At 53.2% G+C, this 61,301-nt stretch overlaps 2 protein-coding genes across 2 annotated transcripts; both read right to left on the bottom strand.

Annotated features, from left to right (window-relative positions):
- Positions 1-776: 776 nt before the first annotated feature.
- LOC127587170 (uncharacterized) lies at positions 777-10,369 on the bottom strand. The gene is made up of 14 exons (XM_052045363.1): positions 10,354-10,369; positions 10,096-10,197; positions 9,564-9,629; positions 9,134-9,157; positions 8,110-8,181; positions 7,925-7,984; positions 7,512-7,589; positions 5,370-5,447; positions 3,998-4,075; positions 3,555-3,656; positions 2,845-2,946; positions 2,122-2,223; positions 1,444-1,545; positions 777-895 (listed from the first exon to the last, which is right to left on the bottom strand). The coding sequence occupies exons 1-14, from the start codon at positions 10,367-10,369 to the stop codon at positions 777-779; spliced, it is 1,101 nt and encodes a 366-aa protein (XP_051901323.1).
- A 2,251-nt stretch (positions 10,370-12,620) lies between these two features.
- On the bottom strand, positions 12,621-29,123 carry LOC127587252 (scavenger receptor cysteine-rich type 1 protein M130-like). The gene is made up of 8 exons (XM_052045536.1): positions 28,899-29,123; positions 25,116-25,177; positions 20,131-20,208; positions 17,324-17,635; positions 16,743-16,826; positions 15,735-16,058; positions 14,129-14,146; positions 12,621-12,729 (listed from the first exon to the last, which is right to left on the bottom strand). Exons 2-8 carry the CDS (start codon positions 25,156-25,158, stop codon positions 12,650-12,652), a joined length of 939 nt encoding a protein of 312 aa, XP_051901496.1. The 5' UTR covers positions 25,159-25,177; positions 28,899-29,123; the 3' UTR covers positions 12,621-12,649.
- Between the last annotated feature and the right edge of the window lie 32,178 nt (positions 29,124-61,301).

The following is a 61,301-nucleotide window of genomic DNA, read 5'->3' as shown; positions in this document are numbered from 1 at the left end:
CGGCTCCCTTCCATGTCAACACATCCACAGACTCACACTCACTTGGACCAACTCTGGGTAACATTTCTCCCCTGTCTCTGTAGACTCCTACAGATCTGGCAATGCATGGAGACTGGAACTGTGCACGGTGCTCCCGGTGTGGTCTGACCCAGGGATACGGAGACTGGAACTGTGCACGGTGCTCCCGGTGTGGTCTGACCCAGGGATACGGAGACCGGAACTGTGCACGGTGCTCCCGGTGTGGTCTGACCCAGGGATACGGAGACTGGAACTGTGCACGGTGCTCCCGGTGTGGTCTGACCCAGGGATACGGAGACCGGAACTGTGCACGGTGCTCCCGGTGTGGTCTGACCCAGGGATACGGAGACCGGAACTGTGCACGGTGCTCCCGGTGTGGTCTGACCCAGGGATACGGAGACTGGAACTGTGCACGGTGCTCCCAGTGCGACCTATCACCAGGAACTGTATTCAACAGCAGGCAGGTTGAAGCTGCAGATCTAATGAGGTGCTGGGGATGTTTCATAGATATTGTGGGGATTGTGGTCTGTTCCAGAGACAAGGGGTGTAGGGGCTGGAGGGGGTCACAGAGACGGGGAGGGCAGTAGCGGCCGGAGGGAGTTACAGAGACAGGGTATGTAGGGGCTGGAGGGGGTCACGGAGACGGGGAGGGGCCGAGGAGCCAGACGGGCTCACAGATCGGGAGGGGTGTGGGAGCTGCAGGGGGTTACAGAGACGGGGAGGAATTCCCATGAGTTGCTCCCTATCTTGCATCACGTTCAATCTCGGTTCTCACCAGCGGGACGTCCTTTTCTCCCAGCCTGAGCTGAGGAAGATTCAGGAACGTTCTCGTAATCTCTGCCACTTGTCTCCTCCGGATCTGCAGTCTTGAGTAGCCCTTCAAACACATTCAGAATGTATCAACGGCTCCCTTCCAAGTCAACACATCCACAGACTCACACTCACTTGGACCAACTCTGGGAAACATTTCTCCCCTGTCTCTGTAGACTCCTACAGATCTGGCAATGCATGGAGACTGGAACTGTGCACGGTGCTCCCGGTGTGGCTTGACCCAGGGATAGGGAGACCGGAACTGTGCACGGTGCTTCCGGTGTGGTCTGACCCAGGGATACAGAGACCGGAACCGTGCACGGTGCTCCCGGTGTGGTCTGACCCAGGGATACAGACCCAGCGATCTAACACTGGGAATTGGATTCAAGAGCAGGTAGGTTGAAGCTGCAGATCTGGTGAGATGCTGGGGATGTTTCAAAGATTTTGAGAAGTGTGGGGATTCTGGTCTATTCTAGAGACGGGGAGGGGTGTGGGGGCCGGAATGGATCACAGAGTCGGGGATGGGTGTAGGGGCCGCAGGGGGTTACAGAGACGGGGAGGAATGTTTCCATGAGTTGCTCCCTATCTTGCATCACGTTCAATCTCGGTTCTCACCAGCGGGACGTCCTTTTCTCCCAGCCTGAGCTGAGGAAGATTCAGGAACGTTCTCGTAATCTTTGCCACTTGTCTCCTCCGGATCTGCAGTCTTGAGTAGCCCTTCAAACACATTCAGAATGTATCAACGGCTCCCTTCCAAGTCAACACATCCACAGACTCACACTCACTTGGACCAACTCTGGGTAACATTTCTCCCCTGTCTCTGTAGATTCCTAAAGATCCGGCAATGCATGGAGACTGGAACCGTGCACAGTGCTCCTGGTGTGGTCTGACCCAGGGATATGGAGACTGGAACTGTGCACGGTGCTCCCGGTGTGGGTCTGACCCAGGGATACGGAGACTGGAACTGTGCACGGTGCTCCCGGTGTGAATACAAGAGCAGGCAGGTTGAGGCTGCAGATCTAGTGAGTTACTAGGGATGTTTCAAAGGTCTTGAGCAGTGTGGGGATTGTGGTCTGTTCCAGAGACAGGGAGGGGTGTAGGGGCCGGAGTGGGTCACAGAGTCGGAGAGGGGTGTAGGGGCCGGTGGTTGTCACAGAGACAGGGAGGGGTGGAGTGGCCAGACGGGGTCACAGATGGGGAGGGGTGTGGGAGCTCCAGGGGGTTACAGAGACGGGGAGGAATGTTCCCATGAGTTGCTCCCTATCTTGCATCACGTTCAATCTCGGTTCTCACCAGCGGGACGTCCTTTTCTCCCAGCCTGAGCTGAGGAAGATTCAGGAACGTTCTCGTAATCTCTGCCACTTGTCTCCTCCGGATCTGCAGTCTTGAGTAGCCCTTCAAACACATTCAGAATGTATCAACGGCTCCCTTCCATGTCAACACATCCACAGACTCACACTCACTTGGACCAACTGTGGGAAACATTTCTCCCCTGTCTCTGTAGACTCCTACAGATCTGGCAATGCATGGAGACTGGAACTGTGCACGGTGCTCCCGGTGTGGTCTGACCCAAGGATACGAGGACTGGAACTGTGCACGGTGCTCCCGGTGTGGTCTGACCCAAGGATACGAGGACTGGAACTGTGCACGGTGCTCCCAGTGTGGTCTGACCCAGGGATACGGAGACTGGAACTGTGTACGGTGCTCTCGGTGTGGTCTGAAGCAGGGATACGGAGACCGAAACTGTGCACGGTGCTCCCAGTGCGATCTAACACTGGGAATGGGATTTAAGAGCAGGTGAGTTTAAGCTGCAGATCAGGTGAGGTGCTAGGGATGTTTCAAAGATTTTGAGGAGTGCAGGGATTCTGGTCTAATCCAGAGATGGGGAAGGGTGTAGGGGCTGGTGTGGGTCACAAAGTCAGGGATGGGTGTAGGGACCGCAGGGGGTTACAGAGACAGGGAGGAATTCCCATGAGTTGCTCCCTATCTTGCATCACGTTCAATCTCGGTTCTCACCAGCAGGACGTCCTTTTCCTACAGCCTGAGCTGAGGAAGATTCAGGAATGTTCACGTAATCTCTGCCACTTGTCTCCTCCGGATCTGCAGTCTTGAGTAGCCCTTCAAACACATTCAGAATGTATCAACGGCTCCCTTCCAAGTCAACACATCCACAGACTCACACTCACTTGGACCAACTCTGGGTAACATTTCTCCCCTGTCTCTGTAGGCTCCTATAGATCTGGCAATGCATGGAGACCGGAACTGTGCACGGTGCTCCCGGTGTGGTCTGACCCAGGGATACGGAGACCAGAACAGTGCACGGTGCTCCCAGTGTGGGTCTGACCCAGGGATACGGAGACCGGAACTGTGCACGGTGCTGCCGCTGTGGTCTGACCCAGGGATACAGAGACTGGAACTGTGCATGGTGCTCCCGGTTTGGTCTAACACTGGGAATTGGATTCAAGAACAGGTAGGTTGAAGCTGCAGATCTAGTGAGGTGCTGGGGATGTTTCAGAGATATTGAAGAGTGTGGGGATTCTGGTCAGTTCCAGAGACAGGCAGGGGTGTGGGGGCCGGAGGGGGTCACAAAGTCATGGAGGTGTGTGGGGGCTGGAGGGGGTCACAGATTTGGGGATGGGTGTAGGGGCCGCAGGGGGTTACAGAGACGGGGAGGAATTCCCATGAGTTGCTCCCTATCTTGCATCACGTTCAATCTCGGTTCTCACCAGCGGGACGTCCTTTTCTCCCAGCCTGAGCTGAGGAAGATTCAGGAACGTTCTCGTAATCTCTGCCACTTGTCTCCTCCGGATCTGCAGTCTTGAGTAGCCCTTCAAACACATTCAGAATGTATCAACGGCTCCCTTCCAAGTCAACACATCCACAGACTCACACTCACTTGGACCAACTGTGGGAAGCATTTCTCCCGTCTCTGTCACCCCCCCCCCCAGTTCTACTCCCCTCCCATCTCTGTGACCCCCTCTGGCCCCTGCATCCCTCTTTCTCTCAATATAGCCCCCCCCTCCAAAACCAACAATATTAAACATAGACTGGAACTGTGCACGGTGCTCCCGGTCTGACCCAGGGGTACGGAGTGGGGAAGTGTACAGGCTCCGTGTATAGTTGACCTGTGGTGCATTGACCCATGGAACGACAGGTCACCCTCACTAACCCTCCTTTGCCGAGTCAGGATCATCGATGTCATCGTAATATTCGTTCCCGGGCTTCCGAGCTGCCTTACAGGCGGTTCCTGGAATGATACATCACACGTCAGTGATGTGACATCCTTCACTTAACAGTACGTCTGTAACCAATGGTGATAATGTGACCTACATACTGGCTGTGTACACCACAGGACATCATCAATCTCCCTCTACACTGTCCCGTCACACACTCCCAGGGTCAGACACAGGGTGAAGCTCCCTCCGCACCATCCCATCACACACTCCCGGGGTCAGACACAGGGTGAAGCTCCCTCCACACCGTCCCATCACACACTCCCGGGGTCAGACACAGGGTGAAGCTTCCTCCGCACCGTCCCGTCACACATTCCCGGGGTCAGACACAGGGTGAAGCTCCCTCCGCACTGTCCCAACACACACTCCCGGGGTCAGTCACAGAGTGAAGCTCCTTATATTCTGTCCCATCAAATTCCTACAGTCAGGAAACACACAGGATCATTGCATGAAATTACGATGTTGTGGCCATTACATAGACTTGGCTGTGGCAAGGGCAGGTGTGGCTGTTTGAGGTTCCGTGGTTTAGATGATTCAAAAGAGAGAGGGAGGGATGTAGTGGGATGGGGTTTCATTGCTAATCAGGGATAGTATCACAGATGTAGGAAGGGAGGACGTCATGGAGAGATCGTCTGTTGAGTCAGTGTGGATGGAAGTCAGAAACAGGAAGGGAGCAATCACTCTATTGGGAGTATTCTACAGGCCCCCAAATAGCCACCGGGACACTGAGGAGCAGATCGGGAGGCAGATTTTGGAAAGGTGCAAAAATAACAGGGTTGTTGTCACGGGTGACTTCAACCTTCCAAATGCTGATTGGCACCTCCTTACTGCAAGAGGTTTAGATGGGGCAGAATTTGTTAGGTGTGTACAGGAAGGGTTCCTGACACAGTATGTGGACAGGCCGACAAGAGGAGAGGCCATGCTGGATCTGGTACTAGGCAATGAATCTCTCGGTGACAGACCTCTCGGTGGGCGAGCATTTCGGGGATAGTGACCACAACTCCCTGACCTTCAGCACAACCGTGGACAAGGGTGGGAGCAGACGTTATGGGGAAGTATTTAATTGGGGGATGGTAAATTACGATGGTATTAGGCACTCCCGGTGTGGTCCAACCCAGGGATATGGAGACTGGAACCGTGCACGGTGCTCCCGGTGTGGGCCTGACCCAGGGATACCGAGACCGGAACTGTGCACGGTGCTCCCAGTATGGTCTAACCCAGGGGTACGGAGTGGGGAAGTGTGCAGGCTCCGTGTATAGTTGACCTGTGGTGCATTGACCCACGGAATAACAGGTCACCCTCACTAACCTTCCTTCGCTGAGTCAGGATCATCGATGTCATCGTAATATTCATTCCCGGGCTTCCAAGCTGCCTTCCCGGTGATTCCTGGAACGATACATCACATGTCAGTGACGTGACCTCCTTCATTTCATCAGCAGTCCTCGGCCGAGGAGATAGCCACTTGGTCCCTCTGTCGTGTCCCGGCATGGCTGATCTTTCCGAGACCTTATCTCCTCCCGTGCCCCAGCTCCCCATCGCCCTCGATCCCCCACCCACATCTCCCTATGATCCATTCCCCACCTCCGTCCGGGGCAGAGAAATGATAGCCCCGCAGTGCCCCCCGCCTCCTGTGACTCTGTCCCCTCGATCGAGACTCTCGAGCTGGGGGAGACATCTCCACACCTCCCTGTCTTGCCCCTTCTGAGATGCCTCAGTAAGGTTACCCCTCGTCTTACTACACCCCACGGGATATCGACCCAAATTGTCCAACCTCTCTTGAACGGACAGCACAGGAGTTAGCCAGGTGACTTTGCATTTGACTGCCCCAGTGTTACTCTATCCTGGTTTAGGACGTAGCACAGTACAGAACAGGAACAGGCCCTTCGGCCCACAATGTTGAGCCCAACTAATTAAACTAATGATACCCAAAAAACTAATATTGCATCTCTATAGAACTCTGGTCAGACCACACTTGGAGTATCGTGTTCAGTTCTGGTCACCTCATTATGGGAAGGATGTGGAAGCTTTAGGGAGGGTGCAGAGGAGATTTACCAGGATGCTGCCTGGATTGGAGAGCATGTCTTATGAGGATAGGTTGAGCGAGCAAGGGCTTTTCTCCTTGGAGAGGAGGAGGATGAGAGGTGACTTGATTGAGGTGTACAAGATGATAAGAGGCATAGATTGAGTGGACAGTCAGAGACTTTTTCCCAGGGCGACAATGTATAACACGAGGGGACATAATTTTAAGGTGATTGGAGGAAGGTATAAGGGGGATGTCAGGGGTAAGTTTTTGACACAGAGAGTGGTGGGTGCGTGGAACGCACTGCCGGCAGAGGTTGTGGGTGCAGATACATTAGGGACATTTGAGACTCACTTAGATAGCCACATGAATGATAGAGAACTGGGAGGGTTAGGGTGAACATTTGGAAGGGAAGGGTTAGACAGATCTTAGAGCAGGATAAAATGTCGTCACAACACCTTGGGCTGAAGGGTCTGTACTGTGCTGTAGTGTTCTATGTTCTATGTTATAAACCAATCCCTTCTGCCTGCACACGGTTCATCTCCCTCCATTCTCTGCACATCCATGTGCCTGTCTACGAGCCTCTTAACCCCTCTATCGTATCTGCTCCACCCCCACCCTGGCAGCACATTCAGGCACCACCGCTCTCTGTGTAAAAAAACTTGCCCCGCACATCTCCTTTATACTTACCCCTCTCAAATTAAATGCACGCCCTCTGCTATTAGACATTTCGACCCTGGGGAAAAAAGATACTGGCTGTCTGCTCTATCTGTGCCTCTCATAATCTTGTAAACCTCTATCAGGTCTCCCCTCAGCCTCTGCCGCTCCAGAGAAAACAACCCAAGTTTGTCCAACCTCTCCTTATAGCTCCTGCTCTCTAATCCAGGCAGCATCCTAGTGAACCTCTCCTGTACTCTCTTCAAAGCCCCCACACCCTTCCTGTAACGGGGGCGACCAGAACTGAATGCAATACTCCGGGTGCGGCCTAACCAGAGGTTTATACAGCTGCAACGTAACTTCCTGACTCTTGAACTCAGTGCCTCGTACGCCTTCTTTACCGTACTGTCGACCTGTGCGGCCACTTTCAGGGAACTGTGGACTTGGACCCCAAGATCCCTCTGTACATCAACACTGTTAAGGGTCCTGCCATTAACAGAGGAGAACATTGATTGGCCTCCGCACCGTCCCATCACACACTCCCGGGGTCAGACACAGAGTGAAGCTCCCTCCACACCGTCCCATCACACACTCCTGGGGTCAGACAGAGGGTTAGGCACTGTCGACTAACACAGGGATACAGACACCGGAACTGTGCACGGTGCTCCCGGTGTGGTCTGACCCAGGGATACAGAGTGGGGAAGTGTGCAGGCTCCGTGTATAGTTGACCTGTGGTGCATTGACCCACGGAACAACAGGTCACCCTCACTAACCTTTCATCGCTGAGTCAGGATCATCGATGTCATCGTAATATTCGTTCCCGGGCTTCTGAGCTTCCTTCCCGGTGATTCCTGGAACGATACATCACACGTCAGTGACGTGACATCCTTCATTTCATCAACACTTCACAGTACATGTATATCCGATGGTGATGATGTGTCCGTCACACTGGTTCTGTACACCACAGGACATCATCAATCTCCCCCTGCACCGTCCCATCACATACTCCTGGGGTCAGACACAGGGTGAGGCTCCCTCCGCACCGTCCCGTCACACACTCCCGGGGTCAGACACAGGGTGAGACTCCCTCCGCACCGTCTCGTCACACACTCCCGGGGTCAGACACAGGGTGAGGCTCCCTCCGCACCGTCCCGTCACACACTCCCGGGGTTTGGTGCAAGCTCACCTGATTTCCATTTTGTGTCGGTAGGTGATCCAATATCATCGTAGCCCTCCTTACCGCGCTCTGTAGGTGGACAAGACACATCGCCTGTGTTAGTCTGGTCTCTGAGCCTGTCCATCCTCACTGCTATCCCAGAGACCCCCACCCACCGCCCACCTCCACAACACCCACGGATGCTCGGGACTCACCGTTCATCTCCTCCATTTCAATATCCTCGCCCTCCACGTCATCGTAGTACTCCTTTGCAAGATAGGGCGTTCCTGTCGGGAAAAGGCCATCACGGTGATAGATCGATGGAACAGTGCAACACGGCAGAGGCCATTCGGCCCACAAGGTTGTGCTGGTGTCCAGCCGGCTCTGTCATAGTTGGCGTTAGCCTCCATTTAACCTCCCCCTCCAGCCCATTGCCCTCCACGTAACTCCTTCCCCAACCTATTCCCCTCCATGTACCTCCCTCCCTATCCATTCCCTCCACATGCCTCCCCCCCAAACTATTCCCCTCCACGTAACTCCCTCCCTATCCATTCCCTCCACGTAACTCCCTCCCCAACCCATTCCCCTCCACGTAACTCCCTCCCCAACCCATTCCCCTCCACATACCTCCCTCCCCAACCTATTCCCCTCCATGTACCTCCCTCCCTATCCATTCCCTCCATATACCTCCCTCCGTGCCGTCTTCCCGCAGCTCCCGTCGGGCAGGAGGTACAGAAGCCTGAAGTCCCCACACCCCCAGGTTCAGGAACAGCGACTTCCCTTCAACCACTCGGTTCTCGAACCGACCGGCACAACCCTAATCACTGCCTCAGTACAGCAACACTGGGACCGCTTTGCACTGCAGTGGACTTTTTTGTTCTAATTGTGTTCTTTCTTGTAAAGATTCTGCATGATTTATATTTAATGTATTTTTCTTGTGAATGCTGCTTATCTGATGCTCTGCGCCTGTGATGCTGCTGCAAGTAAGTTTTTCACTGCACCCGTGCACACGGACTTGTGCGTCGCACAATAAACTTGGCTGTGACTAACTTTTGATGCTAGTCCCAGTATGCTTTTAACTCAAATCAACACAACTAGCCAGTAAGTTTTAAATTTGATTTCCCCACTAATTTAATGGCACTGCTTGCAATTTTACCCTGTCTGCCTCACGCAAGTTGGATGGAGAGAGATTGCCTGACCCTGTGTTTGCTTAAAACGAGTTTTAAACCTCACACTCACCACTTTCCACGTCGTTGTAACCATCTGCAAAATGAGAGACAGGCTGCTCAGTGACAAGCCCAACTTATTCACCAGGGGAACAGAGAGAGGGAAGGAGGCAGGGGCCGAGGGGGTCACAGAGGGAGGGGTGTAGGGGCCGGAGGGGGTCACAGAGACGGAGAGGGGTGTAGGGGCCGGAGGAGGTCACAGAGAAGAGGAGGGGTGTAGGGGCCGGAGGGGGTCACAGAGACGGGGAGGGGTGTAGGGAGGGGAGGAGTGGGGGTTCAGGAGGTGCTGTCGGAGTAGCCCGGGCGAGAGACCCCAGTGCATTCTGTAGACGGTGCACACTGCGGCCGCTGTGGGCCGGTGCTGTAGGGAGGGGGTGTTTTTGGGTGGGGTGGATTTGAACAGGATCCGAAATCCTTGCAAACCTCCCCAGGGAGACACTCACCTTCGATGCTACCTCGCTCCTGGTCTATGTCTGCATATTCTCCCTTTCCAATGGAGCTGTTGGCCTCTGCAGTGGACATTGGAAGAGGTGTGTTAGACACAGGGAGAGGGGATGGTGTGGGGTGGGGGTGGGGGTGGCAAAGAGGGGTCCGGAGGGGCGCGAGGTGGAGGGGAGAGGCTGTGCTGATGGGAGGGATCCCAGACAGAGGGTTAGACCTGTACCAGTCACAGGTCTCTCAGGGCGTCCCAGCTCCGGGCTGCCAAATCTGCACACAGCAAGATCCCACAGGCAGCAACTTGAGTTTGAGAGTCGATCCTCCGTTTGAGTGGCGTCGGGTGAGCGGGTGGTTCTTGACCCCGGAGGAGAACTACCCCCCACCCCCCACCGCTCCCCCACTCCCCCTCCTCACCGCCCCTCCCACAGCACGGCGCTCCCTCCTCACCGCCCCACCCACGGCGCGGCGCTCCCTCCTGACTGCCCTTCCCACGGCGCGGCGCTTCCCCCTCAGGAAGGTGGGGGAGAGACCCAGTACCTGACACGTGAGAAATCTGTGAGAGACGCTTCACGCCTCCGTAGTCGATGTCTTCGTAAATACCGTACTCTCCCGGGCCAAGCTTGCGTCTGCCGTACAGGTCTGCGGAGACAGGGAACTGTGTGTGTGGGATCTACCTCCATTCCTGGACCGTCCCCCTGACAGGAGCCGAGCCCCTCCCCTCCTCTCCCCTCCTCCCTCCCCTCTCCTTCCCCTTCACCCTCCCCTCCCCTCCCACACACAGCCAGATCTAGGGGCACTGCGGAGCTCCCATAGAGGGGTTGTGAGGGGGTGGTGCTGTGAGGGGGCGGGGCATGAGCTGGGGTGTGAGATGGGGATTTTGAGGGGTGTGAGGTGGGGTGTGTGTGAGAGGTGCTATGAGAATGGGGGTTGTGAGGGGGTGCGAGAGGGGGTGTGATGGGGAGGTTGTGGGGGTTATGAGATGGGGAGAGAGGGGTTGGAAGGTTTGTGAGAGTGGGGCTGTGTGTGAGGGGGTGTGGGGGTGTGAGGGAGGATGAGATGGGGGTGTGAGGGGAGGGGGAGGCTGAGAGTCGGGTGTGTGAGGGGATTGTGAGATGGGGGAGTGAGGGGGGTGCGGGGGGGTTGTGAGAATGGGGGAGGTGCGAGAGGGTGTGTGTGTGTGAGGGAGGGTGCGAAGGGGTGTTTGACGGGTGTGTGAGATGGGAGGGTGTGAGGGGGTGGGTGTGTGAGGGAGAGGCGGGGACAGGGTAGGAGAGGGGGAGAGAGTGGGCAGACACGGGGAGAGGGAAGGAGGGGGCTGGGAGGGGAGGGGAGAGGGGGGAGGGGCAAATGAGGAGAGATGGGGAAAGGGGAGGGGGTCAGAGGGAGGTGAGGGGAAGGGGAGGGAGAGATGGGGTAAGAGGGAGGGGGTGAGAGGAAGGGGAGGAGGGGAAGAGGCAGGGCGGAGAAGGGGTGAGAGGCTGAGGGGGGAGGGGGGATGAGGGGGGTGAGAGGGTGGAGGGGAGAGGGAGGGGGAAGGGGAAAGGGGGTGGGGGGGGAGAGATTGGTAGAGAGCTGGGGTGGCAAGGGGATGGGGAGGTGAGGGGGGGGAGAGGGGAGGGGAGACTGGAGGAGGGGGAGAGGGAGGAGGGAGGGGGAGAGAGCTGGCAGAGGGTGAGGGGAATGAGAGGGGGGAGGGAGAGGGTGAGAGGGGGAGGGAGAGAGGGGAGGGAGAGGGTGAGAGGGGGAGGGAGAGGGAGAGAGGGGAGGGAGAGGGTGAGAGGGGGAGGGAGAGAGGGGGGGGGAGACTGGAGGGGTGAGAGGGGAGGAGGAGAGGGGGAGAGAGTGGCGAGGGGAGGGGATGAGAGAGGGGGGATATGAGAGGGGGAGGGAGGAGAGAGAGGGGGGAGGGAGGGGGATATGAGAGGGGAGAGGAGAGAGGGGGGATGGAGAGGGGGGATATGAGAGGGGAGGGAGAGAGGGGGGAGGAGAGGGGGGATATGAGAGGGGAGGAGAGAGGGGGGAGGGAGAGGGGGGATATGAGAGGGAGGAGAGAGGGGGGAGGGAGAGGGGGGATATGAGAGGGGAGGGAGAGAGGGGGGAGGGAGAGGGGGGATATGAGAGGGGAGGGAGAGAGGGGGGAGGGAGAGGGGGGATATGAGAGGGGGAGGGAGAGAGGGGGGAGGGAGAGGGGGGATATGAGAGGGGGAGGGAGAGAGGGGGAGGGAGAGGGGGGATATGAGAGGGGGAGGGAAGAGGGGGAGGGAGAGGGGGATATGAGAGGGGAGAGAGGGGGGAGGGAGAGGGGGGATATGAGAGGGGGGAGGGAGAGAGGGGGGAGAGGAGAGGGGGGGATATGAGAGGGGAGGAGAGAGGGGGGAGGGAGAGGGGGGATATGAGAGGGGGAGGAGGGAGAGATGGGGGAGGGAGAGGGGGGATATGAGGGGAGGGAGAGAGGGGGAGGGAGAGGGGGGATATGAGAGGGGGAGGTAGAGAGGGGGGAGGGAGAGGGGGGATATGAGAGGGGAGGGAGAGAGGGGAGGGAGAGGGGGATATGAGAGGGGAGGTAGAGAGGGGGGAGGAGAGGGGGGATATGAGAGGGAGGGAGAGAAGGGGGAGGGAGAGGGGGGATATGAGAGGGGGAGGGAGAGAGGGGGGAGGGAAGAGGGGGAGAGGGGAGGGGAGGCAAGAGGAGGAGGGAGGAGAGGGGCAAGATGTGGGGGGGGGAGAGGGATGGGGGGGAGGGGTGGAAAGGAACAGACACACACAATCCTGTCGCCCAACAACAAACCCACCGAGACCCTCCCCCCGCCGGGACCCCCACCCACAGCACCGCAGCCAGTCGCAGGAACTGCTCACTGCCGCCGTTCAGCCAACCTACACACAGCAAGATCCCACAGACAGTGACAGTGACCTGGACCGTCGGCAGGGTAGGTGCCGGCTAGAGATCTGGGCTCCCTGGTGGAACCCCACCCCACCCCACTATTGGTCCTGGGTCCCTTCACCGTCCTCGTGACAGGAGGTCACAGGCTGAGCTCTGATCCTTACCTAGGTGGGATCTCGTCCCTTCCTGAGGAGCTGGTAGATGAGGAGACTAGACACGATGACCAGGAGAACGGCCAGGGCAATGCTGATCATCACAGCAGCAAAGTCGTCCCTTGAATGGGTCATACCCTACGTCAGGAGGGGCAGAGAAATTGGGGCCAGGTGTAGTGAGAGAGAGGAGGGAGAGAAAGGGAGATCAGATCAGATCAGATATCTTCTCATGTACGTCGAAACACACAGTGAAATGCATCTTTTGCGTAGAGTGTTCTGGGGGCAGCCCGCAAGTGTCGCCACGCTTCCGGCGCCAATGTAGCCCCGCCCACAACTCCCTAACCCGTACGTCTTTGGAATGTGGGAGGAAACCGGAGCACCCGGAGGAAACCCACGCAGACCCACGGGGAGAACATATAAACTCCTTACAGACAGCGGCCGGAATTGAACCCGGGTCACTGGCGCTGTAATAGCGTCATGCTAACCGCTATGCTGCCCTGTAGTGGGGTGGGGGGAGGGGGAGAAGATAGGGGTAGAAAGGGAGGGAGAGAGGGGGAGAGAGAGAGGGAAATGGGGGGAGAAATGAGGGGGAGGGAGGGGGGAGGGAGAGAGGAGGGAGGGAGAGAGAGGGAGGGGAGAGGGGAGGGGGGAGGGAGAGAGGGGGCGAGGGAGGGGGTAGGGAGGGGGAGAGGGGAGTGGGGTAGGGAGAGAGAGGGGGGGGGGAGAGGGGGAGGGAGAGGGGGCAGGGAGAGAAGGGAGGGAGGGGGGAGGGGGGAGGGAGAGAGTGGGGGAGAGGGGGGGAGAGGGGGAGGTGGGGGAGGGAGAGAGAGAGGGGGGAGGGATGAGAGAGAGGGAGAGAGGGGAGAGGGGGAGAGAGAAGGGGAGTAGAAGGGGTGTGATAGAGAGAGGGGAGGGGTAGGGGAGGGAATGGGGTGAGAGGGATAGAGGGGAAAGAGCGAGAGAGGGGGGAGATGTGGAGGGAGGGGGAGAGGGAGGAGAGAGGGGTCGTGGGAGGAGGGAGAGGGGGGAGAGAGAGAAAGGGGAGAGAGGGGGGAGGGAGAGAGAGGGAGGGAGGGGATGGGGAGGGAGGGAGAGAGAGGAGAGAAAGGGGAGGGGGTAGTAGAGAGGGGGTTGAGGGGCAAGGAAGAGGGAGAGGCAGCAGACAGATCCCCATTCCCCTCCCACGTTCCCACAGACAATGAGGGTCAAGTTCAGAAGTGCGTTGACTTGTGATCCGGAAATGTGGCGGGCCGGCTGTGCATGGCATGATCCCACAGGCGGTCAGAGGCACTGAGGAGGAACACCGCCGTCCGTGATGTTGGTTGAGGAATCAATGTCGGTTCCAGAATCCCTGGGAGGTGCCACGCTCCCTCAGCGCCCCCCTCCCACAGCGCCCCCCTCCTCACCGCCCCTTTCCCACGGCGCTCCCTCCTCACCGCCCCTCCCACTGCTCCCTCCTCACCGCCCCTCGCACAGCGCAGAGACCACACGTCACAGTGAAACAGACGCTCTTCCGCTGGTAAGTAAGTTGACTCACCTGGTACAACAGCAGGAGCTGAAAAATGAGAAAAACAGGGTCAGGCCACCTGCCTCAATCGAACATAGGTGCAGTTTAAGAGTTGAAAAAATCCGTGAAACAGATAAGGTAAAATTGTAGCAGTAACATCAAATTCGCACAGAATACAAATTTAAAACTTCCTGGCTAGTTTTGTGGTGTTGAGTTGACAGTATACTGGTGCTATACTGGAAATTCCCAACAACTGATAACCGTACAACTCAATTCAAGGGTCTTGAAAGAGACAGGACACAGTTAATGGCAGGACCCTTCACAGCGTTGGTGTACAGAGGGATCTTGGGGTCCAAGTCCACAGCTCCCTGAAAGTGGCCGCGCAGGGCGGTGAAGAAGGCGTACGGCGCACTTGCCTTTATTAGTCGAGGCATCGAGTTCAAGAGTCAGGAAGTTACGTTGCAGCTTTATAAACCTCTGGTTAGGCCGCATCTGGAGTATTGCATTCAGTTCTGGTCGCCCCCGTTACAGGGAGGGTGTGGGGGCTTTGGAGAGGGGTTCACCAAGACGCTGCCTGGATTAGAGAGCGTGAGCTATAAGGAGAGGTTGGACAAACTTGGGTTGTTTTCTCTGGAGCGACGGAGGCTGAGGGGAGACCGGATAGAAGTTTATGAAATTATGAGAGGCATAGATAGAGTAGACAGCTGGTATATTCATCCCCCAGGGTCGAAATGTCTAATACTAGAGGGCGTGCATTTAAGGCGAGAGGGGAAAGTACAAGGGAGCTGTGCGGGGCAAGTTTTTTTACACAGAGAGCGGTGGGTGCCTGGAATGTGCTGCCAGGGGTGGGGGTGGAGGCAGATACGATAGAGGGGGTTAAGAGGCTTTTAGACAGACACATGGATGTGCAGGGGATGGAGGGATGTGGATCACGTGCAGGCAGAAGGGATTGGTTTTGTTAGGTGTTTAATTAGTTGGGCACAACACTGTGGACTGAAGGGCCTGTTCCTGTGTTGTACGGTTCTACACCTGGGGAATCACTACAGAATCATGGAGGGTGATGAGGAGTGAGATGGGTCAGCTGGTTGAGCATTGTCATGTCAACAACCTCGTTCTCAACCTCAACGAGACCCAAGGAGCTGACGGAGCACTCTTGGAAGGAGTAGGTCAAACATACACCAGTCATCATTGGAGGTCTGCTGTAGAAAGAGTGAGTGTCGACACGATCCCGTCACACCCTCCCGGGGTCAAACACAGGGTGAAGCTCCCCCCACACCGTCCCGTCACACACTACCGGGGACAGACACAGGGTGAAGCTCCCCCCCACACTGTCCCGTCACACACTCCCGGGGACAGACACAGGGTGAAGCTCCCTCCACACCGTCCCGTCACACACTCCTGGGGCCAGGCACAGAGTGAGATAGCTCCTGTTGGAATTTACCTCTGCAATGTACATCCCCATCCAACCCCTCTGAACTGTGATAGTCCCTGTGACTACGATAGACACAGAGGTCAGGCACAATCCCCACCTTATGATCCTCACAGACATCTGTGATCTGCCCACCTTGAGTGGGAATTTGTGAACCCTGTCCTTGGAGATGATCCCTAACCCCAGACACCATGCCCTCGTACGTACGCCCACAGACGACCCAGACATCCTCCTTGTGGTGACAGTCATGCTCCAGCCAGTCCGAGGAACGGCAGCCCCACAGCGCGATCTCGTCCCCCCGACAGTATATGTTGCTGAGAAGGATGGGGGCGCTGTCAGGACCTTTGGGGTGGCTACTCTCCTCGCCCTTGGTCTCCACGGGAGGTCCACAATTCAGCTGCGTGCAGACGACTTTGGCATCCAGGAGGTCCCAGTTGTCATCGCACACCGTGCCCCAGGTATTGTTGTAGCTGATTTCCACACGTCCATCGCAATACGTCTCTCCATCCACTAACCGGATATCTTTAGGCTCTGGGGGTGGGGAAGAGGACAGATGTACTGTCAGTTAGCGTCTGAGATGTCCCATCACATCTCTGCACTCCTGGGGTCAGACACAGGGGAAGGCTCCCTCCGCACCATCCCATCACACACTCCTGTGGTCAGACACAGGGTGAGGCTCCCCCCGCACCGTCCCATCACACACTCCCGGGGTCAGACACAGGGTGAAGCTCCCTCCGCACCGTCCCGTCACACACTCCCGGGGTCAGACACAGGGTGAGGCTCCCTCCGCACCGTCCCGTCACACACTCCCGAGGTCAGAAACAGGGTGAAGCTCCCTCCGCACCGTCCCGTCACACACTCCCGAGGTCAGAAACAGGGTGAAGCTCCCTCCGCACCGTCCCATCACACACTCCCGGGGTCAGACACAGGGTGAAGCTCCCTCCGCACCGTCCCATCACACACTCCTGAGGTCAGAAACAGGGTGAAGCTCCCTCCGCACCGTCCCATCACACACTCCCGGGGTCAGACACAGGGTGAAGCTCCCTCCGCACCGTCCCGTCACACACTCCTGAGGTCAGAAACAGGGTGAAGCTCCCTCCGCACCGTCCCATCACACACTCCCGGGGTCAGACACAGGGTGAAGCTCCCTCCGCACCGTCCCACCACACACTCCCGGGGTCAGACACAGGGTGAGATAGCTCCTGTCCAACGTACGTATGCAATAGTCATCTCCTGTCTCCCAGTAATATTTCCCGGTGCATTTGTTGTACTCCGATTCCAATTGGGCCACAGGTGCTTCTGTAAATAGGATAATTGGTATTGGTCAGTGAATATTGTGGCTCAGTAGAAGGCCACTTGGCCCATCCAGCATGTCCTAGCCATGCCGACGAGCTCTCCAGAGTTGCTTTTGTTCCAAATTCTCTCCCTTCCTGCCTTCCCATTGTTCCCCAATTCGGGAAGCTCTGGTTGGATGTGTCACTGGCATTCCCGTCCTGAATCATGAAAATGGCATGGTAAATGACTAACCCCCCTCACAACACCCTCCTCGCTGCCCCTCCCACGGCGCTCCCTCCTCACTGCCCCTCCCTCCGCACCGCTCCTCCCTCTGAACCTCTCCGTCACCTCCTCACCTCCCCCTCCCTCACCGCCCCTCCCTCCTCACCTCCCACCTCCCTCACCTCCCTCCCCCTCACCGCCCCTCCCTCTGAACCTCTCCGTCACCTCCTCACCTCCCCCCTCCCTCACTGCCCCTCCCTCCTCACCTCCCACCTCCCTCACCTCCCCTCCCTCCTCACCTTCACAAACAACACCTGCGTCCTCCTTGTGCGTACAGTTCCCCCGTCCCCACGTCACCTCGGGACACTGCGTTAGACCCTTCTCGTTCCCCTGGCATTCCAGGTTCGTCAGCCAGATTTCCCCGGAGCCGATCCCGAACGCGGAGGAGTTGACCGCCGTCACGGCACTACCACAACCCAGGCTCCGACACACCACGTTTGCCTCATGCATGTCCCAGAGATCGTCGCAGACACTCCCCCACTTCCCCTCATGGAAAACCTGCACCGCTCCTGCACAGCTGCGGTTTATCCGTGCTGCCAACCTCAGCGATCCTGTCCGTCCGCGGGAAGAGTGGGAGGGGGACGGCAAAACTTTCCATTAGTCTATTCGAGTCACACAGCACGGAAACAGGCCCTTCGGCCCAACTGGTCCCTGCCGGCCAGGATTCCCATTGTGCAGATGACACAAAGATCGGTGGTGTTGCGGGCAGTGCGGAAGGTTGCCAAAGCACACAGCAAGATACAGCTCAGTTGCAGATATGGGCGGAGAAGCGGCAGATGCAGTTTAACCCTGGCAAAGTGTGAGGAGTTGCACTTTGGGAGATCAAATGTAAAGGGACAGGATACAGTTAACGGCGGGACCCTTAACAGTGTTGAGGTACAGAGGGATCTCATTAGAAGAATGAGAGGGGACCTCATAGAAACATTTTGAATGTTGAAAGGACTGGACAGAGTAGATGTGGCTAATTTGTTTCCCATGGTGGATGAGTCCAGGACTAGAGGGCACAGTCTTAGAATTAGAGAGTACCCATTTAGAACAGAGATGCAGAGAAATTTCTTTAGCCAGAGGGTCGTGGATTTATGGAATTCGTTGCCACATACAGCTGTGGAGGCCCGATCATTGGGGGTGTTTAAGGAGGAGATTGATAGGTATCTAATTAGTCAGGGTATCAAGGGATATGGGGAAAAGGCCGGGAATTGGGGCTAGATGGGAGGATAGTTTAGCTCAGGGTGAGGTGGCGGAGCAGACGATGGGCCGAATGGCCTACTTCTGCTTCTTTGTCTTGTGATCTTAGGGTCCAAGACCACAGCTCACTGAAAGTGGCAGCACGGGTCGACAGGGCGGTAAAGGTGGTGTACAGCACGCTGCCTTTATTAGTCGAGACATTGCGTTCGAAAGTCTGGAGATTTTGTTGCAGCTTTATAGATGAGATGCAGAGAAAGGGCAGATGGTGTTTAATCAGGACGTGTGAGGTCACAGAGAGCCATATAGCACGGAAACGGGCCCTTCGGCCCTACTGGTCCGTGCCGACCAAGATTCCCATCCAAGCCAGTCCCATTTGCCCGTGTTTGGCCCATACCCCTCTAAACCTTTCCTATCCCTGTACCTGTCCAAGTACTTGTTAAACGTTGTTAATGTTCCTGCCTCACCCACTTCCTCTGGCAGCTCTTTCCATGTACGGACCACCCTCTGGGTGAAGAAGTTGTCCCTTGGGTTCCTATTAAATCTGTCCCCTCTCACCTTCAACCTGTGCTCTTTAGTTCTTGATTCCCCAGCCCTGGGGAAAAGACTGTGCCCATTCACCCTGTCTGTACCCCTCGTGATTTTATACACCTCTATAAGGTCACCCCTGAGTCTCCTACACTCCAAGGAATAAAGTCCCAAGAGAAACAAAGGACTACAGATGCTGGAATCTTGACGAGAAACACTCTGCTGCTGGAGGAACTCACTCACACACACACAGACACACACACAGACACACACACCACAGGCAGAAGATCCTGCAGGGAACGGGAGGGGAGGGGCTGCGGTGATCCCACCGCTCTCCACGGAAGACACAGACGTAACGGACCCCGTTCAACGCACCCCTTCCTGTTAACCCCTTGTAACTCCGTCCCTGTTAACGCCACATAACCCCTCTGTTAACCCCTTGTAACCCCCTGTTAACCACATAACCCCATTAACTCCTCAAACCCCTCCGTTAACCCCACGTAACCCCTCCCTAACCCCATGTAACCTCCTCCCTTTTAACCCTACGTAACCCCTCCTTGTTAACCCCATATCACCCCCCCTGTTAACCCCTTGTAAACCCTTCTCTGTGTAGCCCCACATAAACCTCTGTGTAGCTAATCCCCTTCCAGTTAACCCCACATATCCCCCATTAACCCCACGTAGCTCTTTTCCTCTCACCTCTCATGACTCCCCTTCCATTAACCCCAGCTAACCCCCTCCCTGTTAACCCTTCGTATCCCCTCCCCTGTTAAGCCCTCATAAACCCATCCATTAACCCCTCGTAAACCCCTCCCTGGTAACCCCTCCCTGTTAACCCCACATAACCCCTCCCTGTTAACTCCTCGTAAACCCCTCCCTCCATTAACCCTTGCAACCCTCCCTGTTAACCCCACATAACCCCCTCATCTGTTAACCCCTTATGACTTCTTTTTTATCCTTGCAACCCCTCCCTCTCATTAACCCCTCGTGACCCCACCCTCCCTAATCCCCCTCCATCTCCATTAGCCACATGTAACCACTCCCTCATTAACCAGGTAATTCCTCCCCTTCCATGAACCCCACATAACCCCCTCATTAACCCCTAGCATCATTAACCCCACGTAACCCCTCCCACATTAACCCCTCGTAAACCCATCCCTGATTAACCCCCCCCTCCCACTGGCTCTCTCTCCCATTAACTCTGCTGATCCTTCCCCATCACTTACCCAGGGCCCAACCTCCCCAGCAGTGAGAGACACCCCCCTCCCTCCCCGCTTCCCCCACATACAGACACCCCGACTTGTCTCCCACCCCGCAGCCCGCCCCTGACCCTCACCGTCTGTGACGTTCTTGGGATCTTGCTGTGTAGTCACCACCATCTTAGTCCCGGCATTGGTCAGAATCCCGTAGGTCCCTGCAGCGGAAGGGGTGGGGGTGGTAGGAGGCAACATGGTCACTCGTGGGAGGGAGCAGGCAGCACAAAAACCCCTCCCCATCAGCCCCACGAAGCCCCCTCCTGTGACTCCCTCCCTCCTCCTTGGCCCCCACCCCTGCTTAACCCCGCCAATTCCCCACGTAACTCCTTCCCTGAAGGAGGAACCTCCAGGGGGTAGGTGTACATGACCTCCCGTACTTTGGGAGGGAGTGTCTCTTTAAGAAGTGTGTGTGTGTGTGTGAGATAAGACCATCAGATACAGGAGCAGAATGAGGCCATTCTGCCCATCGGGTCTGCTCTGTCATTCGATTATGGCTGAGTTTTCTCAACCCCACTCTTCTGCCTTCTTGCTCTAACCCTCACTGATCCAGAACCTATCCATTTCTGCCTTAAACACACCCAATGACTTGGCCTCCAAAGCCCTCTTGTGGCAACGAATCCCACAGATTCACCACCCTCCAGCTGAAGGGATTCTTCCTCATCCCAGTTCTAAAGGGACGTCCCTTTATTCCGAGGCTGTGCCCTCGGATCCTGGACTCTCCCACTGATGGGAACATCGCCTCCATGTCTGCTCTGTCCAGGCCTTTCAGTACCCGGGAGGTTTCAATGGGATTCCCTCCCCTCATCCCTCTGAACTGCATCGAGGACAGGCCCAGAGACATCAAACGCTCCTCGTACGTTAACCCTTTCATTCCCAGGAATCCGAGATTTGTGAGTGTGCGGAGACCCAACCATCAAACATTTCCTTTCATTCAGCGGGGGGAGGAAAGAGAGAGAGAGACAGAGAGAGAGAGAGCAAGAAAGATTGAGACAGAGAGAGAGAGACAGAACACAGAACAGTACAACACAGAACAGGCCTTTCGGCCCACCATGTCGTATCCCTGTATCCCTCCACCTTCCTCTCACTCATGTGTCCATCCAAGCCCCTCTTAAAAGCCTCCAATGAATTTGCGTCCACCACCCTATCAGGCAATGTATTCCAGGCATCCACCACTCTCTCAGTAAAAAAAACTCACCCCTCACATCTGTTCTGAACCTACCCCCTCTCACCGTAAATGCATGCCCTCTTGTATTGGATCGCTCAATAATGGGAAAAAGATATTGCTTGTCCACCCTATCTATGCCCCTCATCATTTTATACACCTCCAACAGATCACCCCTCAGCCTCTGCCACTCCAGAGAAAAGAGCCCGTTTGTCCAGCCTCTCCTGATAGCACATGCCCTCTAATCCAGGCAGTATCCTAGTAAACCTCCTCTGCACCCTCTCTAAAGCCTCGACATCCTTCCTATAGTGAGGTGAACAGAATTGCGCGCAATACTCTAAATGCAGCCTAACCAGAGTTCTATAGAGATGCAGTTCTAAAAAGAGAGAGAGAGAGGGTGAGTTCTAGAGAGAGTGTTCTAGAGAGAGAGAGATTTCTAGAGAGAGAGAGAGAGTGAGTTCTAGAGAGAGTGTTCTAGAGAGAGTGAGTTCTAGAGAGAGAGAGAGTGATTTCTAGAGAGAGAGAGAGAGCGTGATTCCTAGAGAGAGATTCTAGAGAGAGGTAGAGTTCTAGAGAGTGTTCTAGAGAGAGAGTGAGTTCTAGAGAGAGGTAGTTCTAGAGAGTGTTCTAGAGAGAGAGTGATTCCTAGAGAGAGTGAGTTCTAGAGAGGTAGTTCTAGAGTGATTTCTAGAGAGAGTGATTTCTAGAGAGAGAGTGAGTTCTAGAGAGAGGGATTCTAGAGAGGGAGAGAGAGTGATTCCTAGAGTGAGAGTGAGTTCTAGAGAGAGGTAGTTCTAGAGAGTGTTCTAGAGAGAGAGTGATTTCTAGAGAGAGAGAGTGAGTTCTAGAGAGAGAGAGAGTGTTCTAGAGAGAGGGAGAGTTCTAGAGAGAGTGAGTTCTAGAGAGTGTTCTAGAGAGAGAGAGAGAGAGAGAGAGAGAGAGAGAGAGAGAGAGAGAGAGAGAGTGAGAGAGAGAGAGAGAGATTCACAAGAATGATCCTGGGAATGAAAGACTTAACCCATGAGGAGCAAGTTCTTTTTTTACACAGGGAGTGGTGGGTGCCTGGAATGTGTTGCCAGGGGTGGGGGTGAAGGCAGATACGATAGAGGGGTTTAAGAGGCTCTTAAGAGGCCAATATATATTTCTGAAAACATAAATTCTGTAATTGTAAAGACTGTTTCAATGTTGGTATTGTTTAACATGATATTCACATTAATTGTTTAAACCCTAGTTACAGAGAGGAGTGCAGTGTATTGCCTAATCAAGGAATGGTCACTGTAATGACTACATGAGAGGTAAATACGTCACGGGCACATCTCTCCCCACCATCGGTGGTATCTACAGGAGACGCTGCCTCAAGAAGGCAACATCCGTCATGAAAGATCCGCCCCACCATCCGGGCTGTGCCGTCTTCTCGCAGCTCTCATCGGGCGGGAGGTACAGAAGCCTGAAGTCCCCACACCACCAGGTTCAGGAACAACGACTTCCCTTCAACCATTCGGTTCTTGATCCGACCGGCACAACCCTGATCACTACCTCAGTACAGCAACACTGGGACCACTTTGCACTACAGTGGACTTTGTTGTTTAAGTTCTAACTGTGTTCTTTCTTGTAAAAATTGTGCATAATTTATGTTTTTCTTGGGATTGCTGCTTATCTGATGCTCTGTGCCTGTGATGCTGCTGCAAGTAAGTTTTTCGTTGGATCTGTGCACACATGGACCTGTGCATCTGACCATAAACTCGACCTTGACCCTGGTGTGGATTCAGCGTGACACATTTACTAACCAAATCTCTGCCATTGGGTCTGTCAAGTGATAGCCAGACGGACTCCAATCCTGCTTATAGGAAGAAGCAAACATGCATCCCATATGTGGAATGCAAAAGTCAATTCCAAAGGCCACACAAATCGGCAGGGCGGTAAAGAAGACATACAGCGTGCTTGCCTTCATTAGTCGAGGCACCGAGTTCAAGAGTCAGGAAGTTATATTGCAGCTTTATAAAGCTCTGGTCAGGCCACATCTATTGCATCCAGTTCTGGTCGCCCCCGTTACAGGAAGGGTGTGGGGGCTTTGGAGAGGGTGCAGGAGAGGTTCACCAGGATGCTGCCTGGATTAGAGAGCATGAGCTATAAGGAGAGGTCGGAAAAACTTGGGTTGTTTTCTCTGGAACGGCGGAGGCTGAGGGGAGACCTGATAGAGGTTTATAAGATTATGAAAGGCAGAAATAGAGTAGAGAGCCGGTATCTTTTACCCCCAGGGTCGAAACGTCTAATATTAGAGGGCGTGCATTTAAGGTGAGAGGGGGAAAGTTCAAAGGAGGTGTGCGGGGCAAGTTGTTTTTTTTCACACACACAGAGAGCGGTGGGTGCCTGGAATGTGTTGCCAGGGGTGGGGGTGGAGGCAGATACGACAGAGGGGTTTAAGAGGCTCTTAGGGAGAGAACGGAGGAAGATGGACATTGTGCAGACAGAAGGGATTAGTTTAGATTGGTATTTAGTAGTTTAATTAAACTACTGGTCAAATCACGTAGATGCCATGGCCAAGAAAGCTCACCAGCGCCTCTACTTCCTCAGGAGGCTAAAGAAATTCGGTTTGTCCTCTTTGACTCTCACCAACTTTTATCAATGCACCATAGAAAGCATCCTATCTGGATGTATCACGGCTTGGGACGGCAATTGCTCTGCCCAGGACCGCAAGAAACTGCAGAGAGTTGTGGACATAGCCCAACGCGTCACAGACACCAGCCTCTCCTCCTTGGACTCTTGTCTTTACCTCTCGCTGTCTTGGTGAAGCAGCCAGCATAATCAAAGACCCCACCCACCCGGGTCATTCTCTCTTCTCTCCTCTCCCATCGGGTAGAAGATACAGGAGCCTGAGGGCACGTACCACCAGGCTTAAGGACAGCTTCTACCCCACTGTGATAAGACTATTGAACGGTTCCCTTATATGATGAGATGGACTCTGACCTCACGATCTACCTTGTTGTGACCTTGCACCTTATTGCACTGCATTTTCTCTGTAGCTGTGACACTTTACTCTGTACTGTTATTGTTTTTACCTGTACTACCTCAACGCACTCTGTACTAACTCAATGTAACTGCACTGTGTAATGAATTGACCTGTACGATTGGTTTGTAAGACAAGTTTTTCACTGTACCTCGGTACAAGTGACAATAATAAACCAATTCCAATACCAATAAAGATTTTGGTCCGAAGGGCCTGTTCCCCTGCTGTACTGTTCTACGTTCTACACTTCACGAGAGATTTCATTTACCTGTTGTCCCGACCTGAGCCACAAGTTAGAAAGTGACCCCGTCCCAAGAGAGAGCCAGATTCAAGGTGCAGGTTTAACGCAAAATTCCTCCAATGTTTCCAACCAGTGACATGGGGGGTGGTAAACGGAGAGGGGCGGACTTACCTACTCCTTTCCATTTTGTCAAAGTAGCTGGGAGATTAACGGATAAAATTTTTAATAAAGCAGCAAATTTATTAACTGGTTAAATGTACAAATTCATGCGTATGTATTGATCTTTATAAAGAGTTAAATACGTGAGCAATTTATGCCCGGGGAGCAGTGTAGTATCTACAAGGACAAGAAATAGATGCACCACTTGAAACATCATTGCATCAGACCCCACTGCAATGCTTGCAATCAAGGACAAATCTTGCTTTAACAGTTCCCTTGAGTCTGAGTGCGTGCGTATATCTGAGTGCGTGTGCACATCCCTGCATAAGAGAATCCTCCACCGACTGCATTCTCTGGAAGAATTAGCCCGCTGTTGTCGGCAGAAGTTGCAGCAGTTTGGTTTCTCTTCCCGTTAGGCGGTTGAGTGAGAATTATTTTACTGGCTAGGGATTGTCCCGCCCACGCACCGCACACCCCTTCCGGATTGTACACCTACCTAGGGCACTCAGGATTGTGAAGGAGGAGAGGAGGTAGATCATTCCGGAATGCTGCGAAGGCCTGTTGGACGAGAACATTGCAACAGTCAGTTGAGTTGGGTCAGGGATAAGTTTGGGGGGATGTAAGGTTCGGTGGGTTCATGGGATATAGGTCAGATATTTGGGGCCGATGCATGTTGGGGTCACGGGTTGCCAGGGTTACAAAGTGTCCTGAATGACAGAAACTTGGTGCAGGGAAATGTTCCAGTCCTCTCGTGGAGCGCTTCCCCCCTCACCCCCCCTCCCGCGGCGCTCCCCCCTCACCGCCCCTCCTGCGGCGCTCCCCCCTCACCGCCCCTCCCGCGGCGCTACGGTTGAGCTGAGGGCTGAGACCGGAAACCATGGTGTAGGTGTGCAGGGGGACGAGGCGGGGAGCTGGTGCGTGAACCAGTTTCGAGCAGCACTGTGACTGAGGCCCTGCAGAGGAAGCCATGGTGTAGGTGGGCAGGGGGATGAGGCGGGGAGCTGAGCAGGGCTGTGACTGAGGCCCTGCAGAGGAAGCCAACTCCTTCCGTTCCTCAGCTCAGGTCGGGCCGCCGGTTCTGCCGTCATATCCACTGATCGCAAGATAAGGCTGCAGAGGGGGCAAGTGAGAGCCCAGTACTGCAGCTCAACCACACGCCCACTGATCGGTGGAACACGGCGGGGGGGGGGGAGGGAGGGGGTAAGAGAGGGAGGGGGAGAGGGGAGGGGGGTGTAGGAGGGGGTGAGAGAGGGGGGAGAGGGGGGGAGGGGGAGAGGGGGAAAGGGAGGGGAGAGAAAAAGGGGGGAGAGAAGGGTAAAGAGGGGGACGAGGGGGGCGAGGGGGAGGGGAATGGGAGGGGAGATTTGGAGGGGGAAGGGGAGGAGGGGAAGAGGGGAGGGGGAGAGCGACGCTCAGCAAGAGCGTGGAGGAGAGAGGGAGAGAAGGGGAGAGGGAGGGGAGATGGGTGAGAGAAGGGGGTGGGGGGCAGGGGCGGGAGGGGGGAGGGGAATGGGAGGGGGAGAGAGGGGGGCATGGAAGGGGAGGAGGGAAGGGGAGGAGGGAAGGGGAGGAGGAGAGGTGGGGAGAGAATGAGGGGGGAGAGAGGGTGAAAGAGAAACAGAGAGACAGGGAGAGAGGGTGGGGAGAGGGGGGAGAGGGGGGAGAGGCAGACAGCGCGGGGGAGAGACCCACAGCGCCGCAGTCCCTCACTCACCCAGTTCTGCACACAGAATGACTCACACATACAAAGCGTATTCCCACACACACACACACACACTGACCCACACAAGTTCACGTTTACCGTCACAGGCAGACACACCCAGGGCATGTGCCATGAAAATCCGTGTTTTACTGCTGCAGCACAGGATGTTACACACATGACAGAGGGCTTCACATGAACTTAAATGAACTGAAATGATACAGAATTTACCTGTGCACAAAATAGACCACAAGCTGAACAGAACAGCACCAGTACATAGTGAGAGAGAGAAATATATCATCTGAGGTAGTTATAGGTTTTCCCACATGTGTACACACACTTACAGATATGCACACACACACTTACAGACATGCGCACACACACACATTTACAGATATGCACACACACACACTTACAGATATGCACACACACACATTTAGTTATGCACACACACATTTACGGATATGCACACACACACACTTACAGATATGCGCACACACACATTTACAGTTATGCACACACACATTTACAGATATGCACACACACACACTTACAGATATGCACACAGACACACACTTACAGATATGCACACACACACTTTTAGATATGCACACACACACAGACATGTGCACACACACAGACATGCGCACACACACAGACATGCGCACACACACACATTTACAGATATACACACACACACTTACAGATATGCACACACACACAGATATGCACACACACACATTTACAGATATGCACACACACACTTACAGATATGCACACACACACACACATTTACAGATATGCACACACATTTACAGATATGCACACACACACAGACACACACACACCATTTACAGGTATGTACACACACACACACACACACATATACATTTACAGATATGCACGCACACAGACACAAATTTAACAGATATGCACACACACACTCAGACACATGCTCAGACACACACACTTACATATATGAAAACACACAGACTCACATATTTACAAATACGCACAGGGCTGTCGACAGTTACAGGTGCACGTCAGCAGCTGTGAAGGAGCTGAGATTAAGATCAGTAACTTTCTGCAGCAGAGAAACTTCACACCCAGCGAGGCGGGATGGAATCAGGGTGTAGATCAACAACGTCGGTGGGGAACAGATAACTGAACACACGGGGAGCAGAGACTCGGTACAGGGAGCAGGCACACACAACACCCCTGCCCATCTCTGTGACCCCCTCTGGCCCCTACACCCCTCCCCATCTCTGTGACCGCCTCCGGCCCCCATACCCCCTCACAGTCTCTGTGACCCCCTCCAGCCCCCACATCCCTCCCAGTCTCTGTGACCCCCTCCAGCCCCCACATCCCTCCCAGTATCTGTGACCCCCTCCAGCCCCTACACCCCTCCCCATCTCTGTGACCCCCTCTGGCCCCTGCACCCCTCCCCATCTCTGTGACCCCCTCCGTCCCCCACACCCCTCCCTGTCTCTGTAATCCCCTCCGACTCTACACCCCTCCCCGTCCCTTGTTACCCCCCTCCCTCCCCTTCACCCCTCCCCGTCTCTGTGACTCCCTCCGGCCCCCACACACCTCCCCGTCTCTTGTTACCCCCTTCCCATCTCTGTGACCCCCTCCGGCCCCTACACCCCTCCCCATCTCTGTGACCCCCTCTGTCCCCTACACCCCTCCCCATCTCTGTGACCGCCTCCGGCCCCCACACCCCCTCCCACTCTGTGACCCCCTCCAGCCCCCACATCCCTCCCAGTCTCTGTGACCCCCTCCAGCCCCCACATCCATCCCAGTATCTGTGACCCCCTCCAGCCCCTACACCCCTCCCCATCTCTGTGACCCCCTCTGGCCCCTGCACCCCTCCCCATCTCTGTGACCCCCTCTGGCCCCCACACCCCTCCCTGTCTCTGTAACCCCCTCCGCCTCTACACCCCTCCCCGTCCCTTGTTACCCCCCTCCCTCCCCTTCACCCCTCCCCGTCTCTGTGACCCCCTCCGGCCCCTACACCCCTCCCCGTCTCTGTGACACCCGCCGGCCCCCACACCCCTCCCCGCCTTGAGGTTTGACTCCTCAGAAGTGGAGATTTTCTCACAGCCTTTAAACAAAAAGCAGCAAAACAGCCTCAGCCCTTCCGAAACTCCCAGATGGGTGTAGAAACAGGCTCGAAAGTCTACGTGACCAAATGCGAGATTGCACACCTCCCTCCCCTCCCCTCCATCACAATGTCTCTGTAGAATCGCCCAGCGGCGGAAACAGCCCTTCAAAATGGTGCCGGCCCACTTACACCCGTCCTGCTCCCCCCACCCCCTCCCACATTCCCGTCAACTCCCCCGCAGATCCTACCCATCACCCACACGCTTGGAGGGGGTCAGGGGCCCCATCCGGAACGGATGGTGTCCACATTAGCAGCGGTGGGACGGTTGGGGTTCAAGGTCACCTGGGGAGGAAGGTCTGACTGCTCAGGGCGTGGGGTGGGACCTTGTTGGTGACGGTGGCCCAATCACCCTCCTAACCGCGGACAAAGGGTCGGTCCCCCGTTCCCCCGAGGAACTACCCCCGAGGCGGTCTTACCTCAACGACCTTGGGCACCTCACTCCCTTGCTCTGCTGCTCCCTCGAAACTCCCGACGAGCACTGGCTCAGGGGAGGGAGGGTGGGGGCTTGGTGGAGTGGAGATCTGGTCGGGCGAGGTCCCGGACTTCGGGGTCGGGTGCAGAGCGCTCTGACGATCGTCGGGCGCCGCCGGGCAGGTGGGTGAAAGACGCACAAGAGGCTGGGGGGGGTGCGACGCGAGAGAGAGAGAGGGGAGCGGATAAAGATCTCGACAGACGGACCAAAAGTTTCCTGCTACGTAGGTGCCTGATGTAGGCAGATGTGCGTCATTGGCTTGCGCAGACTGTACTGTGGCGCGGCACGGTGCTCCCTCCTCACCGCCCCTCCCGCAGCGCGGCGCTCCCTCCTCGTCGCCCCTCCCGCAGCGTGGCGCTCCCTCCTCACCGCCCCTCCAGCAGCACGGCGCTCCCTCCTCACCGCCCCTCCAGCAGCACGGCGCTCCCTCCTTGCCGCCCCTCCCGCAGCGCGGTGCTCCCTCCTCACCGCCCCTCCAGCAGCACGGCGCTCTCTCCTTGCCGCCCCTTCCGCAGCACGGCGCTCCCTCCTCACCGCCCCTCCAGCAGCACGGCGCTCCCTCCTCACCACCCCTCCAGCAGCACAGCGCTCCCTCCTTGCCGCCCCTCCCGCAGCGCGGTGCTCCCTCCTCACCGCCCAACATTATCAGCTATGGTGTCTCTGGTGTTGGGTTGGGAGTGGGTGATTGAGACAGAGAGAGAGAGAGGGAATCAGAAAAAGAGAGAGTAACAGTGGGAGAGAGAGATGGAGAGGTATGGAGAGAGATGCAGAGAGAGAGAGAGAGGCAGAGAGAAAGTGAGAGAGACTGGGGGAGAGGCAGAGAAAGGGGGTAAGGCAGATAGAAAAAGAGAGAGTGGGGGGTGCAGAGAGAGACGGGGGGAGAGAGAGAGAGAGAGAGAGAGAGAGAGAGAGAGATAATGAACAAAAAGTGCGACGTTTAAGCTGTGAGACACGGGTACGAACTGGTGCTGAGAACTGAAGTCCCCCTGGAGAAGGACATTGGGAATACACAGCAGATCAGGTAGCGTCCGTGGGGAGAGTGACCGATTCAACGTCACGGACTGGCCACCTCCACGGACAGGTCGGGAACTGACGAGAAGAAGGAGCGAGTTACCTTAAGCTGGAGGATTTGATATGAAGCCCTGCAGATAGATGACGAGGTGTTATTGGTAAATTGGTCTATTATTGTCACACGTACCGAGATACAGTGAAAAGCTTTTGTCTGCGTGCCATCCAGACAGATCATTCAGTAGATAACTCCATCAAGGCAGTACAAAAGGAAAACAGAATATAGTGTTACAGTTACAGAGCAAGTGCAGTGCAGGTAAAGAATAAGGTGCAAGGTCATAACGAGGTAGATTGGTATTGGTATTGGTTTATTATTGTCACTTGTACCGAGGTACAGTGAAAAACTTGTCTTGCATACCGATCGTACAGGTCAATTCATTACACAGTGCAGTTACATTGGGTTAGTACAGGGTGCATTGATGTAGTACAGGTAAAAACAATAACAGTACAGAGTAAAGTGTCACAGATACAGAGAAAGTGCAGTGCAATAAGGTGCGAGGTCACAACAAGGTAGATCGTGAGGTCAGAGTCCATCTCATCGTATAAGGGAACCGTTCAATAGTCTTATCACAGTGGGGTAGAAGCTGTCCTTGAGCCTGGTGGTTCGTGCCCTCAGGCTCCTGTATCTTCTACCCGATGGAAGAGGAGAGAAGAGAGAATGACCCGGGTGGGTGGGGTCTTTGATTATGCCGGCTGCTTCACCAAGACGAGAGGTAAAGACAGAGTCCATGGAGGGGAGGCTGGTGTCCGTGATGCGCTGGGCTGTGTCCACAACTCTCTGCAGTTTCTTGCGGTCCTGGGCAGAGCAGTTGCCGTACCAAGCCGTGATACATCCAGTGAGGTCAGGAGTCCATCTTATAGTGTGTGAGAGATCCGTTCAATAGTCTTATAACAGCAGGGTAGAAGCTGTCCTTGAGCCTGGTGGTACGTGCTTTCAGGCTTTTGTATCTTCTGCCTGATGGGAGGGGGGACAAGATAGAATGTCCGGGGTGGGTGGGGTCTTTGATTATGTCGGCTGCTTTATTGAGGCAGCGAGGAGTCCATGGAGGGGAGGCTGGTTTCCGTTCTGTGCCCACGACTCTCTGGGGTTTCTTGCGGTCCTGGGCAGAGCAGTTGCCTCACCAAGCTAGGATGCATCCGGGTGGGATGTCCCCTGAGTTTGCATTGGGCCTCGTTGTAACAGCACAGGGGAGAGAGGTGGGAGCGGGAGAGGGATGGGGAATTAAAGTGGGAGGGAACGGGGATCCCAGGCTCGCTCCTGCGGACGGAACGTGGAGCGGTCGCCCTACTTGCCTCTGGCGTGTCCGCTGTAACGTGACATCGCGCGGTGCGCCAGATGGGGAGAGGTGGGGGTGAACCGCTGCCTTGCGCTGTGGGCGTGTTGGGGTCTCGGGACGGTGAGAAGTTTTTTGGGGGGGGGGAGGGTGGCGGCAAGGAGGGATGTTGTGTGAGGAAGGTCCCACGAGCCGGAAGGGAACAACCCCTTCGGAACGCCGAAACGGGAGGAGAGGGGAATGCGTGTCTGAGCCGGCGGGTGATCCCATTGACCTTGGAGGCCGGTGAGGTGGGAGATGGGGACGGGGGGATGGGGGGGGGTGGGGTGGGGTAGGGGCTCTTGACCTGGACAAAGTTATGTATCCACTTAGGAGGGAGACTAAGCTAAATGGATTCCAAATTGGCTGGATAGTAGGAAGCAGAGGGCAAGGGTAGAAGGTTGTCTCTCGGACAGGAGGCCCGTGACTGGTGGTGTTCCCCAGGGCTTGGTGCTGGGACCTGCGTTGTTCATCACCTAGGTTTGGATGATAATATACAGGATGTGGTTTGTAAGTTTGCAGATGACACGAAAATAACAGTGAAAAAGTTAATCGAAAATTACGGGGGGATTTGTTGGCTTGTTGGCATTCATTTCAAGAGGTATAGTGTATAAAAGTAAAGATGTGTTGATGAGGCTCTATGGGGCACTGGTGAGGCCTCATTTGGAATACTGTGTGCAGTTTTGGGCCCCATATCTTAGGAAGGATGTGCTTATGTTGGAGAGGGTCCAGAGAAGATTTACGAGGATGATTCCCGGAATGAAAGGGCTGACACACGAGGAGCGTTTGTCGGCTCGGACTGTACTCACTGGAGTACGGAAGAATGAGAGGGGACCTCATGGAAACATTTCGAATGTTGAAAGGACTGGACAGAGTAGATGTGGCTACGTTGTTGCCCCTGGTGGGTGAGTCCAGGAAAAGAGGGCACGGTCTTAGAATTAGAGGGTACCCATTTAGAACAGAGATGAGGAGAAATTTCTTCAGCCAGAGGGTCATGGATTTGTGGAATTGGTTGCCACGTACAGCTGTGGAGGCTCGATCATTGGGGGCGTTTAGGGAGGAAATTGATAGGTATCTAATTAGTCAGGGGATGAGGGGATATGGGGAAAAGACTGGGAATTGGGGCTAGATGGGAGAATAGTTCAGCTCATGGTGAGGTAGCGGAGCTGACTCGATGGGCCGAATGGCCTACTTCTGCTCCTTTGTCTTGTGGGTCTTGATCAGCTGGGTCGGTGGGCCAAGGAATGGCAAATGGAGTTTAATTCGGATAAGCGCGAGGTGTTGCATTTCCGGAAGACAAACCAGGGCAGGACTTTCACAGTGAACGGTAGGGCCCCCGGGGAGTGTTGTAGAACAGGGGGACCTCGGAGTACAGGTACACGGTTCCCTGAAAGTGATGTCGCAGGTAGACAGGGCGGTGAAGAAGGCGTTTGGCACGCTGGCCCTCATCGGTCAGAGCACTGAGTGTGGAGGTTGGGATATTACGTTGATGAGGCCACACGGAGTATTGTGTCCAGTTTTGGTCACTCTGCTGTAGGAAAGGCGCCATTACGCTGGGAAGGAGATTTACGAGGATGTTGCTGGGATTCGAGGGACTGAGTTATACAGAGAGGTTGGACAGACCGGGACTTTATTCTATGGAGCATAGGAGACTGAGGGGTGACGTCAGATGTGTATAAAATCATGAGGGGCATCGATAGGGTGAATGCACACAGTCTTTTTGCCCAGAGGGAGTCAAAAACTAGAGGGGGAGAGATTTAAAAGGGACCTGAGGGGCAACTTCTTCACCCAGAGGGTGGTCTGTATGTGGAACGAGCTGCCAGGGGAAGTGGGTGAGGCAGGTACATTAACAACATTTAAAAGATACTTGGGCAGGTCCATGGATGGGAAAGGTTTAGAGGGATACGGGCCAAACGCGGGCAAATAGGACCGGCTTAGATGGGAATCTTGGTCGGCAGGGACCAGTTGGGCTGAAGGGCCTGTTTCCATACTGTGTGGCTCTATGACTATGGGAGGGGCTGAGAGCAGACGTGCAGGGTCAATGAGATGGGGGCAAGGGCTAGGGCAGAGTGGAAGCCATGGTTCAAAAGGAGGAGGGTATCTCAGGGGCAACTGTGTGGAGAGTCTCACCGTCGGATTAAATAGGATGGGGACGGAGGAACAGGGAGAGGGGACTGAGGTCCTTACAGGAGGCAGGGTGGGAGGAAGTCTCATCAGGGTAGCCGTGGACGTTGGTGGCTGGTCTATCCCGAGATGGAGACGGAGAGATGCAGAGTCGGGGTGGAGCACAGGAAGGGTGGGGAATTGATAGCGGAAGGAATGGAAGTTACAGGTTCTACAACAATGCAGGGAACGGCACCAAATGCAGTCATCAATGTCAAAGTCAAGTTTGGTGTCAGCTGCTGAGGTCAAGAGGGTCAAGACCTCCAAGTTCCCAGGAGTGAACATCACCAATAGCCTGTCCTGGTCCAACCATGTGGATGCCACGGCCAAGAAAGCTCAACAGCGCCTCTACTTCCTCAGGAGGCTAAAGAAATTCGGCATGTCCCTGTCAACCCCTCACCAATTGCACCATTCCAGCTTGGGACGGCAACTGCTCTGCCCGGGACCGCAAGAAACCGCAGAGAGTTGTGGACACATCACGGAAACCAGCATCCCCTCCACGGACTCTGTCTACACTTCCCGCTGCCTCGGTAAAGAAGCCAACATAATCAAAGAACCCCCCCCCCCACACCCCAGACATTCTCTCTTCTCCCCCCTCCCATCGGGCAGAAGATACAAAAGCCTGAAAGCACGTACCACCAGGCTCAAGGACAGCTTCTATCCCACTGTTATAAGACTATTGAACAGTCCCCTAGTACAATAAGATGGACTCTTGACCTCACAATCTACCTCGTCGTGGCCCTTGCACCTTATTGTCTGCCTGCACTGCACTTTCTCTGTAACTGTGACACTTTATTCTGCATTGTTATTCTTTTCTCTTGTACTACCTCAATGCACTGTTGCAATGAATTGGTCTGTACGAATGGTTTGCAAGACATGTTTTCCACTGTACCTCGGTACAAGTGACAATAATAAACCAATTTCCAAATTCAAATGCATGTCCGTGTGTGCACAGTTGCAATGAAAAACTTACTTGCAGCAGCATCACAGGCACAGAGCATCAGATAAGCAGCATTCACAAGAAAAACAAATTAAACATAAATTATGCACAATTTTTAAAAGAAAAAAACAACTAGAACAAAAAATGAACAAAGTCCACTGTAGTGCGAAGTGGTCCCAGTGTTGCTGTACTGAGGCAGTGATTAGGGTTGTGCCGGTCGGTTCAAGAACCAAATGGTTGAAGGGAAGTCACTGTTCCTGAACCTGGTGGTGTGGGGACTTCAGGCTTCTGTACCTCCTGCCCGATGGGAGCTGTGAGAAGACGGCACGGCCTGGATGGTGGGGGGATCTCTGATGACGGACGTTGCCTTCCTGAAGCAGCGCCTCCTGTAGATACTCCCGACGTGCAGGAGAATGAGTTCGGGATTGGGCCCGGCTAGCAATGGAACATCGACTGCTCCACGGATCCCACCTTGAAGATGTCCTCGGTGGCGGGGAGGGTTGTGCCCGTGATGGAGCTGGCTGAGTCTACAACCCTCTGCAGCCTCTTGCAGCCCTGCGCGTTGGAGCCTCCGTATCAGGCTGTGATGCAACCAGTCAGAACGGTCTCCACCGTACAGCTGTAGAAATTAGCAAGAGACTTTGGTGATGCACCGAATCTCCTCAAACTGCTAGCGAAGTAGAGCTGCCATCTGATGCCACGGTGACACGGCACAGAGTTGTGTGGAATTCCCATCTAGGACACGGACAAGACACTGTTCTGGTTGCCTGCCTGCCTAAGCCACGAGAATTTACACTTGACACAACACAAACTATGCTCATGCTGCAGAGATGTCCGTGAATTCCCATTGGGATTGGTTTATTATTGTCACTTGTACCGAGGTACAGTGAAAAACTTGTCTTGCATACCGATCGTACAGGTCAATTCATTACACAGTGCAGATACAGTGAGTTAGTACAGAGTACATTGAGGTAGTACAGGTAAAAACCCTTCATACAGATCAATTCATTGCACACTGCAGATACATTGAGTTAGTACAGAGTGCATTGAGCTAGTACAGGGTAAAAACAATAACAGAATACAGAGTAAAGTGTCACAGCTACAGAGTAAGTGCATTGCAGGTGGACAATAAGGTGCAAGGTCACAACAAGTTAGATTGTGAGGTCAAGAGTCCATTTCATCATATGAGGGAACCATTCAATAGTGAGATAGAAGCTGTCCTTGAGCCTGGTGGGACGTGCCCTCAGGCTCCTGTATCTTCTGCCTGATGGGAGAGGGGAGAAGAGAGAATGACCCGGGTGGGTGGGGTCTTTGATTATGCCGGCTGCTTCACCAAGACTCTTTAATTCCTCTTCCAAGCCCAAGTTTATTGTTATGGACAGACACACCCAGGGTATAAAGGCCATGAAAACTGGCTCTTTGTCACAACAGCACAGCACAGCACTGACATGACAGACAAAAGTTTACATAAACTTAAGATAAAATAAATTGTACATCACTGACATGACAAAATATAATGACATCAGTGCAAGTTGAGAGAGAGAGAGAGAGAGAGAGAGAGAGATAGTTTGAGGCAGTGTTGGGGTTTCTCAGGTGGGTTCAAGACCCTGAGGGCAGTGGGGAAGAAGCTGTTGTTGAACCGTGAGGTGTGGGGTCTTCAGGCTCCTGGACCTCCTGCCTGAGGGCAGCATCGAGAAGAGGGAGGGTGGGGTTCCCCGATGGTGGGTGTCACCTTTCCTGACACGTCGCCTCTTGTGGACGTCCCTCGCCGGTGGGGAGAGCCGGACCTGCGGTGGAGGTGGCTGAGTCCCACTGCTCGCTGTGGCCCCCTCGCGTTCCCGTGCGTCGGTGTTCCCACACCAGGTGACGCAACCGGTCAGGACGTTTTCCGCCGTACATCTGCAGACGTTTGACAGTCTTCGATGATGTACCAAATTTCCTTAAACTTCCAAGAAAGTAGATACATCGGCGTGCCTCCTCCGCGGGTACATCTACACGCTGGGTCCACGATAGGTCCTCGGAGGTGTTGAGGACCACGAACTTGAAGCTGATGACGGAATTGTTCCTCCAGGTCGACAGATAGTGCAGTTGTAAAGAGAACGACTAGACCATCTATGGTCCTGCGTAGAAAGGATCCTGACTGGCTGCATCGAAGTCAAATTTATTGTCAGGCGCACAAGTCCATGTGTGCACAGGTGCAATGAAAAACTTACTTGCAGCAGCATCACAGGCACAGAGCATCGGATCAGTAGCATTCACAAGAAAAACGTAACATAAATTACGCACAACTTTTTTTCCAAGGAGGAACACAATGAGCACAAAAAATTGCAAAGTCCATTTTAGTGCAAAGTGGTCCCAGTGTCGCTGTACTGAGGCAGTGATTAGGGTTGTGCCGGTCGGTTCAAGAACCGAATGGTTGAAGGGAAGTATTTCTGGCAGCTCATTCCAAATACACACCACCCTGTGTGTGAAGAAGCTGCCCCTGATGTCCCTTTTTAATCTCGTCTCTTGATCTGCGCCCTCGTTTTCAGAACCCCCTCCCCTCCCTGGGAAAAAGACTGAGTGCTTTCACCCTGTCTATTCCCCTCATGTACTTACAATAGGTCACCCCTCAATCTCCGACGCTCCAGGGAATAAAGTCCCAATCTATGCCACCTCTCCTTGTAACTCAGGCCCTCTGTGTCCAGGCAACATCCTGGGCGCCCTCTCTGTGGAGGGATCTGTGGAGCAGTCGATGTTCCATTGCTACCCTGTCCCAATCCCGAACTCCTTCTCCTGCATGTCGGTGGTATCGACAGGAGGTGCTGCCTCAAGAAGGCAACGTCCGTCATCAAAGATCCCCCCACCATCTGGGCCGTGCCGTCTTCTCGCAGCTCCCGTCGGGCAGGAGGTACAGAAGCCTGAAGTCCCACACCACTCCCGGGGTCAGACACAGGGTGAAGCTCCCTCCGCACCGTCCCGTCACACACTCCCGGGGTCAGACACAGGGTGAGGATCCCTCTGCACCGTCCCGTCACACACTCCCGGGGTCAGACACAGGGTGAGGCTCCCTCCGCACCGTCCCGTCACACACTCCCGGGGTCAGACACAGGGTGAAGCTCCCTCCACACCGTCCCGTCACACACTCCCGGGGTCAGACACAGGGTGAGGCTCCCTCCGCACCGTCCCGTCACACACTCCCGGGGTCAGACACAGGGTGAGGCTCCCTCCGCACCGTCCCGTCACACACTCCTGGGGTCAGACACAGGGTGAAGCTCCCTCCACTTCAGGGTGTACTCACCAACAGCAGCTACGACAGGTAACAACCACACACAGAGCACCAGAGACCTGAGGAGGAAGAAAGGTTGAGGTGAGGAGCGACAACTGGGGACCCAGCTCCCACCCGGGACCCTCCGGCTCCCTGCTCCCCTCTGTGCCCCCAGCCCCGCACTGACTCCGCCCACAACAGCCCCACTTCCCATTGGCTGGGTCCGGGTGATCCCGCCCCCTCACTCGGAGATCCCTCGGGGCACGGATTGGTCGAAGGCTGGTGACTGTCAACCACCTCTCACAGACGGTGCTGCTGATGAAGCCCCGCTGCACAGCGCAGTGACAACCAGCAGGGGGCGGATGGAACCCAACCGGTGCAAACGCTTGCACATTCCTGCTCAGTGCATCCAGTTGTCGAAACTTGGTTCAAGATTAAATTAAAATAATTTTTAAATTTTTAAATTTTTTTTAATTTTTAATTAAAGGTGGAAGGGTGAAAGCACATAGTCTTTTTCCCAGGGAGAGGGAGCTAAAAACAAGAGGGCATAGCATTGGTATTGGTTTACTATTGTCACTTGTACGGAGGTCCAGTGAAAAACTTGTCTTGCAAACTGATCGTACAGGTCAATTCATTACACAGTGCAGTTACATTGGGTTAGTACACGGTGCATTGAGGTAGTACAGGTAAAAACAATAACAGTACAGAGTAAAGTGTCACAGCTACAGAGAAAGTGCAGTGCAATAAGGTACAATAAGAGGAAGTATTAAAAAGGGTTAAGCTTGTTTTGGAATGGATAAATCACCAGGCTTTATAGAAGATAAAAAAACAGGCTGATAAAAGAATCAAGGTAAGAAATTACAGAGGCTCTGATCGTCTTTTCTCAGTCATCCACGGTTGCAGGAGCAATCGGTGGATGGCCAATCTGATACCATTGTTTAGAAAGGAAGGAAGGGATGACTTGATTAATTCTAGACTGTTTGTTTAACTACAGTAGTCGGGAATCATTTCTGAGGTTCATAGATTAAGTTCGATTAGGAAAGGTCGCAATTTGTCACTTGTACGGAGGTCCAGTGAAAAACTTGTCTTGCACACTGATCGTACAGGTCAATTCATTACACAGTGCAGTTACATTGGGTTAGTACAGAGTGCATTGAGGTAGTACAGGTAAAAACAATAACAGTACAGAGTAAAGTGTCACAGCTACAGAGAAAGTGCAGTGCAATAAGGTGCAAGGTCACAACAAGGTCGATCGTGAGGTCAGAGTCCATCTCATCGTATAAGGGAACCGTAGAAGAGAATGCTGTCCGCCGTACATCTGCAGAAGATGGTCAGTCTCTGATGATATGGTGAATCTCCTTAAACTTCACTGACGTGCCTTCTCCATGGTTACATCCACGTCCTCCGAGATGTCGACACCCAGGAACCTGAAGCTGCGGACCCTTCAATGACGACTGGTGTGTGTTTGCCCGAATTCCCCGTCCGAAAGCTCCCACTCTGCCCTGTCGGTCTGTGGTCTCTCCACCGTCACAGTGAGGCCCTGTGGGGAAAGGGTTAAATTAGCCAAAAAGTCATTTCTGATTCCTCCCCAGTACGTGCAGTGGTGTGTAACACAACGTGGTGTGGGAATGTTTGGAGAATTTGCGGGAGTACAGATGCTCATCCTTGAGATTAGACACCGGTGAAGAATGTTTCCTTCCTCACAGGCCTGTTGTCTCTGTTTCAGAGTCAGGTGTTTGGGCCAAAGGTGGTGAGTGATTAGGTACAGGTTGGGACCACTAAGCATTGGAAAGCACTGGGGTAAACGTTATGTGAAGTTTTTGAGTAAAAAAAGGGGGGGGGGGGGGAATCTTCCTTGTGCAAACCGGGACCTTTGACTGGGTTGTGACAGGTGCTGAGACACAGAAGGCTTTGGGACACCTGAGGTCCCTCCGGCATTATGTAGATCAGTTCATTCATTGTTGAAAAGTATTAGTTAGCTTCCTGCTGTACTTAAAGTAAATTGTGAACACTGCAGACTGTGAAATCTACATGTATAATTTGTGAACGCTGCAGTCTGGTTTGGGGGTTTACGTAACGGAAATGGAGTAAAAAAACTGCTGGGCGCTTCAGTAAAATTAATGGAATTCAGAAAATATTTGCGGAATTTGCTGAAGTAAGTGCAACAGAAAACATTACGGGTTCAATAAAGAAAGGGGAATTAAGATAATATTGTGTTATTAATTAAAGGAAGAGGAATTCGGGAAAAAATGCGTGATTTTGTCAGAATAGCGGAATTAAGGAAATATATCGGGTTTAAGTCACTGGGAATTCAGCAAGTATTGCGGGCTTACGTAACGCAAGTAGGGTAAAGAAGATATTGCGGGCTTGAGTTAAGAAAATATTGAGGGTTTAATCAAAGGAAGTGGATGAAGTAAATAATGTGGAATTAAGAAACGGATCAAGTCAGGGGAATAAAGAAAATATTGAGGATTGAAGTGTAAGAAGCTGAGCATGTAAAATATTGCGGACTGAATCGCGTGGAATTTAAGAAATTGTTGCGAAAGGAAATCAAGTCAATGGAGCGTCAGACACCAGACGGGAGCTGCAAACTTTTCAACCCTGATTTAAATAAATAAGTTAATTAGTTAATCAGATGAACGAGGCGTAAAGCAATACTCAGGGAGCGGGATCACTGAAGCCAGGCAGGGCGACTGGGCGTGTTGTGTCGTGGGACAGTGTCTAAAAAGAACCGGGTTCTGTTTTTACAGATGTCCGTAGGTCGATTCTGTCCATTAGTTGGAAAATATCCAAAAGAAAATGACACAATATGGGAACTGCAGCTAGACAGAACTGCTGGAATCAAAAGCACGTCAGACTGATCGGATAGTGGAGAGAGAGGTTGGGGGGTGGGGGAGAAATAGTTCTGTTGTTTGTGAGGATGTGTGTATTTACGTCTGACAAACTTCTGCAGAGGAAAGCATTCTGACTGGTTGCTCACGGTCTAGTGTGGGAATTCCAATGCACAGGAATGGTTGAAGGGAAGTCGCTGTTCCTGAACCTGGTGGTGTGGGGACTTCAGGCTTCTGTACCTCCTGCCCGACGGGAGCTGCGGGAAGACGGCACGGCCCGGATGGTTGGGGGGGGGGGGGGGGATCTTTGATGACAGACGTTGCCTTCTTGAGGCAGCGTCTCCTGTAGATACCACCGACATGCAGGAGAAGGAGTTCGGGATTGGGACAGGGTAGCAATGGAACATCGACTGCTCCACGGATCCCACCACAGAGAGGGCGCCCAGGATGTTGCCTGGACACAGAGGGCCTGAGTTACAAGGAGAGGTGGCATAGATTGGGACTTTATTCCCTGGAGCGTCGGAGATTGAGGGGTGACCTATTGTAAGTACATGAGGGGAATAGACAGGGTGAAAGCACCCAGTCTTTTTCCCAGGGAGGGGAGGGGGTTCTGAAAACGAGGGCGCAGATCAAGAGACGAGATTAAAAAGGGACATCAGGGGCAGCTTCTTCACACACAGGGTGGTGTGTATTTGGAATGAGCTGCCAGAAATACTTCCCTTCAACCATTCGGTTCTTGAACCGACCGGCACAACCCTAATCACTGCCTCAGTGCAGCAACACTGGGGCCACTTTGCACTAAAATGGACTTTGCAATTTTTTGTTCTCATTGTGTTCCTCCTTGGAAAAAAATTGTGTGTAATTTATGCTATGTTTTTCTTGTGAATGTTGCTTATTTGATGCTCTGTGCCTGTGATGCTGCTGCAAGTAAGTTTTTCATTGCACCTGTGCACACATGGACTTGTGCGCCTGACAATAAATTTGACTTCGATGCAGCCAGTCAGGATCCTTTCTACGCAGGACCATAGATGGTCTAGTCGTTCTCTTTACAACTGCACTATCTGTCGACCTGGAGGAACAATTCCGTCATCAGCTTCAAGTTCGTGGTCCTCAACACCTCCGAGGACCTATCGTGGACCCAGCGTGTAGATGTACCCGCGGAGGAGGCACGCCAGTGTATCTACTTTCTTGGAAGTTTAAGGAAATTTGGTACATCATCGAAGACTGTCAAACTTCTGCAGATGTACGGCGGAAAACGTCCTGACCGGTTGCGTCACCTGGTGTGGGAACGCCGATGCATGGGAACGCGAGGGGGCCACAGCGAGCAGTGGGACTCGGCCACCTCCACCGCGGGTATGGCTCTCCCCACCGGCGAGGGACGTCCACAAGAGGCGACGTCTCAGGAAAAGCGACACCCACCATCGGGGAACCCCACCCTCCCTCTTCTCGATGCTGCCCTCAAGCAGGGGGTCCAGGAGCCCGAAGACCCCACACCTCACGGTTCAACAACAGCTTCTTCCCCACTGCCCTCAGGGTCTTGAACCCACCTGAGAAACCCCAACATGGCCTCGAACTATCTATCTCTCTCTCTCTCTCTCTCTCAACTTGCACTGATGTTGTTATGTTTTGTCATGTCAGTGATGTACAATTTATTTTATCTTAAGTTTATGTAAACTTTTGTTTGTCATGTGCTGTTGTGACAAAGCCAGTTTTCATGGCCTTTATACCCTGGGTGTGTCTGTCCATGACAATAAACTTGGGCTTGGAAATGGAATTAAAGAGTCTTGGTGAAGCAGCCGGCATAATCAAAGACCCCACCCACCCGGGTCATTCTCTCTTCTCCCCTCTCCCATCAGGCAGAAGATACAGGAGCCTGAGGGCACGTCCCACCAGACTCAAGGACAGCTTCTATCCCACTATTGAATGGTTCCCTCATATGATGAAATGGACTCTTGACCTCACAATCTAACTTGTTGTGACCTTGCACCTTATTGTCCACCTGCAATGCACTTCCTCTGTAGCTGTGACACGTTACTCTGTATTCTGTTATTGTTTTTACCTGTACTACATCAATGCACTCTGTACTATCTCACTGTATCTGCACTGTGTAATGAATTGACCTGTATGAACGGTATGCAAGACAAATTTTTCACTGTACCTCAGTACAAGTGACAATAATAAACCAATCCCAATGGGAATTCATGGACATCTCTGCAGCATGAGCACAGTTTGTGTTGTGTCAAGAGTAAATCCTCCTGGCTTAGGCAGGCAGGCAACCAGAACAGTGTCTTGTCCGTGTCCTAGATGGGAATTCCACACAACTCTGTGCTGTGTCACCGTGGCATCAGGTGGCAGCTCTACTTCGCTAGCAGTTTGAGGAGATTTGGCCCGTCACCAAAGACTCTTGCAAATTTCTACAGATGTACGGCGGAGAGCATTCTGACTGGTTGCATCACTGCCTGGTATGGAGGCTCCAACGCGCAGGGTCGCAAGAGGCCGCAGAGGGTTGTAGACTCAGCCGGCTCCATCACGGGCACAACCCTCCCTGCCATCGAGGGCAGCTTCAAGAGACGGTGCCTCAAGAAGGCAGCGTCCGTCGCTGAGGACCCTCACCACCCGGGACATGCCCTCTTCTCGTCACTACCATCGGGGAGGAGGTACAGAAGCCTGAAGACCCACACTCAACGATTCAGGAACAGCTTCTTCCCCTCTGTCATCAGATTCCTGAACAGTCCATGAACCAATGAACACTTCCTCGTTATTCCTCTTTTGCACTGTTTATTTATTTTTGTAACTTATAGTAATTTTATGTCCTGCACCATACTGCTGCCGCAAAACAACACATTTCACAACATGCGTCAGTGATAATAAATCTCATTCTGATTGTTCTTCCAGCAGATTGTGTATTGTTTTTGATAGTTTTTTGCTGCATTAATGTCTTGCTCTGCACAGTTTTTTTTCACCGTCTTGTATAATTCATGTATAATTCATGTTCTGTGTGTTGCCTGTACCTACTTGCCTGTGATGCTGCTGTAAGCACGTTTTTTGTTGTACCTGTACCTCGCCGCACTTGTGTACGTCACAATAAACTTGACTTGACTTGAGGAGCAAATGCATCATAGAGACAAGAGAGATATATAGCACAGAAACGGGACTTTCCGCCAAACTCCTCAATTCATCTAAGCTATTCCCATTTGCCTGTGTTTTTTTATAAGACCTTTCCTATCCATGTACCTGTCTCAATGTCTGTTAAACCTTGTCATGTGCCCACCTCCGTAGCTCGTTCCACACACCCACCACCCTCTGTGTGGAAAAACCTGCCCCTTTAAATCTTTCCCCTCTCACCGTAAACCTGTGCCCTCTAGTTTTAGACTCCCCAGCCCTGGGGGAAGAAAGACGGTGACCGTCCACCTTATCTGTGCCCCCTCGTGGTTTTATAAACCTCTGTAAGGTCACCCCTCAGCCTCCTTCGCTCCAGGGAAAACAGTCCTGCCTGCCCAGCCTCTCCTCATAACTCGAGCCCATCCTCGTGAACCTTTCCTGCCCCCTCTCCAGCTCAGTGACGTCCTTCCGATAGCTGGGCGACCAGAACTGCACACAGTACTCCAAGTGCGGCCTCACCAATGACTTGTGCAGCTGTAACGGGACGTCCCAACTCCTGTACTCAGTGCCCTGTCCGATGAAGGCCAGCGTGCCGAGTGCCTTCTTCACTGCCCCTGTCTACCTGTGTCTCCACTTTTAGGGGACTGTGTTCCTGTACCCCTGGGTCTCTCTGTTCTACAACACTCCCCGGGGCCCTGCCATTCACTGTGAAAGTCCTGCCCTGGTTTATCTTCCCAAAATGCATCACCTTGCACTTGTTCGAATTAAACTCCATCTGCCGCTCCTTGGCCCACTTCCCCAGTTGATCTGGACACTGCCCACCACACCACCAATATTGGCGACATCTGCAAACTTACTAACCACGTTAACTACATTCTCACCCACATCGTTAACATAGCCAGCAGACAACAGAGGGCCCAGCACCGATCCCTGCAGCACACCGCTGGTCACAAGCCTCCAGTCTGAGAAACAACCCTTCACAATTACCCTATCACTGCTCCGCCAAGCTAAGGCTGTGCCCAGTGGTCTAGTTGACCCTGGATCCCATGTGGACCTCATCGAGTTGACCATTTGGGACCTTGTCAAAGATCCTGGAGGAGCAATTCCATCACATACGGTCCTGGAGGGAAAACCATGCCGTCTTAGCGTCTTGGAGGAAGTTTCTCCGTCTCCTCATCCCTAGACATTGACGGAAGACGTCGCACCCGCTAGGAGTGTGCGTCGTTGTGGGCCGGGGGTGGCAAAAGGGCGCAGAGGTTTCAAGGGGAGCGCGGACAGAAAATGATGGGAACTCTCCACACGCCGGGCAGCATCCGTGGTGGGAGATCCAGTGTCACGGTTTCCGGCCGAAAACTTTTTGTTGGAATTGGGAACGAGGGAGAACAAGTCAGGGGGAGGTGGATGGGAGGGAGGGAATCTCTCCGAGTGGACTGAGGCCATCGTTGCACAGGCATTCCTGATATCCTCAAATCCTCTGGAGATCTCCGGCTCCCTGATCCCTCAACTCCCTCGTCATCTGGACGGATCCATTGTGTCAGCCCCTTCCGAACTCAGGTCCCTGTCTCCATCGCTTTCTACCCTGCTCCGGTTCCTTCCCACTTATATCCATGACCCTTCAACAATTTCTGATTCTCCTACCCGTTCCTCCATACTGCTGATATAAGCTCCGTCTCCACCTCCATCCCATGTCAGCAGGGTCCAAGGGAGCCTCCTCTTTCTTCCTGGAGTCTTTAACGCACGGAGACAGGCCCTTCGGCCCGACTGGTCCCTGCCGACTGTGTTGCCCAGCGAGCTAGTCCCATTTGCCCGCGTTTGGCCCATATCCCTCTAAACCTCTTCTGTCCATGGACTTACCTAGATGGCTTTTAAACATTGCTGATGTGCCCGCCTCAGCTACTATTTCTGGCAGCTTGTTCCAAATATGCACCACTCTGCGTGAAGAAGCTGCTCCTGATGTCCCTTTGAAATATCTCGCCTCTGATCTTAAACCTATGGCCTCCTTGTTTTTAGCTCCCCCTCTCCAGGGAAAAAGACTTTCACCCTGTCTATTCCCCTCGTGATCTTCAACACCTCTATCAGGTCACCCCTCAATCTCCTACGTCCCAAGGAATAAAGTCTGAGCCTACACAACCTCTCCTTGTAACTCAGGCCCCCAAGTCCAGGCAACATACTGGTAAATATTTTCTGAAACGCTTTTCTAGTTTAAGAAATCTTTCCTCCAACAGGGTGACCAAAACTGGATACTCGGAGACCCAACCAGCTCCCCTCCACCAATCAGCAGGAGGAACTTGTCCCCATGGTGGACAAGTTCTCCTTCATGTCCTCTGGATCGAAGGGGTAACCGTGGGCACCTCCTCTGTGGTGGGATCCATGGAGCAGTCGATGTTCCATTGCTACCCGGGCCCAATCCCGAACTTCTTCTCCTGCATGTTGGTGGTATTGACAGGAGGCGCTGCCTCAAGAAGGCAACGCCTGTCATCAAAGATCCCCCCACCATCCGGGCCGTGCCGTCTTCTCACAGCTCCCATCGGGCAGGAGGTACAGAAGCCTGAAGTCCCCACACCACCAGGTTCAGGAACAGCGACTTCCCTTCAACCATTCGGTTCTTGAACCGACCGGCACAACCCTAATCACTGCCTCAGTACAGCAACACTGGGACCACTTCACACTACAGTGGACTTTGTTCATTTTTTGTTCTAGTTGTTTTTTTCTTTTAAAAATTGTGCATAGTTCATGTTTAATATGTGTTTTTCTTGTGAATGCTGCTTATCTGATGCTCTGTGCCTGTGATGCTGCTGCAAGTAAGTTTTTCATTGCAACTGTGCACACACGGACGTGCACTTGAATTGGGAAATTGGTTTATTATTGTCACTTGTACCGAGGTACAGTGAAAAACTTGTCTTGCATACCGATCGTACAGACCAATTCATTGCAACAGTGCATTGAGGTAGTACAAGGTAGAACAATAACAGAATGCAGAATAAAGTGTCACAGTTACAGAGAAAGTGCAGTGCAGGCAGACAATAAGGTGCAAGGGCCACGACGAGGTAGATTGTGAGGTCAAGCGTCCATCTTATCGTGCTAGGGGACCGTTCAATAGTCTTATAACAGCAGGGTAGAAGCTGTCCTTGAGCCTGGTGGTACGTGCTTTCAGGCTTTTGTATCTTCTGCCCGATGGGGGGGGGGAGGGGGGGCGCATGGAGAAGAGAGAATGTCCGGGGTGGGTGGGGGTCTTTGATTATGTTGGCTGCTTTCCCGAGGCCACGGAGTCCACGGAGGGGAGGCTGGTTTCCGTTCCGTGTCCGCAACTCCCCGCGGTTTCTTGCGGTCCCGGGCAGAGCAGTTGCCGTCCCAAGCCGTGATGCATCCGGATAGGATGTTTTCTGTGGTGCAATTGGTGAGGGTCGACAGGGACGTGCCGAATTTCTTCAGCCTCCTGAGGAAGTAGAGGCGCTGGTGAGCTTTCTTGGCCGTGGCGTCTATGTGGTTGGACCACCACAGGCTGTTGGTGACATTCGCTGCTTGGAACTTGAAGGTCTCGACCCCCTCAACCACAGCAGCTGACACCAAACTTGACTTTGACATCGATGACTGCATTTGGTGCCATTCCCTGCATTGTTGTAGAACCTGTAACTTCCATTCCTTCCGCTATCAATTCCCCACCCTTCCTGTGCTCCACCCCGACTCTGCATCTCTCCGTCTCCATCTCGGGATAGACCAGCCACCAATGCCCACGGCTACCCTGATAAGACTTCCTCCCACCCTGTCTCTAAGGACGTCAGTCCCCTCTCCCTGTTCCTCCATCCCCATTGAATCCGACGATGAGGTTCTCCGCACAGTTGCCCCTGAGATACCCTCCTCCTTTTGAGCCATGGCTTCCACTCTGCCCTAGCCCTTGCCCCCATCTCATTGACTTCCTGCACGTCTGCTCTCAGCCCCTCCCACACCATCATAGAGCCACACCCAGACCTCTAGTACCAGTCTTTTTTCGATTTCAGGCCACCCTCGTCAATCTTGGGATCGATCCCGGACGAGCCCCCAGTTTGAAGCGGAACGTCTAATAATATCAGTTTCTAACATATGTTCAATCTCTTGGTCAACAAGTTGACTCTTTTCCACATTCATTCGATATGGGTGTTGTTTGATTGGCTTTGCATCCCCAATGTCAACAACATGATTAATTATAGACGTTCTGTTTGGAACATCCGGAAACAGATTTTTAAATTTTAAAACTAATTCTCTCATCTGTTGTTTTTGCAAAACTTGTAAATGGTCCAACTTTGTTTCAACGTTCTCCAGGATGTTATGTTTTTTTTAGTTTTGATGAAACAATATTCCCATCCATGGACCTGTCTGAGAGTCTTTTAAATGTTGTTAATGTACCTGCCTCACCCACTTTCTCTGGCAGCTCGTTCCACATACGGACCACCCTCAGTTGCCCCTCAGGTCCCTTTTAAATCTCTCCCCTCTAGTTTTTGACTCACTCTCTCTGGGCAAAAAGACTGTGCGCATTCACCCTATCGATGCCCCTCATGATTTTATACACGTCTGACGTCACCCCTCAGTCTCCAACGCTCCAAAGAATAAAGTCCCGGGCTGTCCAACCTCTCCGTATAACTCAGTCCCTCGAATCCCGGCAACATCCTCATAAATCTCCTTCCTAGCGTAAGGGCGTCTTTCCTACAGCAGAGTGACCAAAACTGGACACAGTACTCCAAATGCAGCCTCACCAAAGTCCTGTACAACTGCGACATCACCTCCCAACTCCTGTACTCGGTGCCCTGACCGATGAAGGCCAGCGCGCCAAACGCCTTCTTCACCGCCCTGTCTACCTGCGATGCCACTTTCAGGGAACTGTGTACCTGTACCACAAGGTGCCCCTGTTCTACAGCACTCCCCAGGGGCCCTGCCAGTCACTGTCAAAGTCCTGCCCTGGTCTGCCTTCCTGAAATGCAACACCTTGTGCTTATCCGAATTAAACTCCATTTGCCATTCCATGGCCCACTGACCCAGCTGATCAAGATCCCTCTGTAACTTTCGATAAACTTTCTCACTGTCTGTGACACCACCTATTTTAGTATCATCTGCAAACTTACAAACCACATCTTGTATATTATCATCCAAACCTAGGTGATGAACAACGCAGGTCCCAGCACCGAGCCCTGGGGAACACCACCAGTCACGGGCCTCCTGTCCGAGAGACAACCTTCTACCCTTGCCCTCTGCTTCCTACTATCCAGCCAATTTGGAATCCATTTAGCTTAGTCTCCCTCCTAAGTGGATACATAACTTTGTCCGGGTCAAGAGCCCCTACTCCACCCCACCACCCCCCCGTCCCCCCGTTCCCATCTCCCACCTCACTGGCCTCCATGGTCAATGGGATCACCCTCTGTGATTTCCGCCGGCTCAGACACGCATTCCCCTCTCCTCCCCTTTCAGCGCTCCGAAGGGGTTGTTCCCTTCCGGCTCGTGGGACCTTCCTCACACAACATCCCTCCTTGCCGCGACCATCCCCCTCCCCCCACCGCCCGAAACTTCTCACCGGCCCAAGACCCCAACACGCCCACAGTACAAGGCAGCGGCTCACCACCACCTCTCCCCATCTGGCTCACCGTGCTCGATGTCGCGCTACAGCGGACACGCCGGAGGCAGGTAGGGCGAACCCACCACGTTCCGTCCGCAGGAGCGACCCTGAGATCCCCGTTCCCTCCCACTTTAATTCCCCATCCCTCTCCCGCTCCCACCTCTCTCCCTTGAACTGTTATAACGAGGCCCAACACAAACTTGGGGGGCATCTACCCAGATGTATCCCAGCTTGGTGAGGCAACTGCTCTGCCCAGGATGGCAAGAAACCGCAGAGAGTCGTGGACACAGCCCAGCACATCAAGGAAACCAGCCTCCCCTCCGCGGACTCCGGCTACACTTCCCGCTGCCTCGGTAAAAGCAGCCGGCATAACCAAAGACCCCTCCCACCCCGGACATCCTCTCTTGTCCCCCCTCCCGTTGGCTAGAAGATACAAAAGCCTGAAAGCATGTACCACCAGGCTCAAGGACAGCTTCTATCCTGCTGTTATAAGACTATTGAACAGATCTCCCACACACTATAAGATGGACTCCTGACCTCACTGGGTGCATCACGGCTTGGTACGGCAACTGCTCTGCCCGGGACTGCAAGAAACTGCAGAGAGTTGTGGACACAGCCCAGCACATCACGGACACCAGCCTCCCCTCCTTGGATTCTTTTCTTTACCTCTTGTTGTCTTGGCGAAGCAGCCGGCATAATCAAAGACCCCACCCACCTGGGTCATTCTCTCTTCTCTCCTCTTCCATCGGGTAGGAGCCTGAGGGTACGTTCCACCAGACTTAAGGACAGCTTCTACCCCACTAAAACTATTGAACGGTTCCCTTATACGATGAGATGGACTCTGACCTCACGGTCTACCTTGTTGTGACCTTGCACCTTATTGCACTGCACTTTCTCTGTAGCTGTGACACTTTACTCTGTACAGTTATTGTTTTTACCTGTACTACATCAATGCACTCTGTACTAACTCAATGTAACTGCACTGTGTGATGAATTGACCTGTACGATCAGTATGCAAGACAAGTTTTTCACTGGACCTCGGTACAAGTGACAATAATAAACCAATACCAATACCAATCTACCTCGTTATGACCTTGCACCTTATTCTTTGCCTGCACTGCACTTCCTCTATAACTGTAACACTATATTCTTTCTTTTTCAATCTTTTTATTAGTTTTCAAATTAATACAGATTGATATATAACATCAATGTTTGTACATGTAATACAAAGAGATCAGGAGAACAGTCATGGCATGGATAATCATAAAGAACAACAAAATATTAAAAAATCTGTAGATCCAACGATCTCTTCGTAAATGAATATAATATAAAAGAAAGGAAAGAAAAAGATTTATTATATAAATTTTAAAAAACACTCAAATCAATAAGAAAAATTGTAAACAATATAAACTAAACTAAACCAAAAAAATTTCAAAAAAAAACAAACAAAAAAAAGAAAAAAAAACTGGGCTAAAATTTCTCAGTAGAAACAGAGCGATATTATGTCATCAAGTCCGTTCCTCCAAGTTGGAAAGTTATTGAAAGGGGATCTACATCATGTGAAAATATTGAATAAATGGACTCCAAATATCTTCAAATTTAAGTGAAGGATCAACAGTATCACTCCTCATTTTTTTCCAAGTTTAAACATGATATAGTTTGAGAGAACCATTGAAAAGTAGTGGGGGTATTGGATCCTTCCATTTAAGCAAAATGATTAATTTTGGCCATTGATGTAACAAAAGCAATCATACGGTTAGCGGAGGCAGATAAGTGGCCAGACTCTATCCTCGGTAATCCAAAAATTGCAGTGATAGGGTGAGGTTGTAAATCAATCTTCAATACGTTTGAAATAATGTTGTCTTTCTAATATTTTTCCAGGAGAGGACAGGACCAAAACATATGTGTCAAAGAAGCCACATTCGATTTACATCTGTCACATATAGGATTTATATGGTGATAAAAACGAGCTAACTTATCTTTGGACATATGGGTCTTGTGAACTACCTTAAACTGTACCAACGAGCGTCTGGCACACATTGAAGATGTATTGACTAAATGAAGAATTTTCTTCCAAGTGTCTTTAGGTATAGATGTCTGGAGTTCACTTTCACATTCGTTCTTAATTTTGTCTAATGATTCTAGACGTATTTTCATAATTAAATCATAAATTATTGCTATCAAGCCCTTCTGATAAAGATTAAGGCCTAAGATTTTTTCTGTAGTTTCAATTTTGTGTAACATTATATTCTTGTTTTCCTTTTGTACTGCCTTGATGGAGTTATCTATGGAATGATCTGTCTGGATGGCACGCAGACAAAAGCTTTTCATTGTATCTCGGTACATGTGACAATAATAGACCAATTTACCGATAACACCTCGTCATCTATCTGCAGGGCTTCATATCAAATCCTCCAGCTTAAGGTAACTCGCTCCTTCTTCTCGTCAGTTCCCAACCTGTCCGTGGAGGTGGCCAGTCCGTGACGTTGAATCGGTCACTCTCCCCACGGATGCTGCCTGATCTGCTGTGTATTCCCAATGTCCTTCTCCAGGGGGACTTCAGTTCTCAGCACCAGTTCGTACCCGTGTCTCACAGCTTAAACGTCGCACTTTTTGTTCATTATCTCTCTCTCTCTCTCTCCCCCCTCTCTCTCTGCACCCCCCACTCTCTCTTTTTCTATCTGCCTTACCCCCTTTCTCTGCCTCTCCCCGGTCTCTCTCACTTTCTCTCTGCCTCTCTCTCTCTCTGCCTCTCTCTCCATACCTCTCCATCTCTCTCTCCCACTGTTACTCTCTCTTTTTCTGATTCCCTCTCTTCCTCTGTCTCAATCACCCACTCCCAACCCAACACCAGAGACACCATAGCTGATAATGTTGGGCGGTGAGGAGGGAGCAGCGCGCTGCGAGAGGGGCGGTAAGGAGGGAGCGCCACGCTGCGGGAGGGGCGGTGAGGAGGGAGCACCACGCCACGGTGGAGTCTGCACCAAGCCGTTGACGCACATCTGCCTACATCAGGCACCGATGGAGCAGGAAACTTTTGGTCCGTCTGTCGAGATCTTTATCTGCTCCCCCCGCCCCCCCCCCCCCCGCGTGATCCCCCAGATTCTGTGCGCCTTTCACCCACCTGCCCGGTGCCCGACAATCGTCAGAGTGTTCTACACCCAAACCCAAAAGTCAGTGTACGTGTGTGTGGGACCCATCCCCCAGTGAGGGTCGGAGTGTGTGTGTGGGACCCGTCCCCCAGTGAGGGTCTGTGTGTGTGTGTGTGTGTGTGTGTGTGTGTGTGTGTGTGTGTGTGTGTGTGTGGGACCCGTCCCCCAGTGAGGGTCGGTGTGTGTGTGTGGGACCCGTCCCCCAGTGAGGGTCAGTGTGTGTGTGTGTGCATGTGTGTGTGTGTGTGTGACCCGTCCCCCAGTGAGGGTCAGTGGGTGCACACACACACACAACGACTGTGTTTGCTCCTTGTCAAACACACCAAAAATCTGCCTTGGAGCAGGTGTGTCAACCGCAAAGATTCGAACATCCATTTCCTTCCACGGATGCTGCCCAACCTGTCGTGTTCCTCCAGCAGTTTCTTTGTGATGAAGGTGAATCATACTTCGGAATGTCAGGTGCCTGTGGCCCTGAGCCAGACTTGGGCAGGGAGGGACGGAGAGGGCCAGAGACAGGTAGGGCCCTCATCGCGATCTGTGACTCCTGCCGACTCTCCCATCTGTGGCCTTTACCTGGGCCACCAGTCTGATATCTTTCTGACTGTTAATTACATGGTCCAAACCCATCCACGGCCCCCCCAGCCAAAGGACCAGCCCATCCCTGTGGTGACCGAGACCCAGACAGCGTTCAGACACGGGCTGAGCAGTGGGCAGTGACGTTCACCCCACACAAGGGCCGGGCAGTGACCGTCTCCCACAGGAGGGAGTCTCACCACCTTCCCTTAACATTCAGTGGTGTTCCCATTGCCCAGAACCCCCGTCTACATCCTGGGGGGTGGGGGTCGCCACTGACTGGGAACTCAACTGGACCGGCCACAGGAACACCGCGAGCTACAGGAAGAGGTCAGAGGGTGGGGGTCCTGTGGAGAGTGACTCACCTCCTGATACCCCAAGGTCTTTCCCCCATCTACACGTCAGGAGTGTGATGGGACACTCCCCACTTGCCTGGGTGGAGTTAGTCCATGCACTCAACATCCGGGTCAGTGTTTGTGTATGTGGGACCCGTCAGCCTGTGAGGGTGTGTGTGTGTGTGTGTGTGTGTGTGTGTGTGTGTGTGTGTGTGTGTGTGTGTGTGTGTGTGAGTGTGTGTGTGTGTGTGTGTGTGTGTGGGACCTGTCCCCCACTGACAGTCAGTGTTTGTGTGTGTGGGACCCATCGCCCTGTGAGGGTCAGTGTGTGTGTGTGGGATGCATCCCCCAGTCAGTGTCAGTGTGTGTGTGTGTGGGACCCATCCCCCAGTGAGGGTCAGTTTGTGTGTGTGTGTGTGTGTGTGTGTGTGTGTGTGTGTGTGTGTGTGTGTGTGTGGGACCCATCCCCCAGTGAGGGTCAGTTTGTGTGTGTGTGTGTGTGTGGGACCCATCCCCCAGTGAGGGTCAGTGTATGTGTGTGTGTGTGTGTGTGTGTGTGTGTGTGTTTGACCCGTACCCCAATGAGGTTCTGTGTGTGTGTGTGTGTGTGTGTGTGCACCCACTGACCCTCACTGGGGGAACGGGTCTCACACACACACACACACACACATACACACACACACATACACTGACCCTCACTGGGGGACAGGTCCCCCCCCCCCACACACACACACACAAAGATTGTGTTTGGTCCTTGTCAAACACACCAAAAATCTGCCTTGGAGCAGGTGTGTCAACCGCAAAGATTCGAACATCCATTTCCTTCCACGGATGCTGCCCAACCTGTCGTGTTCCTCCAGCAGTTTCTTTGTGATGAAGGTGAATCATACTTCGGAATGTCAGGTGCCTGTGGCCCTGAGCCAGACTTGGGCAGGGAGGGACGGAGAGGGCCAGAGACAGGTAGGGCCCTCATCGCGATCTGTGACTCCTGCCGACTCTCCCATCTGTGGCCTTTACCTGGGCCACCAGTCTGATATCTTTCTGACTGTTAATTACATGGTCCAAACCCATCCACGGCCCCCCCCAGCCAAAGGACCAGCCCATCCCTGTGGTGACCGAGACCCAGACAGCGTTCAGACACGGGCTGAGCAGTGGGCAGTGACGTTCACCCCACACAAGGGCCGGGCAGTGACCGTCTCCCACAGGAGGGAGTCTCACCACCTTCCCTTAACATTCAGTGGTGTTCCCATTGCCCAGAACCCCCGTCTACATCCTGGGGGGGGGGGTCACCACTGACCAGGAACTCAACCGGACCGACCGCAGGAACACCACGGGCTATGGGAACAGGTCAGAGGGTGGGGATCCTGTGGAGAGTGACTCACCTCCTGATACCCCAAGGCCTTTCCCCTGTCTACACATCAGGAGCGTGATGGGACACTCCTCACTTGCCCAGGTGGAGTTAGTCCACGCGCTCCACAACCGCACTTTACGTCCCCCACCTACAAGTCAGGAGTGAGATGGGACACTCCCCACTTCCCTGAACAACTCTCAAGAAGCTCCATATTGCCCGCGACAGAGCAGCCTGCTTGATCGGTGCCCATTCCCCCCCCAAGCACCCCCTCCCTCTGCCACCGGCCCATAGCGGCTGCAGTGCGCACCGTCTACAGAACACACCGCAGCCACTGGCCCGGGCTACTCTGACAGCACACGTGCCTGTCGTAAGTATCTTCAGGAGGCGCTGCCTCAAGAAGGCAACGTCCATCATCAAAGATCACCCCCCACCATCCAGGCCGTGCCGTCTTCTCACAGCTCCCATCGGGCAGGAGGTACAGAAGCCTGAAGTCCCCACACCACCAGGTTCAGGAACAGCGACTTCCCTTCAACCATTCAAGAACCGACCGGCACAACCCTGATCACTGCCTCAGTAATGGAACACTACGGACCACCTTGCACTGCCGTGGACCTGTCTCTGATCGTCTCCTTGTTTTTGCAGTAGGGTCTTGTTCTGCAGAGTTTTTCTTCACCTGGGAGGGAGGGGAAAGGGAGAGGAGGAAAGATTGAGGGAGAGAGGGAGGGAGAGAGGGGAGAGGGAGATAGTGAGAGGGGGACAGGGAGGGAGAGCGTGAGAGAGAGTGTGGAGTGATGGGGGAGAGAGAGAGACAGGGAGTGAGTGAGAGAGAGAGAGATAGTCTGGGGTGAGGGGAGAGAGGGAGAGAGAAACAGGGAGGGACAGAGATAAGTAACTTCCATCCGGATGCATCCCGGCTTGGTACGGCAACTGCTCTGGCCGGGACCGCAAGAAACCACAGAGAGTTGTGGACACAGTTCAGCACATCACGGACACCAGCCTCCCCTCCATGGACTCTGTCCACACTTCCCGCTGCCTCGGTAAAGCAGCCGACATAATCAAAGATCCCACCCACCCCGGACATTCTCTCTTCTCCTCCCCTCAAGGACAGTTCTGTTATCAGACTATTGAACAGTCCCCTAGTACGATAAGACGGACTCTTGACCTCACAATCTACCTCGTCGTGGCCCTTGCATCTTATTGTCTGCCTGCACTGCACTTTCTCTGTAACTGTGACACTGTATTCTGCATTGTACTACCTCGACGTACTTATGTATGGGATGATCTGTCTGGCAGTCAAAGTTCAAAGTCGAGTTTACTGTCACATGCACAAGTCCATGTGTGCACAGGTGCAATGAAAAACTTACTTGCAGCAGCGTCACAGGCACAGAGCATCAGAGAAGCAGCATTCACAAGAAAAACATAAATTAAACAGTTTTTACAAGAAAGAACACAATCAGGACAAAACAAAAGTCCATTTTAGGGCAAAGTGATTAAAACAAAAGTTTTTCACTCTATCTTGTGGCATCAATAAACCAGTCGCCAGTTACTGGTGGGCTGCAAGGCCGGTTTGTTTGCAGTTGTCACCATGGAGATGGGCCAGGAGAGTTCAATTAGTTCCCCTCTCCCCACTGGGTAGGGTGCTGGAAACGGGTGTGGAGGTTCGGCGAGGAGTTGTTGAGTGACAGCGGGTCAAACACACACTGATCTTGTTGAGCCTGTTTAAATGTCGCAGTGGGTGCAGCTTCAACCCAGGAGCGTCGTGACTGAATGGTCGGACACACATCGCTGCAAACCTGTGTCCGCCAAGCTCTGCCCTGTTCTGGGACACACCCAGCCGTCGGTGTGAAAATCGAACAAACTGGAGAAATCCGAAATAAAGCTCCTGGAAATGCCCAGCGTAGGGAGAACGCTGACATTGGTGGCCTGGTGGACGGGGAAGGAGGTTATCCGAGATTAGAACAGGGTCTAGATCAATCTATTGGGCTGAGGAACCTTGGAGTACAGATGAAGTCTAATTCCGATAAATGCAAGGCGTTGCACTTTAGGAAGTTAAGCCAGGGCAGGACTTACACAGTGAACGATGGGGCCCTGGAGAGTGTTGTAGAACAGAGAGACCTCGGGGTACGGGTGTCCATCTACACTTCACTCTGCCAACAGCCGGCATAATCGAAGACCCCACCCCCCTCCCATCGGGCAGAAGATACAAAAGCCTGAAAGCACGTACCACCAGGCTCAAGGACAGCTTCTACCCCGCTGTTATAAGACTATTAAATGGTCCCCTAGTAAAATAAGGTGGACTCTTGACCTCACAATCTACTTCATCGTGGCCCTTTGCACCTTATTGTCTGCCTGCACTAATAAATCAATTTACGAAGTACAGGTACAAGATACAAATTTAATGACACCCTTCCTGTAGCTGGACAACCAGAACTACACGCAATACTCCAATGTGGTCTTATCAACGTCTTGCACAGAACAGAGGGACCTTGGAGTACAGGCACATGGTTCCCTGAAAGTGGCATCACAGGTAGACAGGGTGGTGAAGAAGGCGTTTGGCACGCAGGCCTTCATCGGTCAGGGGACTGAGTGTAGAAGTTGGGAGGTCATGGTGTGGTTGTGCAGGACGCTGGTGAGGCCGCACTTAGAGTATTGCGTTCAGTTCTGGTCGCCCTGCCGTGGGAAAGATGTTATTCAGCTGCAAAGAGCACAGAAAAGATTTATGTCACATTATAGAGCCACACAGCACAGAAACAGGCCCTTCGGCCCAACTGGTCCGTGCTGACCAAGGTACCCCATCCAAGCTGGTCCCATTTGCCCGTGATTGGCCCATATCTCATTTCCTGTCCACGCACCTGTCCAAATGTCTTTTAAAATTTGTTAATGTACCTGCCTCACCCACTTCCTCTGGCAGCTCATTCCATATAAGGACCACCCTCTTGTAAAAATATGTTTCCCTTCAAGTTCCTACTAAATCTCTTCCCCCTCACCACTAATTCTTGATTCCTCGACCCTGGGAAAAAGACTGAGTGCATTCACCCTATCTATGCCCCTCGTGACTTTACAAACCTCGACAAGATCACCCCTCGGTCTCCTACAGTCCAAGGGAAAATCATCTGTTCCTCTCCCTGTAACTCAACCCTCGAATCCCGGCAACATCCTCATAAATCTGCTCTCTTTCCAGCTCAGTGTCACTCTTCACATAACAGGGCAACCAAAACTGAACAAAATACTCCCAAGTGCAGCCTCACCAGCGTCCTGTACAACCGCACAACGACCTCCCAACTTCTGTACTCAGTGCCCTGACCGATGAAGGCCAGCATGACAGAAGCCTTCTTCACCACCCTGTCTACTTGTGACACCACTTTCAGGGAACCATGTACTTGTACTCAAAGGTCCCTCTGTTCTACAACACTCCCCAGGGTCCTGCCGTTCACTGGGAAAGTCCCACCTGGATTTGGCTTCCCAAAATGTAACACCTCGCACTTATCCAAACTAAACTCCATTTGCCACTCTTTGGCCCACTGACCCAGCTGATCAATATTGTTTCATTTCAATTCCATTATCTACAATAAAACAATGAATTAAATGGCTGTAAAGTATTTTAGTTTATGGTTTTGGTTGTGCTGAGTCACTTGGTGACATTCATTTGATTGTACAACGTAATCCTGATTAGTTAGAGCCAACGGCATCACAAAGAATGCTACAAAGAGTCTAAATGGGAGTTTGCAGTGTAGACAGGGCACGTTTCATGCCCTTAGCTCTGTACAAGGCGTCGGTGAGACTGCACTTGGGAGCACTGTGCACGGTTCTGGTCGCCCAGCTATAGGAAGGACATCACTGAGCTGGAGAGGGGGCAGGAAAGGTTCACAGGAACGTTCCCGGGACTGGAGGGCTCGAGTTATAAGGAGAGGCTGGACAGGCCGGGAGCGAAGGAGGCTGAGGGGTGACCTTATGGAGGTTTGTAAAACCACGAGGGGCGTAGATAAGGTGGACGGTCACAGTCATTTCCCCCCAGGGTGGGGGAGTCTGAAACTAGAGGGCACAGGTTTAAGGTGAGAGGGGAAAGATTTAAAGGGGCAACATTTTCATCCAGAAGGTGGTCTGTATGTGGAACGAGCTGCCAGAGGAAGTGGGTGAGGCAGGTACATTAACATTCAAAAGACACTTGGACAGGTCCATGGATGGGAAAGGTTCAGAGGGATATGGGCCAAACACAGGCAAATGGGACTGGCTCAGATAGGCACCGTGGTCAGCATGGACAAGTCGGGCCGAAGGGCCTGTTTCCGTGCTGTATAGCTATGACTGAAGGTTAGGCAGCTTCTGGGGAGGGAGGGAGGGAGGGAGGGAGAGAGAGAGAGAGAGAGAGAGAGAGAGAGAGAATGTCTCAGAGCAGGGACCCTCCGCCAGAACTGGGGGAGAGAGACCACGGGGGTTCACCTCACTGAACAACCCTTTCAACAGGCACACCCCCCGCAGATCGCGGGCACCCCCTCTCTGCTGTGGGATCTGCACAGCAGTCCCCGTTCCAGTCCGTCCTGGGCCCAATCCCGGACTCCTTCCCCGCACCTCCCACCCCGCCCCTCCCCGGTACATTGGAGGGCTGCATTGGTGCTGACTGCTGCATTGGTGCAGGACCTGCGAGCTTCAGCACTTCCCATTCCCTATGGGAGGTGAGATCCCATGGGATCCAGGGAGACTGAGCAAACTGGATCCACAGTTGACTTGCAGGCAGGAAGCAGAGGGCGAGGGTTGAAAGTTTTCTCTCGGACAGGAGCCCAGTGACTAGTGGTGTTCCCCAGGGCTCGGCGGTTGGACCTGTCAGTAAGTCTGCGGATAACACCACAATAGGTGGTGTCGGAGACAGTGAAGAGGTCATAAATTACACGGGGTGGGGGGGGGGTGTCGTCTTGATCAGCTGGGTAAGTGGGCCGAGGATTGGTGAATCCAATCCAAAAGAGTACAAGGTGTTGCAGTTTGGGAAGTCAGACCAGGGCATTCGCGGTGAACGGTAGGGCCCTGGGGAATGTTGTGGAACGGAGGGACCGAGAGTGTATTGGACTCAATGCCAGGTCCAGTGAAGGCAAGTGTGCTCCAGGTATGTATAAATCAGCTGACACCCCTCCAAATTTCTGTCAGCACCCCTCCCCCCAAAACCCCTACACCCCTCCCCGCATCTGTGACCCCTTCCAGCCCCTACACCCCTCCTCGTCTCTGTAACTCCCTCCCCGCCTCTGTAACCCCCCTCCAGCCCTTACACCTCTCCCTAACTAGGCGTATCCTACAGCAGAGCTGTGTTGGACAATAGTTTGCAGTGATGTGTGTCAGACTATTTACAAAGGCTCGTTCAATGTGTATATGTTGAAAATGTGCTTACTGCCATGTCTAACAAGCTGAACAAGATCATTGTGTGTTTGTCCCGCTGTTGATCAACATTCTGCACTGTACCTCCAGGCCCAGAGGGAGATTGTTGGAATTACTAAGGGAGGGACGGCGAGGAGGGAGGGCTGTGCTGCGTTGCGGGAGGGGCGGTGAGGAGGGAGTGCTGCATCGCCTTCTGGGCAAAATGTGACACCCTCCCCGTCTACCAGACACGAAAGACTCCACATCCGAGAGGGGGGATGAGCTCTCTCTGGGGTCCCCTGGAGCCGAGATTCACCCTTCAACCGACAACCCCTAACATTCTGGGACACTATTGGTTTATTATTGTCACTTGTACCAAAGTACAGTGAAAAAATTGTCTTGCATACCGTCTGTACAGATCAATTCATTACACAGTGCATTGAGATAGGTCAAACAATACAGAATGCAGAATAAAGTGTCACAGTCACAGAGAAAGTGCAGTGCAGGCAGACAATAAGGTGCAAGGGCCACGACGAGGTAGATTGTGAGGTCAAGAGTCCAGTTTATTGTACCAGGGGACCGTTCAGTAGTCTGATAACAGTGGGGTAGAAGCTGTCCTTGAGCCTGGTGGTATGTGCTTCAAGGCTTTTGTATCTTCTGCCCGATGCGAGGGGGGAGAAGAGAGAACGTCCAGGGTGGGAGGGGTCTTTGGGGCAGGCACGGTAGTGTAGCGGTTAGTGTAATGCTGTTAGAGCGCCAGCGACCCAGGTTTGATTCTGCCCGCTGTCTGTAAGGAGTTTGTACCTTCTCCCCGTGTCTGCGTGGGTTTCCTCCGGGTGCTCTGGTTTCCTCCCACATTCCAAAGACGTACGGGTTAGGAAGTTGTGAGTGTGCTAGGTTGGCGCCAGAAGCGTGGCGACACTTGAGGGCTGCCCCCAGAGCACTCAACGCAAAAAAAGATGCATTTCACTGTGCATTTTGGTATACATGTGACTAATAAAGAGATCTCATCTTTGCTTATGTTGGCTGCTTTACCGAGGCAGAGAGAAGCGTAGATAGAGGCTGATTTCCGTTCAGTGTCCACAATTCTCTATGGTTCTTTGCAGTCCCAGGCAGAGCAGTTGCCATCCCAAGCCGGGATGCATCCGGATAGGATGCCTTCTACTCTGCATCGATAAAAGTCGGTGAGGGTCAAGGGGGACATGCCGAATTTCCTTAGCCTCCTGAGGAAGTAGAGGCACCAGTGAGCTTTCTTGGCCGTTGGTGTCGACGTGGTTTGGTATCTTTGTGGGATCTTCCTTCACCCAAATGAGCTGCCGAGGTCCACACTTTACAACAGACAGATACA

This window comes from Pristis pectinata, chromosome 39 (genome assembly GCF_009764475.1).
Source record: "Pristis pectinata isolate sPriPec2 chromosome 39, sPriPec2.1.pri, whole genome shotgun sequence".
Lineage (NCBI taxonomy): Eukaryota > Metazoa > Chordata > Chondrichthyes > Rhinopristiformes > Pristidae > Pristis > Pristis pectinata.
Note: the sequence above shows the minus strand (reverse complement) of the source record. Positions and strands in the feature narration are given on the sequence as shown.

Coding starts and splice junctions, on each gene's coding strand:
- LOC127587170 (XM_052045363.1), bottom strand. Junction 7,985..8,109: donor TGAAATGGAGGAGATGAACG/GTGAGTCCCGAG, acceptor GTCCACCTACAG/AGCGCGGTAAGGAGGGCTAC. Junction 5,448..7,511: donor TCCTGACTCAGCGATGAAAG/GTTAGTGAGGGT, acceptor GTATCGTTCCAG/GAATCACCGGGAAGGCAGCT.
- LOC127587252 (XM_052045536.1), bottom strand. CDS start 25,158: ATGATCTACCTCCTCTCCTCCTTCACAATCCTGAGTGCCCTAG. Junction 17,636..20,130: donor TCCCAAGAACGTCACAGACG/GTGAGGGTCAGG, acceptor GCGGACGGACAG/GATCGCTGAGGTTGGCAGCA. Junction 16,059..16,742: donor AGGAGATGACTATTGCATAC/GTACGTTGGACA, acceptor CCCCACCCCCAG/AGCCTAAAGATATCCGGTTA.